Source organism: Anoplolepis gracilipes, chromosome 1 (assembly GCF_047496725.1).
Source record: "Anoplolepis gracilipes chromosome 1, ASM4749672v1, whole genome shotgun sequence".
NCBI classification, from domain to species: Eukaryota; Metazoa; Arthropoda; class Insecta; order Hymenoptera; family Formicidae; genus Anoplolepis; species Anoplolepis gracilipes.
Window position 1 is genome coordinate 4,318,049 of NC_132970.1, and position 63,610 is coordinate 4,381,658.

The following is a 63,610-nucleotide window of genomic DNA, read 5'->3' on the forward strand; positions in this document are numbered from 1 at the left end:
TTTCGCATGATAGTCTTTTATTGGCGGCTGCGAGCCGCGGCTGCGTCTACGAAAATATTGCATGCACTCGTATCAATGTTCTCTCATTGTGTATATGTGTATGTGTATGTGTATGTGTATGTGTATGTGTATGTGTGTTTGCCATAGGAAATTGAAAATACTCCAAATTCCGTTGATGCGGCGAAACGTGATAACGTGTCTCTTGAATGCGAGAGTGATCCGCTTTCGGTAGCGACGGGCTGCTAAAGTAACGGCGAAACGACGCAATTGCGCGCGAGACCCCATCACCCCTATACCTATTTGTATTTTTTAGTCGTGTTCCGTGATGCGCTACGTCTTTTATCGCTTCGCTCGAGAGTCTACCGTCCGAATTTGTTGTGTTTTAAATAAAAGTCGACGCGCCTGAATAATGCGATCCAATATACATTCATTGCCAAAGAAAGAATGCACATCGATCAATGCTGCAATGCCGAAAGTAGCAAGAGCCTAGAAACGTTAGTGCATCTATTGCATGTCCGTTAATCTGACACTCGCGCAACAAGAAATCAAATTTTGATATATGATACAACGAAATGTTAATGTATTGCTTTAATCTTGAAATTTATCGCTTCTATCATAATTAAGAAAAAATTATTCATATTAAAGATAAAAGTGTTGATTTAATATATTACGCTAGTACTCTCTTTTTCAAAAAAAAAAAAAACACTTAAGAAATTGTAAATAAGAAAACAAATATTAAAAATAATTATTAAGTAATTGTTCAAAGATATTGCAAATACACCAAAATGAATAAATCAGACATGTTTCCTACACTATCAAACTTCTAATCAGAAGCCTGATTAGTCAATGTTTCGCTTCTGAGACAGAGATAGTATTAGCGTATGCGCGACTATGTTACAATGGGGGCGATGAATGCCGTAGTCATCAGTACTGTGTGTATCAGTATACGTGTTCGCGATTCGCATAGGTTTCACACAGGCACTTGAAATGGCCGTAGATATGTATTCCACCCGATGGCAAAGGGGTCTCCTAATTGTTGCTGCAATGTTCATAGAATACGTGTGCTCGGTCGGCGGCATTTGGCCCTGTGTACGTGCGCGATGTTAGCATCGTATACATTATCGCGCTATACATTCCTTGGGTCGAATATACGTGTTAATGGATCCTTGCACTCTGAATTAGGTCCATCTGCCAAATGGACGCGCGAACCAGCGGCAAAGGGAGCCTCATTAACCTAATATTCGAAACACATCGGTCATGTTAACAATAACATGTGACACTTAGCTTCATTTCCGAAACTAATTGAGTTTTGAATTTCTACAAAATTATAATTGTGTATCTAGAAAATATGTTAAACGTACAATCACTGTGTACCCGTAATGATACATTCATGTATTATTAGATAATATAATTATCTGCGTTTCTATTAACTAGCAATATTGCTCGATTATACAAAGCTATTTGATGATGATTACGTATTTCTCTCTATTGTTCAATTAGATTGGTTATATATTTGAGATTGTTTTATGTGGTTTGTTCTTTAACACATACATACTTATTTTATATATAAATGTAAAAATAAGATCATGTATATTATACATCTAATCTCGTAATATTCTCATTTTCTCGTCTTTTTTTCTTTCTCATTCTTTTTTTCAGTCTCCTCTCTTTTTGCTTTCTGTCTCGTAATTCCATGAATACGCACAAATGAACATAATGGATCTCGGGATGCAATTTCGTACATTCACAAAACCCATTTCGCTCAACTACCAGTTTTATACTGACAGTATTCCCCCTATGCCAAAATTTGCCCTATCTCGCTTTCTTCAGTTTCCTCTCTTCCCTATTTTTCGTATAAATGAGCGTGGTAAAATCCACACACACAAGTGCTCGAGAGATAAAAGAGGTCTAATTTCGCGATTATTTTGCATATTTTTTATTCGGTATTTATTTTGTAAAAGTATAATTTTATTTTTCTTAAATCGTTTTTATGCTTGTCATAACTCATACGAAAAGAATGCGCAAAAATTTCTATACAATAATGATGTTCCTTTAATATGCTTGATTATGCAGATTTTATCTTTTTCATTGCAAACATTTTAAATATTGCGTACGACTTAAATTGATCGCGCATTCGATTATTTATATCATAATATTTATACAAAAGCTTCAATCCCCTTCCTACAATAGCTAAGAATGCGCATAAAAGTAAAAATGATGTTATCGTCAGGAATACAATAATATCTAAATCGAATTGCTGATACCATGCGATATCGACTCCATTGAAATGTAAATGAGGTGCACCATTGTGACGCATTACGAACTCGATCCACCATATAGCATTCTCTAAGCTATCGTAAGGCTTGTCTTTTGTAAGAGCACGTAACGTCAACATTCTATCCTTGTATCTGCAGACAAAAGCGTTAGATGCACGGTAATTAGTAAGTATAAATATCGCAGTTATTATTTTCTATTCGTACGGAGATGACTATTATTGTGCATATACGCATAAATAAATTGACATTGTAATTACCGCTTATCACCGGCCATTTCCAGTATAGTGTCGTGCAGCTCTGGCGTCGTAAGCTCGATTATATCCAGGTGTTTTGCTACTCCCAGAGAAACCATTTTCATAACTTGATACACCTGATCAAAGACAAATGGTATTCCTATGAGCGGCACGGCGTAATGAACTGCTTCTTCGGTACTCTGCAATCCGCCTTGATAAATGAAGAGCTTGATGTTCGGATGAGCTATGAAGGTAAAAGAAAAAAATTAATAATCTCAATATTAATTATAATAAACTACTGAATTGTCCGTTTTAATTTACCGAGTACACCTTGCTGCGGAATCCATTTTACGATAAAAACGTTAGGCGGAACATGAAAGTCTTCGTCTTCGAATTTCCACAGTACTTTGTATGGTAAGTTGGCGAAGGTCTTGGTAAACACTTCCAGCATTGTCTTTGGCAATAATTTACTTTTCACGTTTGTTCCCAGGCTCATATAAATGAAGCCATTTGTTGCACTATCCAAAAAGTCCTCTAAATTCTATAAGAGGGAAATTTTATAAAGGAATATTTTCATTATATTTCCTCGATAATATGTGTGAAAATGATCAATAATAAAAAGAGAAACTTTGATACTAATTTGATAATTTTTGAAAAATATATGTACTTTCGGTAACAACGGCGGTGTCTTTTCAATGTGTAATCCGCTGAAATGAACGATATTAGGTATCTCGGGTCTCGCATATGCTAGCAATGGTTCTTGATTAATCAAAATAAGACTCATGTTCTTTGCAACGTCGACGATATGCGGTATATCCTTGCCGAAGTATTTTTCGGCGATTTGTTGTTGCTTGACCACAAAAGTATTAAACCAAGAATATATGTGCCACCAAGTATTTACAAAATTTATCAATCGTCTCCAAAATGGAAGATTCAATCCTGTAAAATTTTCGAGTTCCCAATTGGAAGGATGCGATGGTAGCACAGGACTACCGAAATTGAAACGATGACAGTTTTGCAAGTCCATGGACATAATACCTATAATTATAATAAAATTCGTTAAGCAATTCATTATCTGCATCTTTTATACACTTGCGTATATATACATATATATATATATATATACAATTCAAGATAATTAAGTATTTGATAATTAATTTGATTCATTAATTTTATTTTACCTATTAAAGGAGCTTGAAATTTGTGCGCCAGCATGTAAATCGCAGGCGTCATAATCATCTCAGCTATCACCGCATCAAATTTCACGTTCGTTCCATTCGCATAATATTTCAAGAAATCCGGATGACTGAGGACATTCTCTGCGATGTCATGACCCAATCTCAACAATCTCGTCTTTAATCCTCCCAGTTGCGTGAGATTCCAACGAGTTTGACTTAAATCAGTGTCATCTATCTTTTCATATATAAAACCAAAATCTATTTCCGTATAGTTGATTAAGCTAGAATCGTTTAGAATGTTTGGAGTCAATGTTACTATCTCGTGACCCCGTTGATTCAAAGCGAGACACAAGGCCCGAAATACTACTTGATGACTATACGATGGGGCTGGGGTAATGATTAATAATCTCTTACTGCATGCTAAATTGCTCATAGTCAGAATCCACAGAATCCCGATAATTGACGAGGTAGCAGTAATCAATCTCATTCTATAAAATAATAAAAAAGAGCAATGTATATGTATAGAGTTAGGTATATGAGTATAATTATACTCATATACCTAACTCTTGATTTTTATGTACAATTTATACATCAACATAACGTGATGTACCGTGATAAATTTAACAATGCAATCAGAAACTAGTGAGATAACGTACAGTGGTTGAGAAAGTCTGAGCATACTCTATTTAAAAGAAAAATTGAGCTATTTTATAAACCAGAAAATAAAACAATTTTAAAAAATTATTGATACTGTGTTAAAATGAAAACATCAAGCTTTTTTAATCCTTTATCTATGATGATTTTTAATAAATATAGGTTAGTTTCAAAGTCATATAATTCGATCAAAAAAAATCGTAAAATTTAAAAAAAGCGTTTTGTAAATAAAACGTTATAGTTTATGGAACTTGACTTTTTGAAGTTTTTCGAGAAAAATTTTTTTATTGAGTTGCAAAGTTAAAAAAATTACAAAATATCTAATTTTAAGAAAAAAAGAAAAACAATATGTTCTTTTGTAAAAATAAAATATTTTTTTTAAACTTTTAACACCACGTTAAAATTGAATGCTTTTTTAATTTTTTGTCTACGATGATTTTTTGCTGAGCTGCAATCTGGAAATAGGCCAATTTTTTCATACACAGGATGTGCTCAGACTTTTGTCAAACACTGTATGTCGATAGATATATTGATGAATATGTCGATAGATATATATTATATAGTATATTATATAACATACAACATTACATAAATGTCTATCTATATTTCTTGTATAATCTTTTAAAATAATGCATAATAAAATGATGAATATAAGTATCGATATTAATAATTAACTTTATTTATTTGCACACAGATTATTTAACTTTGTATACAAAATATAAATACTATTGTCTACATCTTATAAAATTCAACATTAAATCAAACCAGATTATATATTACTTACGTATTAATGTTGAAGATATAATGTTGTACTACTATTTTCGGCAATAATAAGTCAATTAGTTTGAGAATAGTTAAGAAAGAAAATAAGATGGTTTTATAAAATTTTTTAATCAGTTTTATCACATAACATAATTGCTAATATTAAATAACAACATTTATAACATGGTTTCTGTTGAAGAGACGCGCTCAGACTGAATCTCGCGAATGAAGCAAACGTGTTATGTAGATTTCTTCGACATTGAATATTCTTCAACATGGAATATTCCGCATTAACTTATAATTTTCACAAGCATATGACTATGAATGGGATTAGGATATATTTATATATATTGTTGACAAAAGAAAAATATTTGGTGATATTATTTAATTATAAGTTTGTAATAGGAAAATTGCCGCAAGAACAACTATACTGCTTAACTAAAACTTCATGCAAGACTGAAACTTTCAAAATGCAGGTTATATAATACTTGTATTACAATTTACTCGTAAAAATGCATTATATTATTTTGACCACACCTTGGACAATTTTTGTAATTATAAAATATTACCATATAAAAATTATTATAATAGTAACAACTCTCTGGTGGGACATAATGTATTTATAATATTATAGAATGTGTTTTATACTTATTTCATCAATTTATATCTCTTAAAAAAATGGTATACTTTAAAGTCAACATGGACTGGGCGCTATATTATACTATATAGCGTTGTGTTATTATGCGATATTATGACTAACAATAAGATATAAACATATGTAAGCCAGATAATATGTTGTTTTATTCCCGCTACATTTTTTTATACGACCAAAGAGTGAACTCAGAGGTATTATTATTATTATCAATGGCTTTAAAGTCAAAGAAGAAATGGATTCATGAAATCAAAGGTCATAGTAGAGAAGAATTTGGGGAGTTTTTCATCATTTATTTTAAATATTTATATCATTATTTCAAATATTTGTCATTTATTCTAAATATTTGAAAGAAAACATTATTTATTCTAATCATAAACATCATTTATTCTAATCATATTTGTTGTCAACAGCTTGTGTTTTTCTATTTACGTCTTTTTCATCGCTACTGTTTGTCTACCATAAATAAGAATGCAATTTTACTTCCTCTATTAATTTTTCTATGTCAAACAACGTGATCAATAAGTGAAAACTTCTTTACATAAAACAGAAATACTGTTGCAACGTTCACGTGTCCGCGCTGGTATTTTGTGCATGTGTTATTTTTTCTACAGTTTAAAAATAGCCAAAAGTCGAATACATGCTATACAATGAAATTTTATAGTGTACATGTTTCTTTCGATATTGTGGGCTTACATCTAATTACATGGTGCACAAAAATTAGCTATATATCTTTATATGCTTCATAGCACCTAGTCACCTTTACTTTTTTATGCTGTACTAAAAAATTTATATACACATAAATATATTATTTTCTTATGCTTTTTAATATTTAATATTAAAATAACTCATATACTTTTGAATAATTTTAGCAAAATATATACAAACACATATAAAAAAATATTTAATATTAAGATATCAAAGTATACAACGTTGTCAGTATTTTAAATATAACATAAATATTTTATTGCAACTACATCTAGTGCTAATGTATGAAGCAGTAAGAAAATTATATATAAAGATATTTCTTGTCCTGCCTGTAACTCAATAAAATTTTCTTCTTTTATCTTTTTAGTTATAAATGTACATTTGTAGCATAAATAGTTGAATCTGTACTTTTGTAAGATGCTATTGATAATTACAATCGCAATCTGTAACACAAATATTAACATGAAATAAATAATTATTGTATAATTTGAGAAAGTAAAATTTTGTTAAGTTTATTTTTTATAATAAATATTTATTTATGTCGTTTCAATTTTTAGTTTGAATTTGTAAACTCACTAAAATCAGTTCTAATAAATCTCAACTCCAATCTATTCAATTTCAGTTATAATCTAATGTTATCTTTGAATCCGGCTACTTTTATATTTAGATTTTAATACACATCATAAAAATATAGTAATCAAAATAAATTAAAGTTATAGAGACAGAATTATGCATAAGACTGCAAAATTTAATCCTAAATTTAGTAATTTTATCGTTATCGTAGAAGTGACGGTCATCAAAAGGCATGTAATTAAAAACATAAATATTATACTGTCTCTCACTGTCTTGTATAATGCAATGCTATTTTTAAAAGATCAAGGCTATCGTTCGACGATTTTTGATTCATTAACGGATATGTATATAGAATTGCATTTATACTTTTAAAATTATGCTTGAAGTAATTTAACTTATTATAGTAAAAAACAATAGAAAAATATTAATATAAAATAAAGCGCTATGTTTTAAATTATTTAAAAAATACATATTTTTTACTATTGTTGACATTGTCATTAGCTCTTAATAATTAATATAGCGTACATACATAATAATAGTATAATAATAATCGCAATAAATTTCGTGAAAAATATTTTTTATCTCAAATTTCTCAGTTTTTTTATGAAATGTAAAACCTTTCAAAGAAGTGTAATAAACAGTAACATTTTTCTCAATATTTTTATATATAAAAATATATAACATAATATGATATAACATGATACCTATAATATAATAATATGATATAAATATATAATATATAAAAAAATGTTATAAATTTTAAACAAATTAATCGTGACACACGCATTTGATAGTTAATATGACTAAATGAAATCATTGTTATATAAAAAATTATCATTGTTATATAAAAAAAGAAAAATATTATTATACATATGTGACTAACAATAATCATACTTTATATGAAATTCTTTTTTTTATCATATTATATGTATAATACTTTAATTTAAAAAATCAACGAATGTTTACGAAACAATTTATAAAATAAGAAGTTTATGCAAGAAATTATACATTTAATGTATACTGGTATAATATACTAGGAACAATTATTGCGAATAACGCACGTTTCTATGAATTAATGAATTTCAAATAAACATGGATTAACATGATTAAATTTTCCGCTTAAGAGATCAGTTAATGTTACAAGATGTCGAAATATGCACAGGTATTATATATATCACAGTAGCAGAATCCTTGATAGAAATAATTGATACGATTATAATGACAGAAGAAACAAAAAGACTGGACGTCTTAAATTAAACTATTTCAATTCAGCAAGCAATTTTGGATCTTAGCGAAATCATTCGGACTCATGTTTACGATTCGCAAACGCATAACTCCGAGTATACAGACGTGTGTGCTACGCTAGGGATTGAAATTATGTAGATTAAGCTCGTCCACACCATGTTCGAGAGTCCTAGATGAATTAATTCTGACCTACATATACATAGAGAAAATCGTTTATAGTTACTTGTTAATCGTTTATAATTACATATTGCTGAGAATGCTTTATTAATTAAAAATTTGTCTGCCGTATATGCATGCAAAGAAATTTCATTACGTTCGTGAGATAGTTGACTTCAATAATTAAATTATTATTTATTATTAATATATTATATATTACATATTATATATTTTTTATTAGTATATTATACTTATTTATTATTTATTTCTTATTATTATTTATGATTTATTATTAATTTTAAGCTTTTATGGATGCATTAAAAATGCATGTTTAACTTTATAAATGTTACTTTGTTAAATGATAGTAATTAAAGACAATATGTACAGGTGTGAAACAGAATTTCTTGTATATGTTCAGAGATATTGAACTAGTTCTATTTTGCTCGCATATATAATGACATGGCTGCGCGACAATAGGAATATAGTCTTATCGCCGTATCGGCCAACGGAAAACGTTCATTCTTAGTCGATGCACGCGCAACACGGCACGCAAGCACGTGTATTAAATGCGTTTCTAGTGTACGTCGAATCAAAATCAAATCAAGCTTGGTACGTGATCGGATGGCTGCGAAGCCAAAGAGAAACGACAGGATTCTCCTTCGACCGAAACGACGACTCACCTTGCAGTTCCTCAACTGTAATTCCGACTCGATAGTTGTTACGGTATTACGAAACTACGCGCAGCTTCCTAACTCCATTAATCATTAGTTTCGAAATCGGCCCAAGATCGTTTTTGAGAAATGCGAATAATTCTACTCAAATTATAATTCGGTTTGGATACGCTATACTCTGTTGGTTACTGATGAAGATGCGTGTTAATACAAAGATGAATGCGAATTGTTGCATACATGACGATATAAAATATAGTCAAAGTTATTTATTTACTGATATTATTGATATAAATATTACTAACTATGTTACTGACATATATTATATAATAAATCAAATTTACTTTGATAAAAAAAAAATTATATATTAATAAAAAAGATTCTTTTTTTATTATAGATAAAATAAAAAAAATATAAATTTTATATGAATATTTCTATGTGAACTTTCTAATCTTCAATTCTTATGTCAAGATTACAAGATCTAGAAATAGCATAAATATAGCCGCCAGCATTTCTTTTCTACAAGTAATTTATTTAATACAATTCGACTTAAAAAAGAATTAAATTTACATATTTACACGCATATATACATTTATAATGTACATATAAATCTTAGAAGATAATATTATATGATAATTGATATACAGCGAACGATAAAATTAATTTTAAGCGATGACGGAATAACGACTTTATATAACAAGGATGAACTTATATATACATATAAGGTGTTCGACAACAGGTGGGACAAAATTTAAGAAATAATTCTACATGATAAAATAAGACGAAAATCAAGAATAACAAAATTGCAATGAAGGCTTCGATTTTTAGTTATAAAGATTTGAAAACTTGCGTGAAAGATACCTGAAGCTACTTGATAATCCGCAAAATTTTTGGCGTGCTATAGGTAGGCTACATCGATTTAAATCCTTTTCAAAATACCCTGTGACGCAAAAATATACAACGAATTACCGAGCTTTGGATATCTTTTACACAAACTTTCAAATATTTGTAACTAAAAAACGAAGCCTCCAGCCTCCACAACAATTTTGTTAATCTTGATTTTTGTCTTATTTTATCATGTAGAATCATTCCTTCCATCTATTGTCGAATACCCTGTATATATATATATATATATATATATATATATATATATATATATATATATCGCACAAAGAACGGATTTGTTTATATGTATGTACATATTTTCATGAGTTTCTAGTAATATCATTTACAATTTAATACAATCTTGTAGGTATTTCATATTACGATAATATGTATCGTTTACACAACTCTCTTCTAACAATTTATCTTCATCATAAAAATACAGTATCATAAATGTGTTTCAAAATATGTTTACAACATTCTATTATAAGCTAAAAATTATCATAATTTAAAACGTAAATATATTATATTTTTGCGAGCAATTTCACTTAACATTGTGAAAACTAATTAACGTGATGTATTGCATAAAAAACAATAAAATTTGCTTTTCAACTGAATATTACTTTTCCTTCAATTTTATAACTCAATTTGTTACGTATTGATATAACTGAACAATATAAGTTGTAATAATAAAATCAGACATAATTATATAAGACATGATAAAAAAAGATGGATAAAATATTACTAAATTCTTTAAGTAAAACACTATTTTATAAATTTATAATCACATGCTCAACTTGATAGTAGTTTTTCATTGCAAATGACGAAAAAATACAGTTTATCGTGACAGATAGCTAATTATTTTTTATCGTTTTATCATTGTCCAAAATTCAAAGATAATTTCTATAATCTACTTACCGTGCATGCCTTTAGCAATGATAGTTCATAATGGACGACCCGTCCCAAATTGTTTTACAAATGATTTGACTTAGCTGGCGATAAATCATCTCAGGTTGACAATTCAGTTACCATTCTCAAACATTATACATATATATAATATACAATAGAATTCGTTCCACGGATCATTAGTGTTTTATGACGGTAGTTGATCGACGGTTGTCTAGCTCTGTTTGGCAGACAATTACCGATTCTACGGAAGCCTCTTTTAGGGAAGACTCAGTAGCCGCTCTAGATGTAAAGGAAAACCCGTCTCTTTCCGCTTAAATTTGGAAACCGAATTCCGTACATTCGCAACTCCGAGCAATCGTAATTTCGCAGGCAGCAGAAGTTTAGCCGCCAGGCTTTCGTTTCGAGAGGTAGAGCTTAGAAGTCAAATATCGGGAATTTCATTTGCGCGTCGCTATGTATTATTCAATCGTAACTCAAAGGAGTTTCCTCGCGAGATAAGCTGCCGTTGAACTCATCAATCACTGTTCTCGGCTGTGATAGACTATTCCAATAAGCTCAACTGTCGGGATTAGTACTTGTGAAATCGATGTATGTCATCAAAGTGAACAAAAACTTTGTTTTAGACTCCAGTAGGGCACTAGCATACTGGCTATTGTGTTTTATTATCTATCTGTTATCAATAATTCATGCATTATGTTTAATATATAACAATAAGAACCATAAATAATATACATAATATATATTATTATGCATATTGTGCATATTATATATATATATATATATATATATATATATATATATATAAAATACACATATATTAATTAATTATATTGTTAATGTATATAGCAATACATTATTAAATTATAAAAGTTTGCACATTAACAATTTAAAATTATATGAACTAAGTACACACACACACACAGAGTACATTACATTTTAGATATTTTAAATTTTGTCAGAAATTATTTTTACAAATAAGCTGCAATAAATAAAATGTTTGACTTATGATGCAAATCAAAACTATAAAGCATAATACTTCAATAAAACATGTTAAAGTTTTCTTGATAAAATAACGTAAGAGACATTAACTTTTCTCTTCACGTATTTTTGGCGCTGATGTTGTTTTGCAACTATTATAAGATGGGCAATAATCTTTACAAAATGTGACTTGATCAATGTAAACCTCTACGTCGGTATGTGGCTCTTTAATATGCTTAAAAACGAGTTTGCCGTCTTTAACATATTGATCAAATGGAATTGTACATTCTCGTTTCCATCCAAAACCTTCTGCGATCCGCGCTATATATCTGGAATTAATAATATTAAAGTAATGGATATCAGTTTTTGGATTAATATTTACGTTAAATCTAAATGTATCAATTTTATTTTATATCTTGCATAATCCGATTTGCTTAATATATAATCGCAGAAAAATGATAATATCTCAATATCGAATGTATTTATACACTGAAAAACATATCAAGTTATCATATATTACACCAGTCTTAATAAACTCGATCATTATTCTTTTAATATGACAGGAAGCTATATATCAGCTGCTTTTCCTTTATGGGGCAAATTTGAATTACAAGGTAATAGTGTTCCACTGAACATACGCGACGTGTGATGGATAGAGTCCAGCGCTCTTTCGCGTTGATATGGACCTATTGTAAAAATTACTCAAAATTCATTCGAGGCGAACAAACCGCGTCGAAACGACTGACATTCCGTACGTGTCTATAACCTTAACCAGAATTCCACGGTCAAACCAGTCAGACTCACCTATTGCTGCAGTCAACACGGAACAATCGATAGCCGCAATCGCGCGCGAGATACCAGCTATCCAGCACGAGCTTTCTAGCAATACCCTGGTTCCGGAAGTCCGGTCCGACCGCGAGATAGCTGCACTCAAAGATCTTGAGAACGCAGTAACGCTCCCAGAGATTTGGCTTGCGGGTCACGTAAGCCTCGAACTCGATCACGTCGCGAGTCGACCCGCATTCACAACACCTAGCGAACTCGACGAACTTGTCGGGATCCCAAGGACAGGAACCAGCGTTCACCGCGGCGCCCACGATACAATTGTCCTGCCCTTCGGCGATTATTGTCATACCTTCACGAAGCTCGTCATACATAATCTTTAGCAACGATGCCGCAGGCTCTTGATCCTCCAAACCTATATTCACCATGACTGGATCGTCTTTGTAGAATGCATCGCTCATGAAAGTCATTACTCTGTCGTAGTCCATCGGCAAAGCCAATCGCGTCTTGTAAATTGGTTGATAATGCTACGACGGATATATACACCAATAAATATAAAATTAAATAAATTCTTAAGAATTTAAGTATTTAGCGAGTTTCTTTTAACGAATAACTTGTAGAAAATGTATGATCTATAAAATTTATGTTTATAACTTTAAACAAATTATTTTTGACAAATTTTATGTTAGATATTGTCTCTAGAATATCACTATATGTATGTATATATAATACTGCGTAATCAACGTATACTTAAATCTAGTGAAACTTACGGTACATTTTGCTGTACAATTTCGTATCGCGAGGCGCAAATAACGTTCTCGATTTTTAAGTATACCAGGACACGATCCATATTCCACGCACTTTGTAACAGGACGTGTCAATCTCGACAAGATCGATGTCATACTTTTGCTTTATTGTGACTTTTTTAAATAAAAATATATATGTGTGTACCGTTATATAGTTGCCCTGCTAAAACATGTAATATATCTCATCCCTGCTTACATTTCGCGAAAGATTTTTACATATTTTGACAAAGATTGATTTTACTTATATTTTTAGGTTTATTAATATATGTATATGTTAAAAGTTACAATGACGTATAAAAACAAAACTTAGCCTTACCTTGTTTCTTTAAGTATAATAATAAATAATGTCTATAATAATATCTCGAATTTTCACACCATTTGTCTAAGAACAAATTAAAAATGTTTTATTTTATATTTTTTGTGTTTTTATATTTCTCACATACTTCTGTCATCTTTATATAATAACTGTATACTTCATATCATTCAAAAATTGCAAAACAAACGCCTCGCCACATAATAATGGCTGCTAGTAAATTTTCCTAGCTTTTTATTGGTTGGATTTTATTCGGCGAAGATAAATCGGTGACAATAAACTACTGCGGAAAGACGATCAGATCCCCAAAATCAGCCGTTCTTAGAAAATCACACGAGCGCATCGGACGTGTGACAGTCAAATAAAAAGGAAGGAAAGCAAGATACGAGGCGAACGTCCGCTTTCGCGAAGGATTGGAGATTATCAGAAGATAAATTGCATTTCTTTTCGTAGTAAAACGTCGCCATCGAGGCAAACCGTCAGATTTACTTCTTTGACATAAATTATCCAGAAGCTGACGTTCGTTACTTAGGCATCATGCTTTCGCGAAAGAATCTTAAACCATCAGCAAAATATTAAATTGAAATAAAAAAAGAGTTGAATCATTAAATCAACTTTGTTTATTTATTTCTAACAATAAGTCTCATACCGAGTTGTATGGAAATTCGAGAGAGAGCTAAAAAAAGAATACGTTTCACTTCCGTTAAGAAGAATTCCGAACGGTAAAACTTAACGCCGTCGTTTCGCAGCTTCTGGAAGACCAGGTCGGACGATAACTCAAACACGGCTCTATTCATTCATGGCCGTTGTACGAAGTGATATGGGTGGCAGCTTGCAGAGCGGCACCTGATTTATGTATTCGCGCCGCGTTCCACCGCTTCCGATATACATGCGCCTTCATACAGAAGACCGTATACATAAACGGGCAGATACATATAATACAACCGTCAAGTGTGTGCACGTACGTACACGTCGACGATGCGTACATGCGAGAGTATAGTTGTAGTTACGCGCGAATATACGTATGTATGTGTGTATACATACGTAGTGCGCGTAAATACGTATGCGAGAACGGTAGGTGCCGCGGCTTATTGTTGATGAATGCGGGGAACCCGAGCTCACTGAGCCACGAAGGGGATGCGGGCTTTATGTATATATCGTAGTCAGACTACGGTAGAGAGGAATGGAAGGAGTGGAGACCGATAGGTATACCGTGTACCAAAGTGGAATGGCCCCGCGAACTCCTAGCTAGTGAAACCCGTAATGAGAACGCGGGGAGATACAACGACCCGTATATGCATCAATTATATGCCTTGATTCTCATTTCATGGCTGGATCATATGCGAAAGATTGCAATTTATCGGCGCAACAATACGAGCATTATTAATATCCATTAACTGTCCGCCGGCTATCTCGGGCCGTATTCGATCATCAGCAGGTTGCGTAAATAAAAGTAAGATCGCGTGAGGATCGAGGCAAATGAGAAATTAAATTTATTCAAAACAATAATACCGAGGGAAAAATATTCACACTAGAATAAAAAATGCAATAAAGACATTATCAAGCTACAAAAAAAAAGATAATAAAATATAAAAATGTAAATAATATTAAAGGAAAAACAACTGTTAACATATTTTTAAACATATTTTTTGGTCAATTGATTTAATGTAAATTAGTAAAAAATCAACATTACATAAAATAAATATAAAAACAAGATTCATACGCTTTTATTTAATTTTATATTTTATAAACACACAATGTGCACATATAAAATATATGACATGAAATACAATGAAAATATGCGTGTTGAAATACATAAATGCATTAAATGAACATTTAAAATATACGTTTAAACATTTTTCAATTTCTTTTTCAATCAATAGTCATCGTACAATCGTAACTCGCACAAGCGCTATACACTTGTCGGAGTGTCTCTGCTGAAAGCGAACTTTCAACCCCTCGCTAAGCCAGTCTGCTTTATGAATCCGTCAAAGTTTCCAAAGTATCCATCGTAGCGTGACCTTGGGCTTCTCTTCGGTCTGCTCGCGTCTTTTCGAACTTACCCTACTCGTTGGCTTCTACCTCGACTAATCCGGAACCGTTACTCTTGTCTTTCGCGTACGTGTCTTCAGCGGTGACGTGTTTCTCGCTATCTCGATCGTACTTTTTTAAGTGTTCGCTTTGACGTCCGTAGAAATCGGTGTCCTTCTCGAATTCATCCTTGTGATAAATGTTGCGATATCCGGCGACATTATGAGGCTTTTCGCGACCATTTCCAGTTTTGTAAATATTTTGCTTTTCTTTTATGACCTTTTTTCTATAGTCTTTTGGGTGAGCCTCATTTTTAAAATGCTTCTTTCCCCCACCGGAAACTTTGGTATCTTCGGTCTTTTTGCTTTTCTGCTTTAAATCATCTTTCAAACCTACCTGGAGAACGACGAGACTATCGCTACCACGATAATTTCTTGTAGCCTGTTCCTCGTGCTTCGACGCGGCATAATGTGCATCGTCATCTCGACCAAATCCACCGAATTTATCAGAATTCTCGTCATCGTTTATCATCAAAGGTCGTAATGTCGCGCTTTCGCGAACTGACGTGCCGGTTTGCGGTTTCATGAATGCAAACTCCATGTGGGTGACTCCAGGCGGCTTCACGCCCTTATAACCGCGCGGCAGCATCTCTGCCTCGGGTTCTATGATCAAAGGCAGTAGAACTGGATTGCTCTTTGCCCTTGTAGCGATCGCTCTTGACGGACTATTCTCCTCGAACTTCTCTACACTATCTTCGTAAATCTTGAATAATTTAGTTCCAGATACTTCTTCCTCAAAACCGTAACCGCCAGATGATTCCGGATTGAATTTCGAGCTACTAATGTACATTTTGTTCGATCGATCTCTCGCCGGATGAGCGCAAACGTAGAGCACAATATAGGTAGCATAGCAACCTGCTCTGAACCATTCTTCAGAGATTTTCATTTGTTTTGTTGATTTGTTTGTCTAATTTTATACAATTTAAATTCAAATTATATGTATACTTGGATAAATAGATTTGGTATCGGACGGAGAAATTTTTGACGTAATACGAATCATGTAAACGCGCTGGCATACACTGTAATGACCGCTCAATAATACCAGCTCTTTTATATCGCGTGACAATCACTCGGCCGAACCTGATATCACTGTCGATTTCACATGGCCTCAGCGTATCTAGCGTAGCGTATAACAATTCAAGATCACAGTGACAGTTTACAGTACTAGCTAATCAGCGATGCAAAACAAACTCGCGGGATTAGATTGGAATTTTAGAGAGCAGAAACTTGAGAAATAAGTGTTAAGTATTCGTTAAAACTTATAAAAAATTAATTGCTTTCTTTAACGAATGAATGACTTAGCATTTAAATTTCATTTTCTTCAACTAAAATTTAAATTCCTCGATTTTAATTGTGTGGATATTTCCCGTGAATGGATTAATTGATAAAATACCCTTCCCTGAATAATTACGCAAATCGAAGGCTCTTGGCTAATATAGGAGAAAGAAATATACCGTTAATAACATGCCATGTACTTGAAGCATCGACACGACCTTAAAATGCTCGATGACGCTAAAGTGTGTGACTTACGTGATACAAGGAAAACGTCCTTCTAACGTGTGTATATAAGACGATAACGTGGATAAGCGGATACAGTACCGGACAATTCAAGCACGAGACGATAATAGCGATTATTATCCGGCGTATTGTTTACGAGGACGAGCCTGCCATGATCGCGAATTTAGTAATTCTGTTGGCCGGTGTGTGTGGCAATAGTGCATCACCGGCGGGGACGGCACACATGATGGTCTCTAAGATGAGAATGGCCGATCTCGAGACCTCAGCAGGCGGATATGCGTACAATCAGCAAACGGACCTTCCGGTCTCATACATGCGATACACCAATCACGGAAGTGGACGTTACTACCATGCACCGACGTCGGTACATTACGTCGTCGGTAGTTCTGCACCTGTTGCGCCCGCCGTTTCTGAAACTGCATCGTTGCACGAACCCGTTCTGCTCGCATATGCAACTGCAAAGCGCGAAATTGTACCATACGTGTCGCGCCAGCCTTACCCACGCGACGGATTCATTAATTATGGGACGGGCCAATTAGCGAAATACGCGCAACCGCTTAAACCGCCTAAGCTGGCTGCTCGAACGCCCTATTATACACCGGGCGTATTTAAATCAGACAAAACGGATGCGGATATTGTTAATAGAAGCGATAATAAAGAGAATGAGGAAGATGAAAAAGATTATTATGACGACAATGAGAGTAATGATGGTGATGAAGAAGATGATAAAGATCACGTGAAGGAAAATCACGAGAAAGCAGTTGATTTTATAGCAACTCATCCTTCTCACGGTCTCGACAACCCTCGGCCAGATATCGACGTTTTACTCGAACTCGGCGAAAAGTATTCTGCCGCGCAGAAATTTGCGCGTGGAGAAAAAGGTGACAAAGGGTACAACAAACAAATTGAATTTGACGTGGGTGAACGCGAGCAGCATGATAAAAACAGGGAACAAGGTAAATTTCTGTTTATTTTTTTAAACGTTTATTGATTTTTTTTAATAGGTTTAGATATTTATATTTTTTCTGCATATATATATATATGTATATATATATACATATATATATATACTGCAAAGCGAAATGTTATTTTTTGCTGGATCTTTCAGAACATTATGATATTGAAAGTGAGAACAAAAAAGGGTACAGCGAGGTAGCCGGAAATTATGGACGCTACGATGAGACTGAGAATGGTGAGAAAGGTAGCAGCTATGGGCAAACATCGTACCACAAAAAGGGTCAAAAAACCACGGGCTTTCATAAAGTTTACCACAAGGATGAATATAAAAAACATACTGATTTCTATGATGAAAACCACAAAAAAGGTTATTTCGACAAGCATCTTGTTACTGACGAAAATCATAATGCTGCCGAGGGTAATTTTAAAAAAGGCGGACATCATGAATCCGAATTTGATTATCAAAATAGTGGAAAGAAAGCTTTTCGTGATAAAGAGCATATACATAATCGCGATAAGAGTTATAATAAGGAAAAAGGTGATAATTCTTTTCATAATAATTATGAAAATTATGGCTCCGATGCAGACACGCATTTAATTAAAAAGCATAGGTATGAAAAAAGTAATTAATATTATTAATTAATATTGTAAAATATTTAAGGCTAATGTAATTTATCTATTACTGCTTTATATATTGATTATAGTTTATAAGAGACAATAAAATATAAAAGAATTTATAATCGAACATTTTCATGAGATAGGTTTTCAATCCATATCGTATTAAAGAAATATTGACAGTATCGATTGAATAATCGTTTATAACATAATTATATTTTATGATTAAAAAATAAACAATGCAAATATAATTAAGAAATAAATTTTGGGGCTAAATAATTATAAAACTTATAGTATTAATTTGTAAAATGTTTTTTGCATAATAAAATTATAAGATACATAATTGAGATCATTTTAATTTAAATTAGATTATTCATATTAAAGTTAGATAATTTTGAAGGAACGCTTAATAAAATAAATACAAAACTGTGTCAATTACATCACCGAATGCGATAACTGCCTAATATTATGGTTTTATGGAAATAGTATGTAACGAGAGACCATATTTTCTTGTGACAGCTGCTACACCGCAGAAGCGTGACTGATGCAGCACAAAACATAAAACTTCACTAAATTATTACGACAGTTACCGATTTCGCGACACGCGTTACGGTCGCGGTGTGCAAATAATTCAAATTTCATTTTACGTCCAATGTACATTTATAGTGTTATAAGGGTCTGATTAATACAAGCTACTGTATATTCTTGAAAATATATGGCAGCGTAAAAAAAAATGATGATTTAATAAATGCATGTGATATTTCGCAATTAATCGCTGTTAATTGACATAACGTCACGATATAGTATGAAAGAATGTATAAATAAAGTGTGATAAAATCTGTTAGAAAAATTTATTTTGCTCGTCGAAACGTACAATTAATGCAGCGTGACAAACGCAACTCAACAAGCAATAGGAGCGAAATAATGATTGTTATATTTATATTAATGTCCTTTTTTGAATCCCCAATGCTTGTGATCTTCATGGCCGCCCTTCTTGCCATGATGAGAATGATGATGATGATGCTCTTCGTGATCGTCATGGCTTTTATGACCTTTATGATCGTGATGATGATGTCCTTTTTCATGATGACCTTTCTTGCCATAATGGTCCTCATGATGATGATGATCATGGTGTCCTTTTTTAAAGTGACCACCCTTTTTATGTCCGTGTTCATGATGATGGCCACCGTGTTCATCATGATGACCATGATCATGATGTTCGTCGAAGAATTTCTTATCTTTCTTAAATTCGTCGAGTTTGTGGACCTCGTGATGTCCCTTCGTACTGTGGCCCTTACCGTAATGTCCTTTCTCATGGAATTTATGACCCTTCTCACCTTTCTCGCCCTTGTGATGTTCGCCGTAATAGCCGTCATCGTGATGATGATGCTTCTTATGGCCATCCTCTTCGTGATAATGTCCGGAATGGCCCTCTTTGTCATGATGTCCCTTTTCCCCTTTCTCATGATGATGATGCGACTTGTATCCTTTGTCGCCTTTTCCACCATGTTTGTGATGATGATCGGAATGATGCTCTTCTCCATGTCCACTCTCATGATGGTGAGTAGCGGCTACCTGCAGGTCGTCGTAATGAGCCCTCGGTATTTCACGTGCAGTGGTCACGCAATGAGAGGCGATACACGTTGCCAGCAGGCAAATCGCCGCCAATCTACTCATCGTGCCGTATTTATCCTCGTATAATGCAATATCAACGAAAGATGTTTAACTTCGTCGCTGTGATCAGTAGATATGATTAAATCGCTCGCCTCGCTCAGATTATATATTGATCGCAGGATAATCGATATGAGGGCAGGTTCTATCGTGGCTCATTACGTCGTTGCGAAAGCAACGTTTCCTTAACCTGTTTAAATTGTAATGCGGATTTCAGTGAACCCGCGACTATCGCTCGGATCATTATGTAATATAATTGAAATCGATTGTCCTGCTTACCAAACTATGTAGCTTAAATAAAGCGTTTTTGTTGTTTCACCAAACCGCAGCATACTGATTTTCAACAGCTTTAATTTATTTCTATAACTGATGGAAATTTATACAATTAATATATTTCCCGTGAAGAAAAATACAAGGATATAATACATAACTAAGCATTATCATTGAGTGTCAGAGAATAATATTATAAAAAACCCGCTTTGATTCATAGAATAGATAAATTCAGCAATAAAAGTCAGTAAATTATCCTGATTTATATTATCCATCTCGTTTTATTTATCGTTAACCGTTAAACTGACGGATTTATTTGTTGATAAAATCTGGATTAACCTATTTTATCTAAACATTTGTGCTCAAAGCATTTATTTTATTAAAGTTTTGCCAATATTTCTGATGATATTGGCACATTTATAACAAAATTATATTCTTTTAAATTATTATGTATTTATATTCCTTTAACTTACACATGTATGTGTATTTTATATGCATTGCAATTTGTTTAATATTATTCAATATTATTTAATATGTAATTTTCAAAAAGGTTTAATATAGGCTTTATATGTATCTACACATGATTACACATATATTTTACATATTTTTTACATATATTACATTTTCTTTTTTTTTCTTTTACTAACAGTAAAAACATAAACAGTAATACCATTTCGTTCTCTTAAGTAATCTACGATTGACAACAATTCTCTACAACTAACAACACATTTAAGCAACAGTATAGAACAAATGTTTTACGAAATACGAGTTCAGTATTATGAGAGAGATTAAACAAGAGCTAAGGAACGAAAGCGATTACGTACAAAGAGTTGGTGGAACCACAGGTATATAAGCTTTGCTTTAAAGATTGTTGGTCAGTCAATTATACTCGTTGGTTCTACAAGAGAACCAACATGGCTAAATATATCAGCCCATGCTTGCTCTTGGTAGCGGCTGTGATATGCATGATCATTGCCGTATCTTCGGCGCGAGATGTCCGAAGTATAAGAGATTTAGAAGTAGCCGGTACTCACCATCATGGTCATCATCACGAGCACGGCGGAGGTCACGAACATCATTCTCATCATCATGGAGAACATGGTGAAAAAGGCCACAAGGGCCATAAAGGCCATCATCATCACGAAGAGGGAGAACATGGTCATCATGGCAAAGAACATCACGAAGGCCATCATGACGAACATGGCGGACACAAGAAAGGTCATCACGATGAACATGATGAGCACGGTAGTCATCATGAACACGAACATGGTCATAAAGAATCGAAATTTGGCCATGGAAAAGGTCATAAAAAGGGCGAGAAAACTCACGGTTATCATCATAAAGCACATAAAGATGAATTTCACAAAGAACACAAATTCTACGATGATTATCACAAAGGTGGTCACCATGAGAAACATGGTGATCATCACGAACATCACCACGGGAAGGAAGGCCATCATAAGAAGGGTGGGCATCATCATTCCGGTCATCATGAAGATCATCACGGTAAAAAAGGTCACCATAATAAAGGGCATTTCGATGAGGATCACCATGGTCACCATGGTAAACATGGTCACGAAGAACACCATCATCATCATGAAGATTACGGGAAGAAGAGCGAGCATCATGGTGGTAAAAAGCATGGTTTTTCGAGTGGTCATCACGGTCATCATCATTAATCATGCAAAACTTAACAATTTAATGCAATGTAAACAGAATAAATTTTTATATCGTTTGTTCTTTGTTTTTTTTCTTAATTGTGTTTAGGATACCAAATGATATAAATTTATTTCGTTATTAAAAAATTAAAATGTCTACAACAACATGATTAATCGTATTATTTTCTCTAATAATAAGTCCCATATATGTCCATAGCCCAGAATAGTCTTATGTGACATTTACATAAAGATATATTACAATTTCTTGTATTAAAACATATAATATTGTCGTCATGTATGTGTGCTAAAAGTATGTTTTTTTGCAAGCACAGTAAATATGAATCGTATTTTTCATTTGCTTCAATAATTTACGCATATAGTTTGTATTAAAAATGTTTAATATACATATATTTTACATATACATGTTTATTATTAAAGCTTAAAATATTATATATTTTTTAATATTTTTAAATTCAGGAATTAAATATTACTTAAGATCCATATTAATCAGAATTTTTTCCAAATATAATTGTTTGGAAAATTATTATTTTTGATAAAAATACAAATGCAATGCAAAGAGCATATCAAGTGATAATTATATTATACTTACTTCTAACGTATTGGAAAATACTTTGACAGTTTAATATCTTTCAGTTTAGTTATAGACTTTTATATGAAATTTACATATATGTGAGGAGAAAAATATCTTAAAAGAATTTAATTAAATATGAAAACGCTACATTTTTCTCATCTTTGTTAAACTTAAAATAGTAAAACCTATAAAATCATTAAAAAATTTATATAAAAATATAAAATATATGATATATGTATAAAACTACATTCCGCTGGTTAGGGAAAGTTAATAATGTATGAATCTGAATCAGATTATAAAAATGAAAACTTTTATAGCTCTCTACTGTAATAAAAGTAATTATTTTAACTTTTTATATTTGGTTTTAATTTATATATTAAAAACAATATTGTTTCAATATAACTTTTTATTATAAGTCAATTCAGTCTATCGAAAATTGGTAGAGAAAGTTTAATCAATATCGCGTAATTTGTTTATATAATTTTAAACAACTAGTAGAAAAAATGGATAGATATCTAGTATTAGAATCTAATATACCGAAGCAAACATTTACATTTATAAGATTCAAAAAACTTGTACTTAAATCTGCTATATTTCTTTAACGTATAATAATATGAAACTCTGTAAAAATTATTAATGCAGCAAAAATATTAACATTTTATTAATTATAATGTATGTGACATACACGTTATATTGTCTGATGATATTTTCATATAAATGTAAATAAGTGATTAGTAAAGTGTCAAAAATCTACAGTTTTTTCACAGTTAAATGGATATATATTGAGCGATGCAAATTATGAATATCGTAAATTACCAACATGCCTGAAATCTTTGTTGTTAATAAAAATTCCTATATTTCAGCTATTTATCAAATTCCGATATTAATAAGCAGCATTAAATTCGCCGTTGGGTATAACGCGTTATCGAATAGTGGTAAATAAAGCGTATTCTCTTGGTATCACGTATTATATATTCCATTTAATGAATTCTTCCGAGAATATACTACAGTTCTCACGCTCATTATCTTATAAACGTAAATTGATTAAAGAGTAATAAAAAAGTAAATTATAATTGTAATAAGCATATATAGGGTAATTTAGAGCATTCGTCCCAAATGTTTTTCTCAAAAATGGAATGTGACAGGAAGTTAGGAAAAAAATTTTTATTACTAAAGGGCACCTACAATAATAATTGATGATGGTTCGATTTTTTGGAATAAATTGAAAGTAGATATAACAAATTTCGAGAAAAAAACGTTTAAATATATGGCTGCCTGCAATAATTTACAAATGCTTTTTTTCTCGAAACTTGAAAGAGATAATTGAATTAAGTTTTAGTAAAAGTTATTTTTTTTCACAAAGCTCTATCCAACGATACCCCACTTGATTCATGTTTCTATTTGAAATTTCAAATGTTGACTGCAATTACACCTACTTCCGGTTTGTTCCAAAAAATGAAACTATCACAAATGATTACTTTGGGTGCCTTTTAGTAATAAAAATTATTTTGCTAACTTTGTATGATGTTCCATTTTTGAAAAATTGATTGAAACGAGATCTGAATCTATAATATTGAATCTGAAAATATTTCCAGCTTTAAAAGATTTCGATACTGGACTGAGACTGCTGTTTATCTCTTAAATGTGTATACGCTGATATATTATAAAAAGCAGATACGAAACGAGATTATATAGGATCTACTATCGTATTCACCCTGCCACAGATTTGATTAACGATCTCACTGTAGCGAATGAGCTTGTCATTTCCATGACGTCCATCCGAATTGAATTCCGGCATCCCGGACGCGGATTAACGGACCTTTATGCACTTCTTTACTGCCACGTACGATGCAGCGGGTGTTCAGAATCGTGCAAGGCTATTCTCCGCCGGAGATTGCATACGCGCGGCGACGAACCTACTTGAAATGCTCTACCACGTGACAATTCCGACAGCCGACGAAAGGGTCCACCATTGTTTCGGCTGGTAATGCATGTGTGGGTAGTTTAATTAATGTAATTGAAGTAGTTGCACAATAAAAAAGGAGAAACATGAAACGCGCGTAAGAAGTACGCACGACCGCGTTGTTCTGTGATTCTGCGTGCTTTCATGGAAGCAGAATAATCACGCTATTCGACTAAATTAATGAGAGGCTCACAAACACGTGACATTTGCATTGCACTTCCGCGAGTTTTCAGACTAGAGACAAAATAAAAGAATTTTTTCACATTGTCTTTTGCTTTTTGCAAAATAAAATATACTTGAATCATTTGCGTTGCATTTCTTTAAACTAATTATATGTCAAGTACAGCAGACTAAAGATAAGTTATTTCTATGAAAAAGTAAATATAATGAAAAATACAAGAGTTATTTAATATATTGTTGTCGAAAACTAGCTAAATGAGCTCCGTCCTGAATTCAAGGTACCTTTAATAAAATTTTCACGAAGCCGAAGCAACCTCTCGAATAATAAATGACTTGCGCGCTACAGTCGTATAATGAAAATTGCATCATGCGGCCGCGCAAGAAATCCTTTGACAACATAAGCTGCTAGATTAAATATTTGGATTAAGCTCATCTTGTTGGCGTATTTATTGTATCGTGCTAAAAACCAAGATATAATTAAGTTTGTCCGTAATCAAAGCTTTACGTTATTAACAGCACCCACTTATAGTGAGTGTTCTTAATTTATTTATGTGAAACATCAAGCAGAGAGATACAGATGAAAATAGATTGAGCAATTTTATTTTCCTGTATTTGTTAATTTTAAACAGTCTTTTTATTTTTTCAAAGATTTTATTTAATAAAGATACTAATTGTGTATATTTATATAAAAATTCAGTACTTTTAATACTCGTAAATAGAATTAACTGGTTTATAAATTATATGCACAAAGATGTATTTGTACAATTTCTAAAGTCTACTTTGATTAATCGATAAATAATGAGTGCTAGTTATGTATGCAAGAGATGATTTACATTAAGCAATGTATATGTTTTCAACGGTGCTTGTACTGACTAATTAAATTGTCATAATGCGGCAATATAATGGAAATAAAAATTACAAAGGATTGAGAGAGAAATTAACTAGATAGATAAATCTTATAAAAATTACTTGCGTAAAAACATCAGCATTTACTTTTTAGAAAGACAATTGACTCTAAAATGGCATGTTTTGATCTGAAAAAAGTTAATAATATAGGAAAAACGCAAAATGGAATACATTATTTTTGAATATTGTTATAAGTTGCCTTTATTTTTCAAATAATATTAATTATATCGTATTACAAAAATATATTTACATTTTGATATGTTATAATTGATGACGTAATATTATGTTGCATACTATTGCAAGAGATAACATTGCTACATGTATGTGTGGTATTTACCTACAAATTTAACGGTGTCAACTTGCAACGCGCGTTCCCGCGGCACATTAATATCCGGTAATCAATTCAATCAGCTGGTCAATCGATTAACCTCAATTATTGGCGCATTAATGATCTGTGCTATATGTGACATTAAAATTCATGCTGGTGAAATTACTAATATATTACTCTTGCCCAGCAATAGAGATATTGTACTGAAAAATATTTTTATTGTACAATTAATTCATTCACTGTTTCTTGGACCAATGTGGAACTGTCGCTGCTTACAAAAAACTGACAAAACACACGTTATTTACAAAAAAAGTATTTTATTTAATTGATCTATTTTTTGGTGTTTGATGGTAATATTATGTGACGTTAACGATGATGTGTTTTCTGAGTTATTATAATGAATAAAAACCTCAATTATATACAATTATGTGTTTATTCTTACGCAATTGTTATCGTTATCTTTATCACTAAACGGAAGCACAAGGCGAGATGAAATGACAAAATTACTTAAGTTGGAAAGTCGTAAAAGGCCGCCAAGAAAAACGATGGCAATAAATCGTGAGGAATCGATAAGGCGTAATATCACGCTGCCGTCTTGACTGTAATGTAGCTGCTGGGACAAATATGAGCTGGGGAGAAACTTATTTGCCGCGTTAAAAGAAAAGAGAAAGAAAAACCAATGAGAGAAAGTCTCACAATCAAACAATTTCTTTGCGCGTGTTAATACATCTGCGCATATTTATATTATATAAAGAACAATACAAAATATACGATCGCAAAATATCATTGAATGATATTTGTCTAAAGTAGATATAAATCATAACTATAAAATGAGCTATTACTTTTTGATCCATAATACTTGATCTTATTTTAATGCCCTTTCTTATAACCGTATTTTTTTCCGGATTGATGCTCTCCTTTCTTGCCATGTGCATCGTGATGAGAGTGATGCTCCTCATGGCCGTGTTTGCCATGGTGGCCTTTGTGCTCCTCGTCATGATGACCTTTGTCATGATGACCCTTTTTACCATGATGATCCTCGTGATAACCGGAATGATGATGACCGCCCTTTTTATGATGACCTTCTTTCTTCTCGTGATGACCATGGAAGTCACCGTGTTTCTCGTGATGTCCGCCCTTATGATAATCATCGTAAAACTTATGCTCTTTGTGATATTCGTCTTTGTGAAACTTGTTGTGATAACCTTTCGTCTTATGGCCCTTCTTATGGCCTTTCTTTTCACCAAACTTGCCACCCTTGTGACCTTTTTCGCCCTCGTGATGTTCACCATACTTTTCGTACTCGTCGTGATGACCTTTCTTTTTGCCACCATGTTCTTCACGATGACCGGCATGATGTTCCTTATCGTGTTCACCACTGTCACCTTTGTCGTGATGATGGTGGCTCTTGTATCCCTTCTCACCTTTTCCACCGTGGTCCTCGTAATGATGAGATTCATGTTTGTGGCCACCACTGGATTCATGATGATGACCCTTATGTTTAGTTGCTGCCGTTTCGAGATCATCTGTTTCTGCGATTGGCGACGACACCACGATCGGCTCTAAATGATGGTCATTATTTTCCTTTTCTCGCACATCACGCCTAGTGATACGCGACTCCGTACTAAGCAGTTCTCGTGCGTGACACGTCGAGTATAACGTAAACGAACATATTGCTATGAATGGCAAAAATAAGATCGTACCTCGCATCATCTCGATCGCACCCGGTTTCGATCGGACTGATGGTCGATGTTACAATGGTTGACACTTAAATATTGATCGGCCATCTACTTCCGCCATGGCCGGTTGTTTCCGCCAAGTCCACTTTCATCCGTACAACCACAACTATTCCTAAATTTCGTGCCAATCTCCGTTTACACCGGTGCGGTGGGTAGACACAGTTTCACACTTCTTCGCATCGCTGCACATTGCGTTTATTTCACTAGAATATTTCGTCGCGCCTTTCGTAATATTGATACAATCGGATATTAAACCATTATTCGTCGAGTCAGCTTATTGCAATTTCTTGTCTGTGAAATGACATAATAATTGATTGACATAACAAGTTAATATTTTTCTAATAATACAATTTACATATCTAGAATTATCACACACAAACACACACACGCGCGCAGCTTTTAGTACACACGCACACACACACGCACACATACACGAATGTTTCAGACAACAATTGTTATTTGATTAATCGTTATTTCAATACACCACGTAAACAAAATATTTAAACACAAAGTTGTATTCAACATCAGGAAGAACTTTCCACTATTACTTTTTCCATGATCATTGGTCTGCCGCAGGAACAATATTACGGAAATTTCTAGACCACAACAGATCGCATTATTTTATTATTTCGATATATTTTTTTTTATTCGATATATTCTTATATATTTTTCTCATTTGTAATCAATATTTACATTTAGATATTTATAGTTTGATTAATTAAAAATAATATGATTAATTTTATTTTATTTTATCTTCCTTTTCTTATGCAGAGAAATCTCTTGTTTTGTATAAGTTCTTCGAAAACTTATTAATTAATGGAATTACGAGGATACTAAATATGACAGATTATCTCTCTGTCTTTTTCAAATAATGGCTATTAATGCAGGAAATGCAAAATCTCAGTTTGAAGCTGACATGGATGGTTCAAATATCTATTTTGAATCAAAGTGGCATCCCGTTATCCGACACATGCGCGCGTTCGATCAACACCTCGCGTAACGACGTGACCTCAATCGATATTTAAAGTTAAGTACCCTACCAGATGCTCGCGCAATCATTTTAATTAACGTTATGACGTATAAATACAGATATGCATATGTCACCCTGTGTACTATAGGAGAGTTTTGTTGTCACAACGCGCGCATCGTTGCACCCACTGGCTCATCGATAAACTGTCTAATTTTACCATTAATCCTATTACCTGCGACATAAATTCGCTTCTCGTAAACACAGCACCATTTATAACGTCATAAGCCAAAAACAATTTATTGAATTTTACAGACGTCGGCGACGCGTATATCACGCTCGGCATTTGTTGCGCGGGTCGTTTCGCTAACTGTTGACCCATTTGTTCCAACATTCCTGACGGTTTTATTAGATGATCTCGAAAAACCATTGAAAACCAGGAGAAATAATAGCCTCCCTAGTCTTAATCTTCCACCGATTCTATGCCAACAAAAAACGCTATGTACGTTCAATAAAATTAAAATGTTAAAGGAGAAAGAAAGTCTATAAATTTCAAAATAATTATTAAGATCTAAAATCTATAAATAATATCCTATGCTGACAAAATAATTCTTTAACCCGTAATAGAATTTCATAAAACAAAATACGTAAATATTAGTGATAGTGATAATGTAGGATATCTAAGATAACAAATGTTGCAACTGGAAAACCGCAATCTATGATGCTGATTTTCATTGCAAATTTAAAGTGTCAGCCGAATTTTCAGTCTGAAATATTAATCGATAGATTTTGATTCTTTATGATCTTATTTGGCAACCATCCCAGATTGAAGATTGGCTCTTACCGGTGTTGGCGCTGCATAATCAAGATAAAAATTGGTTATTGTCCAGTTTCGGTAAGGATCTTTTAGATAGAGGAAAAACTAAGGGTTCTGCCAAGTTCGATTTCGGCTCGGCATCGTCGTAACGGAGATTAGATTAGGTGACATTCACCGTAGACCTCAGATCAGATGGAAAGATTGCTCTTTGTAAGCAGATCCGAGGCAATGCCAGACCATCTGGAGATCACCCGCCTCTTCGTTTGGTCAATGAACGCGAAGGCGCGGCTTCAATTAGAATCTAAAATGCCATTGAAATCTTTATGTACGAGAGTAAAGCAGGCTAGAGTGTCGTAAATCGGAGCATGGTTCGTTGACTCTCCAAGCATTTCAGCGTCTTTTTCGCTCTGCTAAAAATAGTAATGTAATGATCAAAATCTGAAAAGTTCTTAGGAATAACTTTCATAATTAAAAACTCAATTACCACATTAAACTTGTCTTATTCTTATTAAGATACTATTCACAGACATTAATCATAATATTACTAGTATTAATACTAGTGTTACATTAGTAATAATATTAATGCTACAAAATACAAATATTATATTATTTATAATAATTTTTAATCCTGCAAATAATGTTAATAATTAAATAACAAATTCAAAAATATAAGAAAGATAGAGAAATTTTAAAATATTTAAGACATTATTAAGCTATTAAAACTGCACGAGTTTTTTTCTAATTTTGTTAATAATTACCAGATAATAAAAAGCAGGCTTATTTAGGAAATAAGAACAATAATTATTGTCAATTCCGCGTTGCTAACTTATGAGATGTGCAATTAGTTGATGGAATCATTAGTCCATCTCTTAATCTGATGACCAAACTATCTCACATTGAAATCTTACTTTCACACCATCTTTCCTTCTTTTTTTTTCCTTTTCATCCTTTTCACGCCGTTCTCCACGTAGCGTATTCTTCCTCTCTCATAGCGTATTCTTGCATGCTGAATAAAACCGTCAGGCTATACACTGACGAACAAAAGGACCTCACTGGCTTCTGGGTTGCTAATGAAATTGTTTTCTAATTTAAACCCGGAGGAGCCATCCGGCGTAGCTCTACACACACACACACACACACACACATACACATACACACACACACACACACACACACACACACACACCATACTACGGTCAAGAGACCCCAAAAGCTACAAGCTTTTCTAGTGATAGTCGCGAGAGAGCTGACAGTAATAGTCTGTAATTCGAGCTCCACCTTCGCTTTGTTTGCCTCTTAAACTCATTTATGCAAGCAAACAGTTTGTATTTTCAACTGATCTGTTATCGCGATCTGTTCGCTAATTGCATGTAAAAATGTGTGAGAATAGCGAAAATGAAAATATATAACAAAATTTTTAAATAGACTATACTAATAAAGTAAGAAAAAAGAAAAAGAGAAAAAGAAATTGAATTACGAAAAGAGAAAGAAGATTACGTACATCAATGTCTGTGGATTGAGATATTAAATTTTATTATGTACACGTATTATTTTAAAACTAAATCGAGTCAGTTATATATACATAAATTTGGATTTTTTTTTAATAATGGTTCTTTAGCTTTGTTCAATGTAAAGTAAAATAATAATGTATACAATTTTTCAATTAAATTTTTTTAATTAAATTACAGCGCAAGATTAATATAAAAAATGTATAATTATATACATTAGGGGATTTAAATACGTTTTTAAAATTTAAACATGTTTTTTATATTTATTAATCATGTTTGTTACGCTAAATTGCACAGGTTCCTGAAATTGAATGAAATGAGTAAATTGATGACACAATCCTTCTTTGTCACACATAGTGTTGATAATAATTATCTCGCAATTAACAGACCGATTTCCCTCTCGAGGATGGACAGCCACCTGGCAAGTTCCCTCGTTATAAATAATTGCAAAATGCAGGCTCATAAATGTTACACACTTGTGTTAGAGTTAATGATTAGAACTAAATATATACAACGAGATATACGATTCTTGCGTGATGAAAAGTACTTTTTAACGAACACTCACGTTTTTATCGTCTTCTGTCAGTTGAAACTATACTGTGTCGACAATTAGCCGTATCTATTTTGTGCCAACCGAGTGGCAGTATCTGTAATCTAACACGGTTCCGAACCATTGCCATTAAGCGCACAATTAAACTGGATCTATAATTGTGGCGGAACAGATTTGAAACTTATTTGCTTTCCGAACAAAACATAAAACTGACATGAACAAGTTGCAAACTCATACAAAATACAAAGCGTATTCTAGTTCAATGATACGAACGGCAAAATTCTTGATTCTCGGATGATATTAAATCTGAAATTAGAATTAAGCTTTGCAACAAACGTAACCAAGTTGCACTCGTACACTCACGCGGAGGAATTAAACAGCAATTTAATTAGTCGGGATATAACTATAGTGCAAGTAATAAATGTCGCGCGCGTCAGTGCAATGTAATTTATTCTAAAATTAAATATATTATCTTGAATAAGTAAACGTCTCGTATACGGCCAAATCTATAATCATGTTATTGAGAATAAGTGGCATGTGTCGGCTACTGTGAGATTAAATTATAATCTATTTCTTTTATGTGACAAAAATTTTCGTGATATTTCCATTAAAAGAATTACATTTCTTTAGCGTCTAAATTGAATCAGTGACTCTACGTAAGATGAGCGTACTCCTTTTTACGCACTTTTTAATTGACAAGATTAACGAGAGATGCGCTTTCGACGAAGAAATGAAGTATTTAATGAGTTTTGGCGAACGGATGTGCATCCATCCATACTGTGAGAACGAACTATTTGCATACAACACGAAACATATCCCAAAATGGATTAGCTGTTGATAATCGATCATACACGGACATTGCTAATGTAACGAGTTTCGCCGGGCGGTAATTTTGAGCGTACGCTCATACTTTCGCGATCGATCCCAACGCGAAAGCATAACGGCAAATTTCATAATGGAAACACTGTTATAATATTAATCTAGCGTTATCAATATATTTGCCTGGCAGCGTATTATACTTCATTTACGTTTTTGAATAAAATTTGTTACAAAATAATTATTGCTTCTTTTAATTAAAGATTTTTTTTAATTAAAAGACCAATCGCATAGAAATAATTGCGGTTGAAAAATCAATCGTGTAGAAATAATCGCGTCAAATAAATACCACTTGAAACTTGATAATTGTGTGCATAGCATGGAAAATTCAAAGGTAACAAACAAATAAAATTATACATGCATCGATGATGTGTGATAAATTTATTAATTATCAAACATTAACTTTTGCTATCGTAAACATCATATTGCTCTCTATATATTGTTATATAATAATATAGTATAATTCTTTATAATACATTTATCATCGGCACTATAGTCGCTTTTAATATAATAGAAAGCATGTGCACATCTATGTGTTATTTTCATTTTTTTAAATTAATTATATGTTAATTATGTGGATACACATGAATGTACGTATGTTGCTAATATGTGTGCATTTTTACATAGATATTAAATAGGACAGGGTTAAAATTACAAAACAAAATTCTAGAATTTAGATAAAATATCAAAAAAATAAAAATTTTTAATAAAATTATAGTATACATCTCTTTAATAATTACTAATTATCCTCTTCGTTTTCTTTGTCGGAGCTATAAGAGCTATGTGTTTCATAAGATCCCTCGTCACCATCTCCAGAGGAATAATTTTCGCTATGACCATAACTTGAAGATTCCGGCGCTTTATCCATGTAGTGGCCACTATAATGATCTTCATCGTCGCTTCCAGTGTAATGCGAATATTCGCTTCCTTCACCGTCGCCGCCGATATAGTCTGTATCGACCATAGTACCTATAAAAGTTTTCATATCGTATTAAACGCAATTTATGAAGAACAGTTTCCCGTTATCCGCAGCAGCTACTTCAAATTCGAATTGGAAGAAACGATTCGATTAGATAGAGCTTATGAACACAGTTGAGTTTCTACAATTCTATATAAGATAAATAAAACGAATTGTAGCGTTAAAATTTTAAATCTATTAAATCTTATTATAACATTAATATATATTGATAATTACAATTTAACAATTTTTCTACCTGCGCTCTCATGGTCACGATTCTTTTTCTGTTTTTGATGTTTCCCACTATTATTGTCAGTGAAATCTTTGCCGTAGCTGGTTTGCGTTTCAAATTCGTATTTGTCGCCGTCTTGTTTGTGGAAGGTGTCGAGAGTCTTGTAGCCTTGATCACCTTTACCGTAGGTTTCCTTCAAGTAACCCTTCTCGCCCTCCGCATCGCTTCCGTAGGTTCTGTAGTAACCACCCTCGTCTGATTTGCCTAAAACCGCATTGTTGTCTGTCCTTGTTACGCTTAACAAGACATTTAACGTGTTCATGAAATTTAGCATTCGACAATAAACGTTAATCCATTTATTTCAGAGATAGAGAAAGATACAATTAATAAAAGAAAATAATACGTGCATAAAAAAGTATAAATATAATAAATGAATTTGTAGATATATATTTTTGTTCTTGTCGATTTTGTCATAACTGTTATACAGCAATATCCGATAAAATACTTTTTTAATATTTTCCCATAACTTTCTTCTTTAAATATTGCGTCATTTTCAGCATAACATTATCGTATATATTCTAGTAAAAAGTACTAAGGACATACCAGATAGGTTTTTCATGCTTTTTTTAGTGTCTCGTGATTTCGGTGCGTTACCGACGCTCATTAAATCCTCTACTTCCGCAGCGACTTTTAACGGCGCCGGTTGACGTATCTCGCGAATAAATGAGCCAACAGCGGCGACATCGTCCTCGTAAATGATAGGTCTAGCCAAAGTGTTGCAAACAAACAGGTGCGGAAGCAATGACACGAATAGTTTCCAATACATCGTGCAAGATTACTTTAATCTTATCGATCTCGACGATTCCTTGTCTGTTCAATCTATCTCGCTGAATCTTTTATATCGCTCCTACTTTCTCAATCTATATAATCCTTCGGACAGAAATAATAGACATTGCGTATATTTATATCGATCTCTTGCAAGTTGTGACAACTTAAACTGACAATTTGATTTGCGCCTCGCATTAGTTTCATAACATTTTCCACGGTAGACTTCATCGAAAAAAAGAACTGCTATTTAAGGTTTTAGACCGTTTAGATTGTTTATCGATTATTGTTTTACTGTTTAAGAAATTGGAAAGAATCGATCACGATTGTGTCATTCAACTGTCAGCTTATGTAAAGGCATCTTTTCGTCATTAAGAAAGTCATGCCGGTAAATGATGACAATGGATCAATTGTGCTTCGCGTATCGCGTTAAGCCAAACTATCGCTCGGACGAATAGATATTATCTGTGTCGTGTGTACCGCACGAGTGATCTCACGCTTTCAACGATCGCGAATGCAAAAACCGTGGTACCCATCAACTTACTGATGATAGCTGATAGGATTGTTTGACGTAACGGAGCTCTAATACATTGTTCTCTCAGAACATTATAACTATACTTCTTCCACTCTGTAACAGTTTATTCAAAGTTATTTAAAATTTTAGGATACATCTCTCGGATTCGTAAGAGAGTGTGTGAAAAATATTCTTTTTGTTTAATATATATGTATAGAATTCAAATCTAAATTTATTTCATCGAATGGAACATCTTTGGCAAAAGACGTGCTAAGCTGTCGTAAAACCATCATGTTGAATTCACTTTGATATAGAATGTGTAAAGGATTAAATTCAGCTATATGTAATGTCGAGAATATGATGGGAAAACGCATTTGCGTTTCATTGGTTTTAACTTTGTGCATGCATTTCTGTGTGTTTTGATCCGTACTAATATTTAACATAATGACATGAAATGTAATATGGGAGATGCAATTAGTTCAGAATCGTTATCACCGGGCGATATTATATATTAATGACTTGGTATAAGTGAGATCTCCAGTAATAATTATTACTCGATCGTGTTGAATGGTTTCATATCGAACATAATAAAAGCGCTGCGTGAGGTGTGTCGTTGCAACGATCAAGTATTCATAATGCTACGAGATAAACGCTTTTAAAATTATAACAACGCGGGAAAATTGTTTTAACTGTATTTTCTCTCTATGTTTTGCTGTGAAACAGGACGCTTTGTATACGCACGAACGCGTACATTTTAGAGCAGTTTGGAAATACGTATGAGATAATCGCTTTTTCTGACATTTTGACATTTCATGATTGTTGCACAAACGTTCCACTTTAATGACTATTACACAGAAGTTACCAGTAGTAAGACAAATTAAGTTTTTATAAATAAAAAACCAATATGGAATAGAAAAATATCGTAATTATAATTTAAGACAATATATTTTTAGATTCGTTTTAGCTGCATTAGCTATAGACTAAATACACACACACATACACACACACACACACACATATATATATATATACATAATCTTTCTGCAATAATAAAAATATATTATAAAATTTATGCTGAGTGTATAAATAGGTAAACTATTTCATTTTATTGCAGTTAGAAAAAGATATTATTGTAAAAGAATATTAAAAATATTATTAAAAATACTATTAATTAAAATATTATTAAAAATATTATTAAAAGTAAATAGATTTTATATTATCTTACATTAAGAAAATGAAAAAGTAAGATGCGTTCTTTAAAATAATAAAATACATTCTTTATTAACATTTTCAATAAAAAATTTTATTAGAATCTAAAATATTAATATATATTAAAAATTAATATCTATCAATATCATAATTAATATTAATATTTAATTAAATATCTCAGAAATAAATTTTACTAAAATTGTATAGTATGAATTATATTCATGACGTACACATCTGTAGTCAGCTTTACTAGTCTATATGTCAATAAAAACGGATATGCAATGAGTAGTAACTGATCATTAACGTCGTAGCATCGTTCGTCAGGCGCTGTCGGCGCAAGAAGCCAGTAAATCTCGAACTTCATTTCCGTCGTCCACTTGACGCGACACAAGGGGCATTAGGATGATCGTCACTTAAAACCATGGTGTCGACGACGTTAAGCGTCTTAGATAGTTGCTGCGCCAGCCAGTTTTCTCAGCATAATCTGGTAATTTGAAAATCTCGGATGGAATGTAACACCTCGTATCAGCCACCGTCTTGGATGTACTAAGATCCTCGTTTCGCCAACCCTCCCTGCATTACTACCTCCATTCTGGTTGGCCAATGTGCGCCTTTAGCCTTAGCAACCCTAGTAGCAAAGTAAAGTCGATGGTTCCAGGGATAGCCGAGATGTAGGGGTTGCATCGCGTCAAGGGTTGCATTCTGATTAGGATAAAAGGAGGAGTTTGAATAGTCTCATTGGTATGCAAAGTTTACTAACCCTCGCAATCTCCTCAGTACATTTTTTATATAAATATGTTGCATTATACATATATGAGTACGTATATACCTGTATGTGAGTATGGGTAATAAGTTTAGCCGAATTTCTTAATGTTTGATTACGATTAAATATTTAATAATTCCATAGTCTGATTTATCATTTTGCAATGTGAATTGCATATTCCTTATAGAAAAAAAATATAGGAAATAGTTATAAATAATGAGAGAGATGAATACAGTTGAAAGAATTATATATTTAATATTTTTTATTAAAAAAGATTAAGCTTTATTATGTGTGAAATACCGTCTGTGGAAATCTCAGTATGTTTACTATGATTGGAAAAACTATAATATACCTTTTAGGTTTCATAGTCCGTCTTTATACTTAAAATCATCTTAAATCTGGTTTTAGGGCGTTTGAAAGCTCCGTTTAGCCAATAAGATGACGAAAATAAAATCTTAAGAGAGAGAGACCTTACTTAAGACAATTTTAAATATAAAAACGGACTATAAATGCCGGCCTTAATATAAATCTTTTAATCAAAGTAAGACGAAAAATTTTCAACTAACATTTTAAATAATGAAGTAATATGTGATCCGTGTAGATAATTATCGAACGCTGATACAAATATTCTTTGTACCCGTAGAGTTATATCATTGATTTCGACTTACCCAGTTACCATACAATGTTACACAAGATGTAGAACGACTGCAAGAAGACTGCTGTAAATAACATATAATGATACCTTACTATAATAAATTCTTTTTATTAACAAATAGTAAAAGAAATAATATTTCTGATGTAGATTTTGAACTCTTTAGCATTTAATATATATAGTCAATAATATAAATTAAAAAATTATCGTGAAATGTATGCGAATATTGTTCGTGAGTAACTGGCTTACTGTTAGTAAGCTAAAATTATCAACTGCTAATAAGTAAGTAAATTTGATGATTTTTAATAAAATAATGTATCGCAAGATTTAACATGTCCATTTATTAATATATAAATACATATCAATAATATATAAATAGATAAAAGTAAATTAATACGTACATAAATATTGCCAATACATTTAATATTGTATCTAAATATATACATATTTAAACATCAATATCAAATTAAATAAAAAAGGACAAATAAAAAAACTACTCTCACGAGGATTTACAAAAAATTAAAAAAAATTTTTTACATATAAATCGATAAAGTAATATACTTCTTGATAGTCCCAAGAGATGTCGATAGTATATCTATTCACTAATTAATTGAGAAAAAGAAAAAAATTGTCATATTTTATAATATAGTAGAATAATGCAAAAAAATATCAGCAACATATTAATTATTATAATTATTAATTGTCTTTCAATTTGTAACACATAAAAAATTATAACATAATACATGATTAATTTATATTATTTAATAAAACAATTGATAAAAATCCGTATTGTATTTATGAATGTACACGAGTTTCAATTAAAGATTCACATTGAGAAACATTATATTTGATATATTTTTATATAGACGCACATATATTGCTATTATTAAACAAACTTTAATTACTTTAATTAAACATTTTTACAAAATGTGTAATCTTAACGAGATATATGTATTCAGTGACATCATAAAAACAAGTCACTTTACATAAATGTCAAAGTAATCTAGTAAGAATGTTAGCTCAGAGGGTGAAGGGTGGCGGAACAGTAGCGTAAACGAGATATAGCCAGACAAGAGTGAAGAGCGACGCAATTAGGAGAGAACATAAATCCCACAATTTAGCACACTTCCACGGGATGCCAGCAGTTCGCAGAATACAAATCAATCAGCATAACGGTCGACTGCGCATTTAATTTCCATTCGGCTTCTGATCGAGTGAGATTCGCCGATTCCGCTACGCTGCGTGTCGGTGCTTTGTCGTAGAGCCGCTTGTATGGCGGCAGGTACCACCGTAGACACACACGATATCTCGATCCCGCATACCGTGCTCGCCACTCATCCTATTGTGGAATCTCTCGAAACGAGTCAAACGCAACGGGACAGCGGGGCACAAAAAGGATTTTGCGCGTCCCGTAACGAACTCGACGATGGCGTGATTTCGATATGCACGCAATGTGTAGTAATTTGAGTTTACATGAGAGCAATCGGTTTTTATATGATCTCTCTCTTTAATGTGATATTTAGAACAATGCAAAATATTCATATTTGCATATATCAATAATTTTCGAGACATTAATAACAACATATATTATATTCTTTCAAATAAATGTCATATTTTATATTCGATCTTTAATGCATGAAAACACTAATTGTAAGTAAATTCTTCGATTTTTTATCTAATTACTTTATATTATTTAAACTTTAAATACTAATAGTAATATTAACAAGATGTATTTGAATTGATAAATAATATCATATTTAATTTCCATTTCTCTTTTATTTTCCTAGAACTCTATTCTCTCGTAAATATACAAGCTATTATTGATAATTTCTTGACAAATCTGAAACGGTCAATATGTCGACGACACTTTCGCTGCTACCAAGCACGAATACAAATATCACGTCCGTAGAATTGCCTTCCCGTACCAGTTCCCTGAGATTTTGCTCCCAAACTACTACCGTCACGAGCCACCATTCGGACTTACCTAACTTAGTCGCTACGGCGGTAGCGCGGGTCGCCGTCATTGCCAACCAAGTTTATGGCCCAGACCGACGCCCATAAACTGTACAAATGGTAAATCTACCGTAAGATCATCCCAGCCGAAAATGATGTATCGTAGGTTCCGCGGGACGTACACCCGAGAGCCGACCAGCGCGATGGAGGTCCTGCTTGACCTCCCTCCCTTAAAGATCGCATATGTGTGTATGCGTGAATACAAGAGAGGATTTGGTGATGACGGAAAGTGGCGCGAACGAATATGCCATTTTGCCTCTTGAACGCGTTACATCCTTCATCGGAAGCCTTCGAATGTCATCGAAGCTTATGGAGAATCTGTATCTCAGCTGACAATGTAGTGCAAGTGTCAGATAGTACGAGGGTCAATGATAGTTGTGATGAACATTTAGGAGACTGCCTTCATGTGGATCTGACATTTGCGTGCGAGCCTGTCGTAATCACTCCAGAATTATCAATTGGAATGTGTATTAGACGCGCGTTGAATAATAATGATGGAGAATATTAAACTATTAGACGAAATAATTAATTATACTTTTTCAATTTTTAAAAACAAAAGGATTTAATATATGTTTAGTGTAATCTATACAGTTATTTATATTGTAATTATGTTATATTGTTCATTATAATTATATTCTGTTTTGTCAGTCACGTACTATTCTTCAATTCCATCTATAATGTTACTTTTAAAAGTCTAGCAACTTCTAGGCAGACATTCTTTCTAAATCGCTACTATCAAAACTCAATTGAATCCTCGCCGTAGGATATCCATCGATTTTGCGAGTCTACGCCACACACATGACATAAACGCAGAATAGATGTGCATCGAGATTTGCTTGCGGCAATCCGTCTCTTCTGAGACTTCGGGTATAAAGTGTCACCGACAACAATAATGTTCGATAGGCTTTACGGGGAACAAGGAGCATCGACTGTGTGCTTCGGTTTATATAATAGAAAGGTTGGTCGCGTGGATATAAACCGCGGCTTTTCAGAGTTTATTTCGGTCATATTGTGGAATCGAAACGCTGCCCTGGTTCAAGCGTTATTGTAAATTTACTTCCAATTGACTTAAAGAAATAAATTAGTTTACTCACGTTTCCGAGTTTACGATCGCCATTAGATATTGAATCACGTACGGATATATATATATTTGAATTATGACAATTTAAATTAATTTGAAATTTTAACAAAATTAATGTCTCTTTAAAAAAAAATTATGCTAAATTAATTACTCGTAAAGATTAAAATAACGTAAATAAAATCAATAAAATAAAGAGGGAAATTAAGTGCACATACGTTGACGCAACAATATTTTATATAAAGACTTCGACACGTGCTACTTTTTCTAAGCACTAACGCGTGCTTCCGGTGTTACGGCTCATTCATACAACTATTAGTAGCAAAATCAGTGATTATGACGTGTTACATTGCAATATAGCGTTAAATATAGTGCAACAATTTTAACTGTACCTCCGGTAAATGCGGGGTAAATACCATAATGCTATCGGCGATAATAAAAGACACGCCGCGTGTTGGCAGTATTGATCCACCTACTTACTATTTACGTGCTAGTAACAAAGGTGTCTCGATTGATACAGAATGAAGCGTCCCTTTCTTACCTCACCAGCGGATTTAACTTCCCGATATCCACACCTGTACTTACCTGCACCTCAAGTGAGATGAACTGTATGTAATGGGACAACCCTTACTAAATCCACCATTGTAAGAAATCGGTCGGAGTTAATAATAGTATTCGGCTTTTGCTTTTATGGTTTGCGGCCTATATTATAACACGGAGATCGTGGCGCGCGTGAGATTGGGTAGGGTTCATTGAGCGGTGCCCTTTCGTGTTATAACGGAGAGAAAAGATGCCCTCTTCCGTTTTATTATTCCTATTATACACTTTCTTAATAAAAAGGATGAAACATATTCTCTCAACGGATACGCAATCAATATTTCTCGTGATGTATTATATAAAATAAAATATCATATAAATGAAAGTCATACGCAGTCACATTTCAAACTCGCGTATTCCCAGTTAGCACTTCCAAATACAACTACATGCCAATTAATGCGCTACGCGATAAACTCCATAACGAACGCTTTTAACTCTTGGAGTTTAAGCGCAAGCACTCTCTGGTCTATTACCCATTGATATCGACTTTTACATATTATTACAAGCCCTGCACCTGAGACCCCTTCAACGCGAAGGCGGAAAAAGCCGCGAAGCATCGATATAAAACAGAGGTAAAGACACGCGAACGCGGAGAAGGTGATGGACAAAGAGCAACACACAAAACAGTTGATGTGCTCTCTCTCACTTTAAAACTATCCCTGTCTGATCATTCGGCTTCTCGCTTTCTATCGCAGTTATCACTCTATCGCTCTCTTTTTATCGCTCGGTTCTCTTTCTCTCTGTCGTCACTCCCGTTCAGGCCGCTGCCGTTGTCCCGACGTTACTTCCGTGACGATGAGCTTCAATACGCGCCGATAGTCGCGGCGGGAAACCAACGAGCCTACCCAAAGTCGTCCATGGTTTCCACGCATCCAACCCAACCCAAGCCTAGCTCAACCTGGGACGAGTAAATACGTATACAGGCACGTATACACGCGTACATGTACACACGTGGTGAACGTACACTCCATGAGCGCGGGCGCGAGCGCGCACCCATCCGCTCCTCTGAAATAATAATAGAAGAATGAAAATGAAAGAAAAGGAAAAAGTAATAATCTCAGGGATCTTTTAAAATCCATCGAAGCAGACGAAGCCGCCGGATTGTGTTGTGTGTTAGGGGCTTCTCTCTTTCTCCGTTTTCCATCTTCCGGCACTACCATCCTCCTATCCCTCCCGCTATCCAGGTACTTCTGTCCTCGCTGTATTTCTTGTCTTACTTTTCCTCGCAGACCGAGCTCCTACACACGCTTTTACAAGAAGAATCCAGCGGCTACGAGATATACCGTCGCATATAGATGTAGGTACAATTTAGTGACGTCGAGGAAAAAGACGCAGCTACGTGACAATACATACATGTGTTGTGTAGTATATATATATATATATATATATGTGTGTGTGTGTGTGTGTGTGTGTGTGTGTGTGTGTGTGTGTGTGTGTGTGTGTGTGTGTGTGTGTGTGTGTGTGTGTGTGTGTGTGTGTGTGTGTGTGTGTGTGTGTGTGTGTGTGTACATTCATCTTTCTTTTGATGGATCCTGTCGATCCATCGATCCCTTTCGGTTATATCGTTGCATGACGATAAATTTTAACGTATGCTGATAAATTTTCTGCTCTTTCACTATTGTTTGGAACTTTTGTCATAAAAACATAATCTTACAAAATGATATTATATATAGAGAAAGAGAGATTAACAGAAATTTACAATTGATTTTTGTTCTGCAAGCTATATTGTTCCTATAATTAAATGTGTCTAAAATTGATTCAAATATAAAAAAATTTACATAGTTTCTTTTTTTTTTAATTAATGTAAGATAAATTTTATATATAGTATAAGTTTGCTAAACTTATTGTGAATTCAGCAACCTTGCAACCTAATTTGGTAAAGCAAAGTTTATTGCAGATACATCTCTGGACTTTCAGGATCGGTAAAACTAGAGTCGCGAGAGGGCTACGCATTTGACGCATTAACACAGTAGAAACGGCTGCAAAGAGGGGGAGGGAGGGGGGGTAAGAGGGAGAACGAAACGGGATTCGATGTTCGACGGGAAACTGGATAGCGAGAGGGAGGTTGGAGGTAGTTGACGAAGATCAGAGCGAGAAGAAGATACGTAGAAGAAGAAGAGAGGAGCAGGGTGAACGGCGGCAAAAGAGAAAGAGAGAGAGAGAGAGAGAGAGAGAGAGAGAGAGAGAGGAGAGAGAGGGAAAGAGCGAGAGACTGGGTCTCGTTTCGGGGTGAGTCGTGGGGGAAGGAGGGAGGCACGGGATTTCACGGGAGGCTGATCACGAATGGACGCGTCTCCCGCAGCTCTGCCGCTGACAGCCAGGAATTGGAATTGCATCGGCGTCGCTCGATAGCCAACCATCCCGCCAGTCAGGCAGCAAGGCAGCCAAACGGCCTAACAGGCAGAGTACCAAGCCCGGCCGTCCACGAACAGCTACTGTGCCTGCCTGCGTACGAACTGAATCCACTGCCGCCGTCGCACTTCCTCGCGCCCAATCCTCTCTTCGGCGCCGATCCCCTCCGATAGATCTTTCCGTGCCCTCGACGAAGAGAGGCGTAGATCCGCAGATCCATGCGAGACGAATGGACAAATGGATAGACCCAGATGCCGATATCTCGACTCTACGGATCTCCCAGCTATATAGATACATACGAATTTACAGCTAACATCGGATGTATGCATCCGATATGTACACATAGTGCGCGCAAGATTGGAAGATTCAGCCGAGGATAGATATAACAATTTCGAAGCGATTTCTAAATATACGAAAATTTTGTTAAATAAAGAAACGTCGATAAGCTCGTATTTTTTTTTACAAATTGGTTTCCGATATTAATTCCATTTTTTATTTTCTCTCTATCAGAAAAAAATCATATACATTGGTAACAATCCATTTTACATTCAATATCTATAACTGATTTTCATCCTTTTATATCGTCATATTTATATGCAATTATAATATTATTTATATTTATCTGTTATATTTATTATTGTTATGTCTATTTAAATTTATATTTCTTTGCAATTATAATAGCAATAATATATTTATAACAATATCTTTATTTTTGCATATGTTACATGCATTTATTGGGAAATGTAGTTGAGACAATTTTCATACACGGATCTCCTTATATTGCACATCACACATCGACATTTTGTGTATCTTGGAATAAGGCAATTCTTTGTTTGCCCTCTGTTTCCTGGAAACTCGTTATTTGGGTTATCGAGTGTATGTGCGCCGTCGAGCACTAGGTAGACACGTTACGAGCACATATAACGCGGATTGATGCCGGTCCATGGGAGCTCCGCGAAATATACGGATGCCCGCCTGCTCGCCAGTATTGTCGGACCTGTGTTTTCGAGGGAATTGAATTTTTTGATTTAGAGAGCATGCAGACGCCTATATCTCGTTCCTCGTTTTATACCGATCGCTATTCCACACGCGGACTCGAATTTAACGCTGTAAAACAGACGTTATTCCGCGATTACGAACGTGAGTACATGGAAGAAGCTGAAAAGATTTACAGAAGCACAAATCAGTAAGTCGTTATGTTTGTCGCTGTGTAATTTAGGGAGTATTATCATAATTTTAAGAGGAGCTCGATTTAAAAACGTATGAAAAACGCATTTTGTTGGTTTGATGGAACATTAGTTTTTATTAAAGTACATAAAACGTTTTCCCGTTTGCACACTCATGAAGAGATAATTTCTTTAGCCCGTTAGGAAATAATGTCTTTAAATGTATACGGATAATCACTTGGCAAGAACATAAGGACGGCCATTTCCGGCGCGGTTGGCGCGAGCGTTACGAAACATGGAATCAGAGGATGGCTGTAACGTGGTAACGACCGTGAGGCTATAACCATTGTCGGGAGGACGAGAAAAAGACCCTGGGGAGCGCGGATGCGTGCCATCGTACCTCGTTCTAACAAGGCCCCCCGTTGCGTGCAGAAGCGGCCACGCATCATCCACGCTAAACTAAAACCCTGGCCCTTTCGCCTTCACGACCACCCCTGGCTCGCCTACACCAACCCCTTGGTGTAGCACCCTTGCGTTCGTATCGATGGTCGTAGAAAACGGTCTCACCTCAATGCTAATAACGCGTTGATAGTACGAGCAACACGCGGCTGCTCCCACAGGATCGAACCGAAAAACCCTCGCTCTCCTCTACTTTTCTTTTACATCCCTTGATACGTCACCACGATCCCGCATTCCTGCCCCGCGTGTTCGTCGCACCCTCCGTTCACCCCTTTTTACAACACTTTCTCTCCTCCCACGATATGACTTATGTCCACGGACGATGTCGTTTCGCGACATAATCGCGTCGTACTAAAACGTAACTTTGCGCTCCTTTCGTCGTATAATGGTCGTCACCGACCCGGCGATCATCGAGGGTTTACTAGGCGAGGGGAGTCACTTAATTTTCATGAGCTTCTCGAGACGCGAATGCGACCCCTTTCTACCAACGACGATCCAAAGGGATGTTGATTATTACAAAATAATAAAGTCTCGTAATGACTTTTGATCTTTTAAACGACTGATATACAGACTCAAGAGAAATCTCAAGACTATATACGGAACAAAGCTCTTGAGTGTTTGAAAATAGGTTTCTTTGAATAGACAGTAATATCTAATATTTTAATCGTTTACTAAGCGGAGAAAATGTTTACAATACCCTCGCAATATTTTCCATGATATTGCTACCCAGCAATTTTCGAGTATCTTACTTAAACTTTACACCGTACTTTCCTCCTTAATGATATTTTCTGAAAGCCAGTTTCAGTTCAAATGTCTTTTGCGTAGAGTTACCAGAAATTACTACTGTATTAACATTTACCATTTACAGAGGAAAGCAAGAAAATCGGCCGAAACTTTTATCCGTTCTACAGATAATACATTGTATTATGGCCTCTGACAGGAATAATCTCGTGGATAAAAGCAAAGTGCCGGGAACACGTCGCGAATTACGCGGAAGATAGTGGCCTTTATCGCGGTCGCGGCTATGGAAATGGCGAATGACGGCCGCCATTTTCAGATATTCCGTGACAATTCGAAGAGGAGTTCATATAACTTCACCGTTATACTTACATTCGTGCGCACACACGCTCTCGTCTGCGCGTGGTTAAATAGATGAGCGCAGTGGAGGGGGCAGAGAAATAAAGATGGGTACAGGAACAGGGGCCGAAGGGCGGAGATTAAGGGTCGCCGAGGAGATGAGTTTGTTAAAAAGGCAGAAGCGGGCCAGCGGCACGCATCAGGGACATCAAAGCGACAAGACGAAATGAAATCCAACCGTTGCCACCCCTCACGAAGAATCTTCTCTCCTCGTGTCCTCGTCCCCATTCCTTTATTCGTTTCCCCTTTCCTCGGAGTCTTCGTCCCGTGCGACGCGGTTTCTTTCTTTTTTATCTCTTCACCCTCTTGGCTCCTTCTTTTCTCTCTCTCTCTCTCTCTTTCTCTCTTTCGTTCTCTCTCTATTCGCATACCGTCTAGGTACTTCATATCCGTTCCAACTCTAAGCCAGTGTGAACGGGCAAAAGAGGCGAAGGAAGCAAGGGTAAGACCAGAGAGAGCACGGAAAGGGATGGGGTTGAAACCTTTTAAGAGAAAAGGAGGACGGTAAGCGCGAGCATCGTTCCTCTCGCAACTTCAACGTCGTCGTCTCTAAGGCGTCGCTCATATTTTTTTGCGATGCCATGCAAAGTAGAGTAATTAATCGCATATTCGTACTTTTGACCGTTGAGAAACGTGCAAGTCCTCCTTATTATAAATGTCGACAAACAGCAAGACGCGAATTAAAGTTTAACATTTTATAAGAGACTTCTTTTATTAGACTGTTTTAAAGGAAGCAATGTTAATATATTCTTCTACAAGTCGCTTGTGCTACGATATTACCGTTAAATATAATAATGTTAAACTGTTATTTTGAGAACGCGTCGTAGAATAATCGAATCGATATCGTTTTCGTATGTATTGATTCGAAGTACAGTCCTTTGACCACAAACTTTCAAAAACAGCAGTCGCGCGGAAATCCCGCATACCTGTTACAGAGAGCCATTCTATGGCGTAACATTCTCTTCAAATCTTCGGTTGGCGAGTAATTCGATTACCTAAAAAAAGAAAATCGCATGGAGATTCACCAAGTTTTATCATCGTCGTCGTCGTTGCGTGCCAATAAAAGTCGACAGTTACTTCACAGGATAAAGCTGGAAAGCGAGCTCTCTCCGCTCAATTCAAATTTCCTGCATGAGAACACAATCGAATCATAAATATGTATCTGCTCGTATTTCTTAAATTCATGGAAATTCTTTAATTGAGTTATTTTGGTTTTCCGAGACGGCGCGCCGTCGGAGGGAAAAGAGACGAGTAGTCTGCAGGAAAAGCTCTGTGGGAAGCACGCAGCTTCAAAATCTTCTTAGACAGCAGCAACTTTACATTGATGCAGCACTAAGATAGTATTATTTAACGATATATAATTTAACGCAATGTTGTTTATGTGATCATTTCACAGAGTATATATCGGTACTATCAACAACAAAATTCTATTAGCACTATGTATTTATAGATTGCGTAACTTTTTCTTGAAGTTTCAATAAATTTCCAAAAAATTGTTTATATATTTTGGTCTCTCATATAAATTGAAGAGGCACTAAATGTATATACTATAACAATTATATAGCATAATAGAATATTTTCTTGTTTTCTATATTTCACGCTTTTCCTTTCATTCATACATACCTACATACACACACACACATATATATATATATATATATATATATATATATATATATATATATGTATATTAGTTTGATACAATCTATTAATTGCACAAACTATAGTTAATTATTTGCAAATAGCCTAAAGTACTACACTATGCAAAGTTTATTTTCATTGTAGTATTCTTTGCTTTAATGATATTTCTAACTTTGAGGACAGAAAATAGGCGACGTAGATTCTAAACTGATTTCTCAAGGGCAAGTTAGCTGATGGCATTCCGCGAGCACTTGTGGCATTTTAATATCTCCAGTGGGAAAGAGTTAGCACGCATAAGAGGCAACGATGTGAACATAGAAGGGACGGCGAGTCGGCAAGCTTGTGTCGGCGGTCGACGGTGAACGACGAGAAAGGAGAGAAAGTAACGATAGGGGCTTGAAAGAGCAAGCGAAGCTGCGCCGAGTTTGTCTAATGACTTGTTGCCAACGAAGCCGTCGTAACGAGACCATCGATAAGTGGCAGCGGGTGTTCTGTCTCTGCGTGAGTGAGCCGTTTCGAAGGGATGGTTTTAGAAATGTGAGGTAAAGTAGATGTAGGGTTGCTCGGGTTACGTACCGGCGCTCTTTTATCTTCATTAGTTAAACAACTTGTCATTTAAAGGCCAGCACTAATAATACTGTGTTTATTCTGTTTACGTATTTCACGACATGAAAAAGTGACGATATTTTATTTAAATCTTTCTCGTAATAATAGAGATATTGATTTATAGAAATTCTATCTTTATAACTGTATCTATTACGTATTACATAACTGTTATCGAATTAGCTTGCATTGTACCTCGATGGAAAAATATGATGATATTTTTATTGTTATCCTAATAAATCAATTTCTTCTTTTTTTGATTCTTTATCCACTGTCTTTTTCATCGCTATTTTAATTCTTGTGCTGAATATCTATGCATTTCTATAGCAACCCTCGTAAGCAAATGAAAAAAATGATTTTCTATATAATTAGATGCATACGTGTACCTATATACTTACTTAATATTACATATATATATATATATATATATATATATATATATATATAAAATATATATAATTAAAGAAGTTACTCTGAATAAAATATAAAACTTACAATTTTACTACGTAAAATTATGGAAAATTGTAACTGTCGAGCGACAAATTTTAATTACCTTCTTACTGTATATGTATATGTAATATAAACACTTCTTGACTTGCGTGACTTACGTGCTTTATGAAAAATAACAAATGCAACTAAACTTTTATTTCAAACATTTAAGGCCGCAGCACACACTTTTCCATAACGCATAACACAAATGCATTAGAAAACTGATTGATCTATAAGCACATGCATAAGGAATTCAACCAATCGAATTCCTTATGTATATGCATAATGCATTATGCAAAAGTGTGTGCGGCGGCCTTTATTTTGGACTAGGAATTGTCAAACAAACAATAGTAAAACATACTAAATTGATAAAAAATAATATAAAATATATCGAAATAGATTTAACATTTGAAATACATTCGCAGCTTTAAAAATTGCAGCTTAATAGTTTTTATGTCATTAAGTATTTAGTAACACTCCGTGTTACATTATATTTATACAAGGCTTTAAAATTTATGTATTAAAAGGTTTTTTGTTATTTGATACTATTGTACTTTTCTTGCTGCTCATAGACGCAATAGAGTGTAACTAATGCGTTGCCAATTGTGAAATCGTGGCATTAATATTGGGTAACGTACGCAAAATGCCGCGTGCTTGTAACACCCGTAAATGGCATAGTATAGGTCGAACAGCGCTGAGGGGAAAAGCCCTTTGATGAATTGTCCGCACGTGTCTACCCACGTACCGCCGCCTAATTACATGCTGATCATAGTGACTATCTATACCGTCCCCTGAAATGCGAAATTGCCTATTGTCCACGGTTTCGCGGTCAAAACGACCAGCAGCCTAAACCAGACTCTGTCTCTTGATATATTCCAAATGGCATTATTTAATAGTATTTCTGCATAATGTCAATTCCAAGGATTCATTTTCATTTTCGCGTAATATCGGTCTTTCATTATTAATTACAAAAGTAAATAATTTCGCTGCTATAACGTTTATACGTAAAATTGAAATAAAATAAACAATGTATAATAAAAAATAAGGAGAATATTTATGATATTAATATATACTAAGAATTTATATACATATAATGTATTTCCATTTATTACATTGATTCTTTTTCAAATGTGAATAATAATACATCGATCTTTACCTATATTTCCATGGATCGCTAGAATAATTTGAAAAATGGCCGGCATTTCGGAAAGGCGATCGGTTCGGCTGATCGACATTTATTTTTATCTCACCCTTAAAATTGTCCATCGTGGCGTGAGTCGTGGATTGATGTGTTTGCTGGAGTCGCTGATAGATGGAGGCGCCCGTGTTGTCGGCGCCCTTTCCACCCCCTTAACATAGACAAATGCTTCCTACCCACCCTAACAAATATCTCCTAGATTTATTATGCGAAACCACCCTGGCCTCGCCACGCGACGTTCCTGAAAGTTTCGAGAGCAAAAAATTGGCGTTCTTTCTTGCGCACTCGTGCGTGAGAGTGGCAGACACGCTACGAGAAAGGCGGCTTGGTTTTTCAAATTCACGACAAATCTGATAATGAATTTTAGTTAAGAATCGCATTCTTCTTTTTATCGCGTTGTGCATAATCCATATTTGTTACTTAAAACAAACCATTAAACGGTTTTAATTTAAAGATAAATTTTCTTAATTAAATGAAATAAATGAAATAATTTTAACATGAATTATTAATGTTATTAATAATTTGATTTATTCTTATTAATAATAATGATGTTAAATGCGCATTACTAATAAGCAGCCAAAGTTTCACGACTCAATATTAAAAGTTCTCAATAAGTGTTACCCGAATTTAATAATCATCTCGAATCTAACTAACAATAAATTAAAACTTGATTACAAAAACAAATCACGAATGTTCTAGTATGATGTTGTAACTGTTTTTTTTTTTCAATAAAAAAACAATAAAAGAAAAGTCCTTCAGGTGCAAAAAAAGAACGTATACAAATCAACCATCAGCCAGTAGTCGGGAGTTCATTATCATTACTCGCGGTTCGCGTAACGCGACACATGGCAAAATGGCAGTGTAGCGGATGACAACGACGCGACTACACCCGCAAATTATAGTAGATATAAAAGTGCCACGAAATGATGCTACTGAACGAACGAATGTACGAACAGGTCCGGCAAACGAACAGACAAGCGAACGGACAGACGTAGGTGCAAATGTACATACGTGCACCGACGAACAAAATGCATCAGCCGATCTCGTCGCATATTTGTGGCTCTGCTATCCGGTCGTAAATAAAGTCCCGGTAAAAACAAAAACACGACGAAATAACGAACAAATGTACCCATCACTTCTGGTACATAAACCCGTATAGCCGTGTGTGCTCACCCTGGGGTGGTGACGCCGGTGGTGGTCGCGCGCGAAACCACGACAGCACGTATCGGGACGAGAGAACGAGAGACGGAGAAAGAGAAGAGATAAACTCGTGAATAGTGCACGGTGTTCGTTCGAGGTGAACGGTTTATCGAATGTCGCGTTATCATTCGATAGATTCTTTTATTACTGTATCGTTAACGAGACGTCTCGATCGCCTCGTGAGAGAAACACGTGGAACACGGTTTGTCAACTGTGATAGTAAATTATATTTTTATAACTTTTATGTAATTATATACTTTATTAGTAATAGTAACTTCAAAACATTCATTAATTGTTATGTATTTATGATTATTTAAAGTTAGAAATTATAATAAAAAAGAAAAAAAATATATATATATATATATATATATATATATATATATATATATATATGTCGTTATTCTTAAAGATAGTAACTTTCAATCTTCTAGTATTTAGTAATATTATAGAAATAACGATAGTAATTTAATCTGATATTATAAATGATAAATAATCAGATTTTATCGACATAATGGATAGATAATATTATTTTAGCGGTTGTCTTAAGTGTATTTTCACGCCTACATTAAACTTATACCATTTTCTTATATTTAATGCAGTCTATACATAAATGATTATCTCTCTAAACTTATATAGGTATAAATATAGCAATAAAAAGAGAATAAAGATACTGCAGAAGCACTATTTTAATACAAAATAAAAGTGTATATTGTTTATGAAAAATACTGAAGAATAAAAGTGATTTAAGTCCGCGATTGCGCGATCATGACTTAATAAAATAATAATTCGCAGCTCTTCAAACAAGGCAGTTCTTCCTACTGCGAACTATCGAAAGAAGGAAGCCAAGACGCTGTTCCATCAGCCGGAATTCCATCGGACGATCGTGCGCGCAGCCGGAGACACTCGCGTCGTCGGCCAATAAAACGAGATTCCCGCGGATCGGTGCAGGGAAAGATAAATTGCGGTATTCTTGGATAGCACGGACGCAATATCGGTGTATATTTACGAGCCGTGGGTGCCGTGGCGCGGATCGCGGCGGAGCAGAAAGCAGGGGGTTGAGAAAGGCGGCGGTGGCAGCGGTGGCGGCGGTGAGGTTCGGGGAGATGGTCGACGGCGCTTCTTGCGAGACGAAGGCCCCCGGGCCGTGCCGCTCAAAAAACATTCAAATTAATTCCACCCGGCTTGCTCCAATGATGGCGGCCAATGTTGTGCAACATAAGACGAGATCCCGGCGTGCGCGGGTAGTAGAAACTCCTCACGTACGACGCGCGCACGTATGCGCGTGCACACGCGTGATCCCCCGCATCCACGACTATGTGTATATGTATGTATGTATGTATGTATGTATATACACGTACGTGCGTACGTACATCGATGTACCTGTCGTGTACGTATCGCGCGGTATATACGCCGAAGACCAGCCCCCTGACCCCTTTCGCCGTCGTATATATCGGTGTTCCCTTTTCTCCCGCCGCCGTTTCCTTTTTTTTTCCCTCGTTTTTCCTTTCCGCCAGTCGTTCGCCCCGCCGCGCGACCATCCACCTATCTTCCAGTTTCATATACGACAGGAAGAGTCGGGACCGTGTTGGTAACAACGTTCCCGAGAAGAAGCTTCGGAAAGAGGAGAATTTTCTCGAGCTTGCTTCTTCCTTCTCTCTTACTCTTGTTTATACGTCCCGTTATTCTGTCCCTTTCTTTCATGTCGAAAATTCTACCGTTCTACTTTGCATGTCTTTGCAGAGAAAAGGACTCGGCCGGGGTAAGCTTTCTTGCAGGATACAGAGGGGCGACCGGAGGGATACCGGAGACAAGAAGGGGAATGACGAAGAGGAAGAGCGACAAAGAGGGAGAGAGAGAAATGATAATCCATTCGGCGGTCATAACGCAGAGCCCGGCACCGTAAAGCTCACCAGACAAGAAATACGGCCAACCAACCGACCTCTCTCCCTCCGTTTTCCTCTCTTTCTCCGTCTCTTTTCGCGGTCTTTCTCTCTCCTTCTCTCTCTCTCTCTCTCTCTCTCTCTCTCTCTCTCTCTCTCTCTCTCTCTCTCTCTCTCTCTTTCGCTTTCCTCATCGCTCCTTTACCCCCGCAGCGAACTTACCCCTGGTTATATGCAAACCGCCATCGTTCCCTCCGGGCCAGTCATAAACTTACTGAATTATATTACGCGGACCCGCTGCCTCTCTGTCCACCTCGCCTTCCTTTCCCTCTTTGTTTCCACGACGCTCTTCACTCTCGACCATCCTTTTTTTCTCCTTTTTTTTCTTATAAATCGCGAAGCAAGTCGCAACAGGGCGAACAGCGTCCTTTAAAAACCAATGGAATGCTAATAAGACGAGACACTGCCGTGAATACTATTCATTCATTGTTTCAAACTGCTGTACGTATAAAAATTGAAACAGGCCGCGCTGTAAGCGCGAAATAAAATTACACCCTTTTAATAAGCAGCAGCTGTACGTTAATCAAGCTCAACTTTGTTCGTGTAGTATGTATATTGTTCTTTTTTAAATTGTACGTAATTTCTTACGACAAAATGCTCAATTATTTTCTTACAAATACTGCAATTTTAATGGAATAAACTATTACGTTTTCCTCATTATATATATATACGTTGAAATTAGATATATTCTTGTCGCATAACTAAAGATTATAACAAAATGTGCGGATGTGGAGTAGAGATTCGAAAGCAATTTATTCGCCAAACGTTCTTGCTTCGTTTAGTTCCGATTTTCCGCGAGTTAATCCAGGGCTAGTTGATGTACATACATACGTGACGGCATCGATCGATCTACTCTCAATGTCGTCACCAACGATGGGCGAGGAGCAACGGCGACACAAGCCTGGTCATTACTGAATGCAAATCATAGCGTAGTGCGATCGATGAGTTTGCACGGTGTCCCACGACTGAACGAGCGAGCGAACGAGCAAGCAAGCAGCGTGCGGCGTGCGTAACGCCGTTTAACCGTTTAGGGGTTCGTGACGCTTCAACGGGGTGAGAATCGGCCGCCACCCGGCTCGACACGCGCCTCGTTGCCCGTCGTGTCGATCAGGTTCTTTTTTTTCCTCGTCGTCGCATTTTAATAACCACGCCACGTAACGACCCTCCTTTCACGTGGGCGTCGACGCGCTCTTATCAGCGTTTATAATATCCAGAAGAAGTAATACACGCGGGGGAACAACTTCGCGGCAACTTCGTAGCGATCCAACTAAGCTAATGTCCCATCAAATCTGACATCAAGACATTTAACAGATTCTTTAATAGAATCTATTAAAATACTCTGGTTGAAAGAATGACGTGGCGCGATAGCTGGTTCCGTTGGTATAAAGATAGTTTAATTTCAAGTCAAACTCAAACTCGAGAAGAATGAATAACCTCAGGCACCATATTTTTACTCTTAAGACACTTTGATACTTTAAGTAGTAACAAGATCTAGAATTCTAGAAAAATAAAGATAGTAATATACATAATTTTATATAAAGAAAATCTAACTTAATATTTTTATTTATAAAGAGAATATCGGAATGTCAGAGAGTCTTGCATCTTTCTGCAAAAAAGACATATACGACTATCGTATAAACACATTCATCGTTGCTTGCGCTATAAGCTCTCATAAGCTGGATAGGAAACGGGATAGGAAAATCTCAGCGGATTGAGTCGTCATCGTCTGTCGCCAGTTTCGGGACAGAGTGTATCAAATCGCGCATTATAATTGGGACGTTGGTACGGCACGTGTCGAAGCAACGGACGCGCGATCACAGTAAGACCTGCTCGTATATTATTCCTACGGAATCATAACTCTGCGTCTCGATATCGAATCGAATTACATGGCGATCGTTGGCCGGATGAGTCTCGAGTCAGTCGAGCAAGGGTGGATCGCCGGGGTATCTTTGCACGCGTATGTACACGCGAGTGCACGCGCGTCGAACGATAATGCGTTTTCGCGCCGCTGCAGCCGCCGTCGATCGTCCACCGATCGCTTCTCGACGATTCGTGCGTGCGTGCGTGCGTGCGTGCGTGTGTGCGTGCACTGGCTCCTTCTTTTTACACATCGCCCTCCTGCCGAACGGCACGAGCGGTCACGTGCCTCCGGTAACCCACCCCGCCCATCCCGGTTCACCCTGTCACCGAGCCACCCACTTTAGACACCCCTCAGAGCACCCCGGATTCGACCTACCCTCGTCACTTCCGCGACCAGCTTTTTCGTCCGCCTTCACGTTCTCCCGGTCTTTTAGGCATCTCTCCTCATTATTCCCTCGCTGCCGATGTAACACGCGCGCGCGTCGCTTTAATAAAAACCTACTTACCTTCCCCCGATATGAGCGTCGCGAATGAAGACGTCGACATTGCACATGTCTCGTTTGCTCTAGCGTATTATATTATTACAAATGATATCGCGCGGTGTCAATCAGCGATCTCTTTAGATTATACATATACATATATAAATATGTAAATAATTAAATTAGAAATAATAATAATATATACACAAGATTTTCATTTTTCTCAAACTTGTGTTACTTAATATCTATAGAATTATAATAACTTGATATAGCAAATAATATTTCTCAATAAGTGATTTCAATTTAGATATTGATAAATTATTGATATAGAGAACTGCAACAAATTGTTAAAATTGCTCGTTATCAGAAACATGGCTAAAACAAGTATCGCTCAAACAAGATCCATCACATCCTCGTGAAAAATAAACGCAAAGTAAACTTCTCTTGTCTTTATTCAGATGAGAGATGTGGACGTCGAAAACTCGCGCGGAAAGATCAGTGGAGATCAGCGAGCGAGGATATCGTTCCACGGATAGTTTGTTCCGCGCTCGTTTGACGAAAGGTATCATCCCGATCGTTTTGTCTCTTGCAGTTCCGCCGTCGCGCGTCGTTTGCACAAGCGTCAACGGACGAGACGACAATGCGAAAATGTACATGATGTACATGATATAGTAGCCGGACGCGCCGACCAGCGCCGTTGAACTTTAATATTACAAAAAGCTGTAATCCGGCGAGCAAGCTACCTGGAGCGTTAACCTCGGGCGCCCAATTTATAAAAATAACGATGAAATTACTGTTGCGTGAAGTGTAGCGTCATACAGGACACCGATGCACCGGCGTTGCATCGCGCGCGAAAGGATGACGGCTATTCGGAGCATGGGCGCGAGGGGAAGAAGGCGGGGGGGAAGAAGGGGCGGGAAGGGGGGAGGGAGAGCGGGATCGACTACCGAGGGGATGAGGGGATGAGACACACGGGTTGGCGCAACGTTGCGCAAGGGGTGCCGTGACGTGCGTTTTGTCCGTCATCGGCTACCGGACCATCGGGGCGTCGATGTTTTAGTCTGCGCTCGCGTTTCACGTTCGAAAAAATATGCGCACTGGCACGTGAGCTAATCGGTGGTAATAACGAAATCTCGGGTCCGATTAATTAAAACGGCGGACACGCGGCGCGGAGCTCGAGAAAACGACTCTTCGAGTTCTTCCGGACATACATATATGTAATGTATGTGTGCGCAGGTGCGCGCGCCAATAGTGCGTATATCGTCTCCTGCTGCGCTTCATACGATCCTCCCGATCATCCTCTTTTCCTCCCTTTACTCTCGTTCTCTTCCGAGAGGGGGATGCTATCTCGGAATAAATACCCGCAAAAATGTTTGTCGAACATAAAATTAATTTTCTTTATAGGTGGTAAATTGCGAGAGCGATGAAATTTGCGTTATTGTGTATTAATAGCATTGATGGTCTCACGCGAAAAATTCAATTCAATTATAAAACATCAGGATAATTGTCAGAAGCAAACATGTATTCAATTCATCACTACACTGCAACCAAAGCTGACAGTTTCTATCTGTTTCTTCTAAGTTTCCATCAGAGTTTTATAAAAAACTAGCTATCTAATTCTAGTTAATTTATTTAACCTCATTATTATAAATTATAATAAAAAGATAGATCGTAAAAATATAATTTTCTATGACTATGTATAATCTGATCTTTCTCTTCTTTACAGTGCAAGCACGCATTATCTGATCAAGTATTAAAAAGTAGCCCATATATTATCAAATATATACATATATTCAAAAGTAAATTCGATAATGGTATATAGTATATTGATGCTGCTTTGTACAGACGTCTCGCAAACGCCTAAAGTTGAAACATGATGAAGAATGATAGCATCGTTGCGATAATCGCGAGGGAGGAAAATATGACGTTCAAGCGAGCACGTGTTTCCGTCCTCGCGGTTATTAGATCACGATGAATCACAGAAAAAGGCGATTCTCCCCGCGACCATCGTCCTCGGAAAGATGGAAGGGACCGCTCGACAACCACTCGACTTCTACATCGCCCTCCTCCACCTCCTCCCTTTCCTCCGCAATCCTCATCGAGCCGATGCTAACAATGTTTGCAGATATATTGCGTCTCACGCATCACTTGCTCCGCAAATTGTTTTATAAACAGATTATAGCGACAGCCGGGTCGCTACCGCCGTAACGCTGGTAATATACCCCGAAACCACCCCTCCAACAGTCCTCTCTCGACCTCCACCCGTATACACGTGGACCATTTCGTGGTCGAAAACGGCGACAGTCCTCAGTGAGAATTTCCTCCACGCAACTTGAGAGACAGATATCTGTTTGATCTTAGATCAGTATCTCAAAGTGACCAACCATGTTTGATCTGAAAGATGAGATATATTCTCTCCATTTCAAATGTAAAGTTCATCTGCGTTCATACATAGAACGTTTGCGTAACACTTAAATGGATTATATAAGCATTAAAATTGATATAGATTGTAGACTTTATTGTATTAAAAAGTTTTTAATGATATTTCAGAATTGTTAATATCTACGTGCAACGATCGTCATCGAATAAATCGTTTTACATATGATTCGAAGCTATAAACATACTCGACGATAATAGTATACGGCAATTTACGTTAAAACGAATTTAAATTGAATTAATACGTATTGTAACTTGCGCTGAATGCAGGTTACATCGCGTAGTACATGTATGAGGCGTAACATAGTCTAATATGGAGTATCGGATATCGATAACATGATATCCAGCTTCGCGAAAACAAACAACTATACAATGTGCAAAAATTTTCATCGACTCTACATGGATGTAGAACTATCATCATTCTCACTGACAGTTTATTTTAAATTCTCTAACTTACTCAAAATATTCTAAAAAACAATTGAATACTTTGTAAATTGTACCAAAGAATGATATCAAATTGAGAAAAAGTTTCATACTTTCATTCATAATTTATAATTTATATTCTGGCTCTATATTTTTTATTTTAATTTTAAATTTACTTTTGCAAAAATTATAGGTAAAATAAGAGATGTCTTTTGAAAAGATAGATTCAACATTATATTTAATTATCTTTCAAGCGATAGATCTTTTAAGTAGGATTCATACATAAGAAATACTTTGGCTAGATAGGAGAGATGTAAGAATTCCTAATCAATATTGTTCGGTTAAGACAATTAAGGGGATCAGATGGCTGCTGCTGGTTAGGTGCCGGTGAGGACGGAACGAATTCCTACATCCGGGAATAGGAAAAATCTGGTGAAATCGGCTCATTGGCTCGGTAATAGCGGTTACCCGTTACATGAAGCGGAACGTGCTCCTTATTGCGGTGAACCTGAGACTTAATGGCCTGTGACCCGGGTACGCTGCCGCGGTGCAGCTACAGTATACAGGGCGACCGTTAGGAGAGAGTACACGCCGAGAACTTAGTTATTCCTGAAAAGCCGGAAGAGCTAACGTCTCCGGCAGCGCGACGCGCCTGCCGGGCGTCTCCGGTCGCGTGGCTTTATGGTCTCGCATAACCTTCCCTCGCGATCGAAATGGCTGCAACCCCTGTATCCGTTTGATGACTCCTTTAGCGAGGCTTTCTCGAGATATTGCGACTTTCACGTATGGGCGATCAGATATGATTATCTATGCTATATGTAAAGTCGTGCGTTCGTCTGCAAATTATAGAAACATCTATGTGTAACATCACGAATAAATATATTATTAATTTGTTATATTAAAAATAGCTTTGAATATTATGCACAAAAGTAATATAATTTAAATAAAATAAAATAAACATAAGAAGGCAATGGAGAGCCGACGCGGGTGTAGGGCGTGAAAAGAAACTTCTTTCTTAAACAGTATTCGATTCCATCTTCATTTTTTCTTTCATACGTTTCGGACTCATTTCCGAGCCTTCTTCAATAACTTTAAAAATATAAAATGATCAAATAATAAATCAAACAGTAAAAGATAGCGATAGTACACTTTCTGTACCCCTACTATCGCTATCTTTTATTGTTTGATTTATTATTTGATCAATTTATATTTTTAAAGTCGGCTCTTCATTGCTTTCTTATGTTTATTTTATTTTATTTATCAATATTAAAAGCTTTAAAAAATTGTTAAATTATTTTAGTTTAATATAATTTACTTTTATGAAAATGGTAAGATAATTTCTTCGTACTTGATCGTATTTGAAGAACTTTGAGGAAAAACATGTTGATAATTGTCTTAAAAAGCTTGAAAAATTATTTTTATGAAATTTTCTTAACTTTTGTTTTAAAAAAAACTTTATATTTTTGGTTCTAAAACTTTTTAAATTAATGTACCAATATTTATGGCACATTAGTCAGAATTTCCTGCATATTCGATCTTTCCTTTTCTGGTTTCCTGCCCGAAGGCAAAACTACCCTTTCGAACCGATTATTAGAACTACAAAAAAAAAAAAAAAAAAAAAAAAAGAAGAGAGAGAAGCATCCACTTGCGCAACTCACGAGATGTGTCTCGCACGATTACCTACCCAATCTCGAATATAATTTTCTTATTAGCTATAAAATCCAATCAACGTCGACGTTACCTAGTCGCGCGCCGACCCTCCATCATTTCCCTTCTCTCTCGGGATTCTGCATGCAAAATAAGTAAAACAAGGATGCCGAGAAAATGTAGGAAAACGCAATGAGAAACAGAGAGAGAGAGAGAGAGAGAGAGAGAGAGAGAGAGAGAGAGAGAGAGAGAGAGAGAGAGAGAGAGAGAGAGAGAGAGAGAGAGAGAGATGGAGAGAAGAAGAAGGTGACAGAAGGAAAGAGGGGATGCTTTGAGAAGGCAGAAGGTCGACAAGGTAGTAAGGGAGGAATCAAGTTAACGGGGTCTACCGCTCTTTCTCACTTATTTCGCAGGGCGCGCATAATGCGATTCCCGTGACCGTCTCTGATGTTGTGCCGTGGTTGCAGCCAACTAGCCCCCAACCCCTGAAGGCATGGCCGCCATGAACTGGCCTGCCTTTTGTTTTCTGTGCGGTCCTTCCAATTATATCCAAATAAAAGAGTGCGCAGGGAATAGACCCTTGTTTTCGTTCCTACAGCCCCTGTTCTTCTTCTTTTCCTTCTTTTTTCTGCTTCTCCCTACTTTTATCTCGTTTCTTCTCTCTTTCTATCCCTTTCCCCTCTCTTCTTGATTCTTGAGACTCTCGGTCCCTTCATCGTACCATTATTCGAGAATTCTGTAGTATAGTTCTTGAGTGAGATATCTCATAGGCGGAGTCTGGCATACCCTATACACGTCGTTGCACAAGGGTAGAAGTTAAGGAGAAATGTTCACCTGTCTTAATTTTTGTCACAAAATAGTTTCACGCACATTTTTTTTAGAAAAAGGGATGTAAGAAAAAAAACATTGAAATTATTCAAGTGAATCAATGTTATAATACATACACACAAACACAGACAAGAGAAAGAAACATTTGTTATACATCTTTAATAATTTTTTTTCTGTGAGAAAACAAAACATAATAAAAAACATTGAATTACTTATAATTATGTAAAAAATAATAAAAGTATAAATAATTTTAATGTAAAAACAATTGTTATTTGTTACATCGTCTATAGCCTAATCGAAAAATAAAAATAGTCAGAAAATTAATTTTGAAAATACAAATTATATAACATAATTAAAACGTTGGACATCACTATGCTCTACTAGTCGAGCTAACGAATGACAGAATAAATAAAACGCTATCTTTTCAACCGAATTCATGTCAATAAAAATTACTAGCCCCCTATTCGTTGAAGACGAACGACAATTGCTGTCACGGTCGTTTTATCCTCTCTCTACCCTTCTTCTTCAGGATTATTATATTCTTCTTGTCCACGTTGATACGTTCCAACGTATCGGTCTACCGCGGAAGGGAATAATGGGCGCATCCTGCTGCAGGACGTTGAATAGAAGAAGAGGAGGATCGGCCTTACGCCAGAATCCCCGCTAAGGGAGAGACAGCGCCTCCCTCCTCTTTTACGCGCCTCGCTGGCTACAGACCACGGACTTGAATCAATTAAAGTTTAATCTGGAACCTCGGGATCGCAGGAAGATTTGCCCCCTTGTCCGTGTCTCTCGTCTTTCTTTTCCGTTACTCTTTCCATTCGTTCTTTCGTCTTTTTCCTTTATTGTCTCGTATTTTCTAAAAACTATAAAATACAAAATTCGATAATATAAAACATGCAACTACTCTTAAATCGCAATTGTATAAGTAACAATGAGATAATATGAAAAACGATATTTTACCACCCCATTTTAATCCATAATCTTCAAGACATCGTACGCTTCTTTCAGTAATAGATAATTGACGAAAAAAAAATAGTATAAACAAAATATAGACAAAGAGAAAAAGTTCTTATTAAAAATATTGAAAATAAAAGTTTCCGAGATATTTGATAAGTAATAGTGTGATATGTGTAAGAGAAAAAAAGGGAAATAACATCAAAAAGAGACCGAAAGGAGCAGGGAACGTCTTTTCTACGAAACACAAGAGGGTCCACACAGGGGGCTTTCAAACTGTATCGCTTACGCGAAGGGTTCCTTTCACAATGGAGATCCGCAACGAGCGGAAAGAGTAGTTATCCGTAATATAGGATGACGCGTGCTGATGAGTCGAGCCGGAAGTTTCGATCGTGCAGTCGAGAATCTCCCCTGATCGTCTCTGTCCCCTGTTGAAAATGGCGTTCGATAGTTCGACCATGTGGTGCATCCTCGATTCAATTATACAAACACGAAATATTACACATCGTAATAAATTTATACTTAAAACTAAAACATTAAGAATGTATGAAACGTGGAGACGCAGTAAGCGAATACTGACAATGAGAGCAAAACAGATACATATTTGAGAATAAAATATCTTTTGAAAAAAACGCTCTTAATCGGAACAATTTCTCTAGCGCACTCTCCGCGCGCTTATGAAACGTACATTTTACGGGCATCTGCAATCTTGGTTTCTGACTTCATTCACGCAGTGTAGAATAATACTCGGTCCGTTTGTCTGTAATTATACCGTTGACCCGTACGACAATCCCTCATTTTTCCGGCTCCGAAACAAAAGGACATTAAATCTTATTGTTCCTACGTCGGTGATTAATGCTGAAGAATTAGCTAACAATTGTTCTTCGCAAAGTCTTTGGATCTGCAAGGATAATAAATAAAGCTTCTGACCGCCGCATGACCGCGTTCCATAAATTAATTATACAGAATGAGA

The 63,610-nt window shown here is 35.4% G+C and overlaps 8 protein-coding genes across 8 annotated transcripts; 2 read left to right on the forward strand and 6 right to left on the reverse strand.

Annotated features, from left to right (window-relative positions):
* Positions 1-714: 714 nt before the first annotated feature.
* LOC140665055 (UDP-glucosyltransferase 2-like) lies at positions 715-5,303 on the reverse strand. The gene is made up of 6 exons (XM_072890747.1): positions 5,126-5,303; positions 3,691-4,175; positions 3,177-3,547; positions 2,831-3,050; positions 2,534-2,753; positions 715-2,408 (listed from the first exon to the last, which is right to left on the reverse strand). The coding sequence occupies exons 2-6, from the start codon at positions 4,172-4,174 to the stop codon at positions 2,066-2,068; spliced, it is 1,638 nt and encodes a 545-aa protein (XP_072746848.1). The 5' UTR covers position 4,175; positions 5,126-5,303; the 3' UTR covers positions 715-2,065.
* A 6,677-nt stretch (positions 5,304-11,980) lies between these two features.
* On the reverse strand, positions 11,981-13,507 carry LOC140669269 (uncharacterized). Its single transcript, XM_072898956.1, has 3 exons — positions 13,493-13,507; positions 12,679-13,184; positions 11,981-12,203 (listed from the first exon to the last, which is right to left on the reverse strand). The coding sequence occupies exons 1-3, from the start codon at positions 13,505-13,507 to the stop codon at positions 11,981-11,983; spliced, it is 744 nt and encodes a 247-aa protein (XP_072755057.1).
* A 2,299-nt stretch (positions 13,508-15,806) lies between these two features.
* LOC140673114 (uncharacterized) lies at positions 15,807-16,752 on the reverse strand. The gene has a single exon (XM_072905776.1). It carries the CDS (start codon positions 16,750-16,752, stop codon positions 15,841-15,843), a length of 912 nt encoding a protein of 303 aa, XP_072761877.1. The 3' UTR covers positions 15,807-15,840.
* A 731-nt stretch (positions 16,753-17,483) lies between these two features.
* LOC140669289 (uncharacterized) lies at positions 17,484-18,971 on the forward strand. Its single transcript, XM_072898979.1, has 2 exons — positions 17,484-18,340; positions 18,493-18,971. The coding sequence occupies exons 1-2, from the start codon at positions 17,536-17,538 to the stop codon at positions 18,969-18,971; spliced, it is 1,284 nt and encodes a 427-aa protein (XP_072755080.1). The 5' UTR covers positions 17,484-17,535.
* A 927-nt stretch (positions 18,972-19,898) lies between these two features.
* Positions 19,899-20,633, reverse strand: LOC140668550 (uncharacterized). Its single transcript, XM_072897667.1, has one exon. The coding sequence runs from the start codon at positions 20,631-20,633 to the stop codon at positions 19,899-19,901; it is 735 nt and encodes a 244-aa protein (XP_072753768.1).
* A 1,178-nt stretch (positions 20,634-21,811) lies between these two features.
* On the forward strand, positions 21,812-22,576 carry LOC140671809 (uncharacterized). Its single transcript, XM_072903418.1, has one exon. It carries the CDS (start codon positions 21,812-21,814, stop codon positions 22,574-22,576), a length of 765 nt encoding a protein of 254 aa, XP_072759519.1.
* Positions 22,577-27,394: 4,818 nt separating this feature from the next.
* Positions 27,395-28,237, reverse strand: LOC140668546 (uncharacterized). Its single transcript, XM_072897651.1, has one exon. The coding sequence runs from the start codon at positions 28,235-28,237 to the stop codon at positions 27,395-27,397; it is 843 nt and encodes a 280-aa protein (XP_072753752.1).
* A 5,483-nt stretch (positions 28,238-33,720) lies between these two features.
* Positions 33,721-34,997, reverse strand: LOC140669303 (uncharacterized). The gene is made up of 3 exons (XM_072899016.1): positions 34,775-34,997; positions 34,196-34,435; positions 33,721-33,950 (listed from the first exon to the last, which is right to left on the reverse strand). Exons 1-3 carry the CDS (start codon positions 34,995-34,997, stop codon positions 33,721-33,723), a joined length of 693 nt encoding a protein of 230 aa, XP_072755117.1.
* Between the last annotated feature and the right edge of the window lie 28,613 nt (positions 34,998-63,610).

Excerpts from the sequence above, each read along its gene's own strand:
- LOC140665055 (XM_072890747.1), bottom strand. The coding sequence starts at position 4,174 with ATGAGATTGATTACTGCTACCTCGTCAATTATCGGGATTCTGTGGATT. Across the intron at positions 3,051-3,176 it reads CACCGCCGTTGTTACCGAAA|AATTTAGAGGACTTTTTGGA; the intron begins GTACATATATTT and ends TCCCTCTTATAG. Across the intron at positions 2,754-2,830 it reads TCCGCAGCAAGGTGTACTCG|CTCATCCGAACATCAAGCTC; the intron begins GTAAATTAAAAC and ends TTACCTTCATAG.
- LOC140669269 (XM_072898956.1), bottom strand. Across the intron at positions 12,204-12,678 it reads CGTGTTGACTGCAGCAATAG|ATATATAGCGCGGATCGCAG; the intron begins GTGAGTCTGACT and ends TATTAATTCCAG.
- LOC140673114 (XM_072905776.1), bottom strand. The coding sequence starts at position 16,752 with ATGAAAATCTCTGAAGAATGGTTCAGAGCAGGTTGCTATGCTACCTAT.
- LOC140669289 (XM_072898979.1), top strand. The coding sequence starts at position 17,536 with ATGATCGCGAATTTAGTAATTCTGTTGGCCGGTGTGTGTGGCAATAGT. Across the intron at positions 18,341-18,492 it reads TGATAAAAACAGGGAACAAG|AACATTATGATATTGAAAGT; the intron begins GTAAATTTCTGT and ends TGGATCTTTCAG.
- LOC140668550 (XM_072897667.1), bottom strand. The coding sequence starts at position 20,633 with ATGAGTAGATTGGCGGCGATTTGCCTGCTGGCAACGTGTATCGCCTCT.
- LOC140671809 (XM_072903418.1), top strand. The coding sequence starts at position 21,812 with ATGGCTAAATATATCAGCCCATGCTTGCTCTTGGTAGCGGCTGTGATA.
- LOC140668546 (XM_072897651.1), bottom strand. The coding sequence starts at position 28,237 with ATGATGCGAGGTACGATCTTATTTTTGCCATTCATAGCAATATGTTCG.
- LOC140669303 (XM_072899016.1), bottom strand. The coding sequence starts at position 34,997 with ATGTATTGGAAACTATTCGTGTCATTGCTTCCGCACCTGTTTGTTTGC. Across the intron at positions 34,436-34,774 it reads AAGCATGAAAAACCTATCTG|GCAAATCAGACGAGGGTGGT; the intron begins GTATGTCCTTAG and ends ATGCGGTTTTAG. Across the intron at positions 33,951-34,195 it reads TCGTGACCATGAGAGCGCAG|GTACTATGGTCGATACAGAC; the intron begins GTAGAAAAATTG and ends AAACTTTTATAG.